Consider the following 69,043-nt stretch of genomic DNA (forward strand, 5'->3'; position numbering starts at 1 on the left):
CTTGTCAGTGTTCCCTTTGACTTGGAGCAGTGTTGGCGGAGGTTAAGGTCATTTAGACATCATAAATACAGATTCTGATTATCACTCTAAGGGTTTTCTTTACTACGAAAAGACATAACATACGAGCAAGGGGTTCACAGTTCAAGTCAATGCAAACTGGAATTTGTCTAAAATTGTGAGAGTGCCTTTAAACCAAATTGCCAGAAGTCGAGAACTACTTATACTAAATCAATTTTATGGAGTACAGAGACACAATTTTACTGAGTATTAAGACATATAATTGACACAATTATAACGTATACGTAATATATACACACACGTTAATACATGTGTGTGAGACATAATTTACATAATTATATAAATATATGTGTGTATATATATACACACACATACATATACATATTAACATTTGATATAAATGTGAGTGTGTGTATTACAGACTGAATTATGTTCCCCTACCACCAAATTCCTACGTTAAAGTCCTAACACCCAGTACCTCAGAATGTGACTGTATTTGGAGATAAGGCCTTTAAAGAGGTAATTATGTTAAAATGAAGTCATTATGGTTGGCCCTAATCCAGTATGACTGGTGTCCTTATAAAAAGAGGAAACTTGGACACAGACACACTGAGGAAAGACCACGTGAAGACATAGGGAGAAGATGGCCATTAACAACCCAAGGAGCAAGGCCTCTGAAGAAACCAACCCCACTGACACCTGGATCTCAGACTTCCAGCTTTCAGAACTATGAGAAAATTAATTTCTGTTGTCTAAACCACTCAGTCTATGGCACTTTGTTATGGCAGCCCTAGCAAACTAATACAGTGTGTGTGTGCATGTGTGCCCACGTGTATGCATGTATGCGCACGTGTGTGCCTGTGTGCATGCGTGTGTAATTTAAAATATAATTGTTACTATGTCATCTAGAGTCACCCTTACCACATGATATCTCATTTCATAGATTGTGGGAAGTTCAAGGTCCTCCCATAGATTCCTGCAAGCGCCTAGGGATTAGTGTCCTAGCTTCAACCTCCTTCCTCTCCTGATTCAGTTTAGATGTCATTTTACAGTCTCCAGCGTTGGTGGTCCTTGTCCTGTGCTAACCTAAGATGGACCTCAGGCCTTTCTATTAACTTCCATCAAAATAAAATAAGGTAAAAGGTTAAGAACAACCTAAAACAAAACAAAAATAAAAAGGTAATTGCGAACATGGGAATTGTGAACATGGCTGACTTTACATCCCAGAAATGTAAAAAGTTAAAATTGAACATTAGCTATCTATGCTCTAACATAGTCACTTAGCTATTTCCACAAGTGGGAGATCTAGTTTCCTTCAATGTTCTAATGTTATAGTTCTTATTCTCTCATCCTCCTCCTTCTCATTTCTCTTCTATCTCTCCCTCTTACCTTTCCTCTCTCCGTCCCTCCCCCACCCCCTTCCTTCTTCTCCCCTCCTTTATATATACCTTATCTTCACTCTTTTTTTTTTTTTTTTTTTTTCTTTTTTGGCTCTTCCCTCATCCCCAGCAGTTTGACCATCATTGTTAGTGAATTCGGCTCATGCTCTCAGGATCCCCTTTTCTACCTCAAGTAGCTAATCAACTATTTTCTCAAACAAAGACAGTACCCTTCCTCAGAGAAATTCTGGAGCCAGCTGTTAACGTTATCCCTGCTATATTATGTTTAGCCAAGTTACTGAAAAGAGTGAAGGTAATATTTCAAGTTGTCTTTTCACCCTGATTCAAAAAGAATGAACATCAATCATTAAACATCATCAAATACCAATACATTACCCTTCTATATGATCTCTAAATTGACACAGATCTAAAACCTCCATTAAATCTGTTGAAAATTATTTTTAAATCCTGCAGTCTCATTAGAACTTTTCACTACACATAAGAACTCTGAACTTTATTTTTTAAGCCATCAACTGTTGCACTCAGCAAATGATTTAAACTATGATTTCAAAGAGGGCACATTAAAAACTAAAGACTTTCTATACTAGTCACTTTCTATAAGGGACACAGGAAAGAAGGCTTAGTTTTGCCTTTGTTCAAAAGATTTTCCACACAATTAATATGTGTTGATATAAATTGCCTAATTGAAGAATGTCAGTTTATGGTTTGCGGAAGAAAATGAAAATAAATTCTGGTTCGAAATCACTTCTTAGGAAACAGGCTGCTACTGCCACCTGGGGGAGGTTCTTTCTGCTTCATTCAAGAAAGCCAAATGCGCTTGTCAGAGAAGCAAACCCCTTTTGTGTTTTCTTTGTCATATCCACACAGGAAGAAGACTTTTAAACTTTCTGCCCATGAAGTCATAAAGCATTCCAGATGTCTCCAAAATTCCTTCACACAGAAATACATACTTCACAGACTTTTTGAGAGGTACAGGAGAAGATGAACCAGAATATAATGATATGAAGGTTTCTACAACTTATAAACTAAGAAAGTATGTTGGAAAATATGGGTTATATACTAAAAAGTGGAAAAATCAAATTTAATCTTTTAATAACAAAATAAAACCCCAATTTTAAGCAAAATTTATTTGGCCTTAAGTTATAGTTAAGTACTCCTTTTCTGAAATATGTTATCGTTAATTGATATGGAAACTGTATGTGTTGATATAATCATGCTAGTGATCACATCAAATAATAAATTTTGATTGCATGGAAATAGCCAAGAGAGTTTTCTTAGAGAACTTTTGAATTTATGAACTAAATAGTGTTATGAAGTCAATATCTCTTGCATATATATTACATATTTGTTGAAACTTTTTCATGAAGTAGTAAATATGTCAATTACAATGGAAAAAATTGTGATCGTTGCTTTTCAATGTCTACTTTCTATTTAACACTTGCCAATCTTGCATTTCTTTAGGCTGTAAGATAAATTGTTACCTATTAGCAATTCTCTTAAACAAAGAAGTTAATCCTGGAAACACAAGTTTCAGGAAGTACCTATTGCAGTTACACATCTGTCAGGTGACATAAAAAACTCAGTGCTGATTACAGGAAGACAACTAATCATTTATAGAAAGGATTCTGGTAATAGATTAACTAAATAAAATACATACAGTATCAGTCTCAGAGTGGTACAGTGACACTGCCAGAAGGTTGAAGTTCATAACTGTACCAGCTTGAGGGAAGTCTGTGGAGAAAGCATTTTTAAGATTGGAAAAAGTAAGTGACATAGAACAAATCGGTTGTGATTCCATAATTAATTCTTGAAAAAAAAATCACACATCTAATTCAGGAGTAAAAAGAAATCTGAGTGTCTATGGTGCAGCTGACAGAGCTGAATGAGTTAGTGAGTTGGGGTCACCTTCAGGGACCCCTAAGGTGAGTGTCTTTTGTATGAGGGTATGAGGTTCCTTCAACATGTTCATATTAGGGTCTGGAGTGAGTAGGGTGAGGGGCATCAGAGGACAAGAAAGGCCAGCGGTACATAAAACTTTATAGTTGAAGTACAAGTTATAAGCAAAAATAATAAATATGCAATATTAAATGTCTTTATTTCTGAATCAGCAGATTGAGTACATTTGGCAATTGGCCAGTAGCTCTGCCTTATCAATCTAATGAAAATGATGGATGACCTTAAAATGCTGTCAGGGGCTTATGTTCTGCACAAAAATAACTACAGTTTAGGGGTGCTGTAAATGAAATAGATTCTCCCCAGGTTCTCCTGCCTCCTAACTGAACTGCACAATGTGTTGGCCTTTCCTTTCTTCATTGAAGAGCCAATACTTAACTATGATGAACCAAGGAGATGTTTAATTATTTCATAACAGATATTACAAGTAGTTCTCATTTTCATCAGAATGTTGCCTAGTTGTTAAAAAATTAGTAAACAGGAACAGAACTCTTCTTTAATATTATTCATGTTTCATAGGACCGAAGCATTCAGGAAGTCAGGAAAGATAATTTTTTGCAGATGCCACTTGTATATTCAAAGGGTGGGGAGGTAGGGAGTGGGGAGGTGCAGAACGTTGTTTAAAATGCAAGAAGGGCCATTTCTTCCACTGTACTGTTCCTTCTTCTCCTCCAAGAGTGAATAATTTTCAAATATTGCTGCTACCTTTGTTCCTGAACTGAGAGACCTCAGGACCCCATTTCTAAACCAACTCGCCTGTCACATTGATAAGTTAACATATTCCTCCTAAACATGGTTTATACCATCTTCATGTAATTTTTTTTCTAATTTTCCTGCAATTATTGTTTCCTCCTCCCTTCCTTATCTGTATTTGATTTCTCTCTCCTCTCCCACTGAAAACTACTAGTATTATTTCCATTTTCCCTTTGTCACTGAGGGGTCCCCACTCCAGTGGAGAGCTCCTCCATACTTCAGACACTAAGAATAAGGGGAAAGCAAATCAAAGTCAATACTTGGGAGTGCTCTAGGCCAGGTAAGAAGCCTTACATTGCGGGAGTGTAGAAGCCTGACTGCTTATGCTGAGCCTTTGTTTACCCACAGCCATGATGGACTCCAATAAGATGACCATCAACTTGGTCCTCTTTGGCATGACTCAAAGTGGAAAAAGTTCTGCTGGGAACATTCTTCTTGGAAGCACTGACTTCCACAGCAGCTTTGCTCCATGTTCTGTGACCAAAGATTGCAGTCTGGGCCGCAGTTGTCACGTCCACAGCTTCATGCGTCGAGGGGGCCAAGAGGTAACCCTGCAGGTCCAGGTGCTGGACACTCCAGGTTATCCGCACAGCAGGCTGAGCAAGAAGCATGTGAAGCAGGAGGTCAGGGAGGCCCTGGCACATCACTTCGGGCAAGAGGGTCTGCACCTTGCACTGCTGGTACAGAGGGTGGATGTGCCTCTATGTGAACAGGAAGAATCTTCCCCAGTCCAGATGATCCAGGTAATAAAAAAGAGGCAATTACACTGATGACATTATTCCCATTTGAAGGACATTATCTTAATAGGAAAGAACTATGAAAAACTGGTTAAAAGAGTAGTTTTAAAGCAAGTTTAAAGCAAGTAGTTTAAAACAAGTGCTGGTCACATAGAAATAACTGGTAAAAATTACTTGATTTTCCCACCAAGAGTCATTTTTACAATTTCCTTTAGAGGAATTCAGTCATTTTGTAACTGGGTCATAGAAAACAAAACAAAACAAAAAATGAGATACTGAAAATGAGATACTGAACTTCAGAGGTCAACTAAGTCTCAAACCCCTAAGAACTGTGAATCTGATTGATTGTCAGTGTGGTCTGACTATCTGCATCAGAATCAACTGAGCTGTTAAAAATGCAGATTCATCCAAGCCCTACTGAAACAGAATGTCAGGAGTAGAGCTTGCCTATCTGTATTTGCATAAACTTCCCATATATTTCTCTAAAACAGTGAAGTTTTAGAACCACTGAACTAAAAAACTTACTTGCACCCATTCAACATCAAGGGACAACCTCTTACAGTTCACCATAAATGGGGCATTACTGTCTGATTCAGTCACTGAACACTGAACACTGCTGTATTGAGCACCAGTACAGAGCTTAATGACTGGTGAGTAATATATGAGCCCTGGTCTCAAAAAGCTCACAGTCTAGAAGAGACAAATAGATAAACAAGTATAAGACAATGCATTAAGTGCCAAAGTAGGGCAATGTATAACTTCTCAGTGAAGGAGGCATCACTGAGACCTACACCACGGTAAATATTCAGGGGAGATTTATACTTTATTAACAGGAAAAAAATCAGGAATTTCAGAAGCTTTGTTTGTTTCATCATCTCTAGGGTAACTGCTCCATGCCAGCCATGAGAAGATCACAGGGACCTCAGGGTGAACAAAAATAACATATGCCACTTTTGACTAGCGGTTCATCCCTGTTTCTTTGTTCATTTATTCAATTTCTTGATTCTCCAGTCTGGGGCCACCCAAATTTAACTGCTGGACTTGACTAGTATTATTCAGTAGCCTCATTAAGTCACTGAGCTCAGAGAACACATCTCTCCTAGAAGCTTCACAAGTAAACTACATGAAGAATAGAGAGTAGACATTTTTAATTCAAAATGAATTTGTATAAATGCTATTCTTCTTTTGGTCCCATCTCTGATTATGCTCATGCTCTGTTACACTTAGAAAAACAGTATACTTTGCTTTAAAGAAAGATATCTTCCTTTAACTAGTAAAGGCATAAGGTTGTTCTAAATGACAGACACACGTTTTGTTTTTCAGTAACTGTGCATGTTTCTAAAAAAAAAAAAAAAGCCATATGTGTAATCACAAGAAACTAGCGGAAAAAATTAGGGTGACAAGAGTATAAAAAATAATCCTCATCATCTAACTCCTGAAAAATCAAGGACATTCTGTACAAAAGCAAAGAAGAAGAAAAGAAGATGATTGCAATTAAGAAACAATATGGAATCTAAGAAAGCCCATAAACCACCCCCCAACCAATTAAAGCCTGCATTTCAAACAATATTTCTGGTAGAAATCAAGTAGGGCGGGGGGCGGGGGGGGACCTGCAGCCATACAGTGTAATTTTTAAACAGTTTTAAAAATTTATTTAAAGTTGCTATTAAATAGACATTTAGCTTAAGCTATATAGATGGATGTAACCCACTAAATTCAGTAAATGCATAAATAGTTCTCAAAAACTAACCTGACCCTCTCCATATGTCTCCAGATTTTTCTTCCTGCTGGTCCAGGCAGGATATTTTAAGAGACATACATTTTGAAAATAGATTTTTTTCCAGTTTTAGGATATAGAACAATATTGTAATTCCCTAATTGTTTTTTATGCAAGTGAATTTGATTCATACATGTCTCTGATCCTTTTAAATGGTATTTGGCATATAGCCTTCTCCTCTTATAGCTGCCTTCCTTACGTCAGTGGCCAATTCAGGAGTTGAAGGCACAGGGAAGATGGGCTAGGGAAAAACTCAGATCCAGAATATTTTTTTCGAGAATAAATAACTTCTGTCTCCCGGGAGAACTCAGCAGCCAAGATTTAGTAATCCTCAGAGGGGCCTCGACACCTAGGAGGCACTGCAGTCCTATTCTGGGCTTACCACCTTGATCTTTGGTTGAAGATTGCCTAAGCACAGGCTGGCTGCTTATGACCTTCTTCCTGAAGGTGCCTCAGATACTAGTGGCAACCATCTGGATATGCTCACAGATTGGGAGGGAGCAGCTGCAGAATGTCTGAATATTCATCAGGACCAGCAGCTGTTAGGAAGGAGGTGTTGCTAAGGTCCTCTGGTTTCAGACAGACCCTGGATTTCTCCTTCCTGGCTCATGCAAAATGGGGAACAGAACATCTGCCTTCCCCTCTTCCTTTCCCCCTTTCTGGGGGCACTGATGCCTTCCATGGAAGTAGTCTGCAAGGCTAGTGCCAGAGGAGTGACCTCTTTTTTCCTGTACCTCTCTGTTGTCTCTTTAAATATCTTTCAATTTGTGCTCTAATATTTTAGAGGGGTTATAAGCTGCCAACTGTGACAACTGAAACAGTTCCTCAAATGATCCCTTTTTCTTTATTTATGTTAGGCCTTCATTAATTTACAGTAAAATGGTGGAGATGTCAGTGAGTCATCGCCCCAAAATTGGGAAATAAAGGGAATGATTCATCTGAATGTTATCTATCATTTTAATTTTTTAAAAAATCCCCCAATAATAGATCAGAGCATATATAATAAAGTCATCTGAGGGAAAGTGCTAGCATGCAGCCAAAGTGCACGAGGAATTGAATCCAGGAATTGACTAAATTCTTTCCATGATCATGGTTATCATGTATATATTATCACTGTATATATTCAGGCTTCAAGCATGTATTTTAATTTCGAATGAACTCAACTGCTGATGTTATATATGGGTGTACACAGGAAAGGTTCAGAAAGGCCAATGTAAGGCCTGAACATACTAAACAAAGATCATGGGCTTAGATGTTCTATAGAATTCAGTTGATATATAAGCCTGTTACAGTTCTAGGTATATGACTATAAATGATACTAAGACTTTCTTGGCTTCAGTTCCTCACTTATAAAATGGGGATAATTTACCTAATTGAAGAGCTCTGAGGGCTATATTTAATAAATGTAATGTGCTTGGCATTGTGCCTTAATTACAGCAGGTTCATAGTAGGTTTGCAGAAAATTGCCATTGTTTTTATTGCCATCAGCACTACCTAGATTGTGATGAGTACTTATTCAAATGAACTACTAGATATAAGCAACATATTATAGATGTTGTTCAAGTTCCTACTTAGCTATTCGCTTTGTAACCTTGGGTAAGTAACTTCTCTAAACTTCAATCTTTTCATTGGTGAATTGGGAAAGATAATAGTTTACTAGGTTACTTTTGGAATTAATGTCATATTAACATAATAGTAAATTAACTCAGACACTGGCACATGGCAAGTGCATAATAAATGTTACCTATGATCATTGTGACTTTATTGTTAGTATTTGTTTTACCCTAAAATTGGGACATATTATTTGTAGCCTTCTTTGGGATTATTTTGATAGGCTTCAGAAGAAAGTAAGAGTGAAATAAAACTTACACGGCCCTGATTTATAGGAACTTCCTTATTAATTTAGAAAAAAATCTGGGAAAAAAATTCACTGGCTTAGTAATGTTAAACTAAGAAGCCCCAATTTAGTGTGAAGGACAGGGGTCCCCTGCCAGTCAAGGAACCTCTGTTACAGGCCCAAGTCTGCCAATAATCAGCTATGTGGCTGTGGCCAAGCCATTTAACATCACAAGGCCTCAATACCCTCATCTGTAAAATAAGGCAATTTTGACAGATGATCTCTAAGGTTGACTATTCTCTAAATCTGATCGAACGAGGCTTATCATTCAGCTTTGGCTCTCTAAGAAGGAAAATGTGGTGCTCTAAGTGGGAAGAGAATAAGGGAATAGCATAAAATATAAAGAATGGTCCTTTTTGTCCTCCTGATCCATGATAATTTTTTTCTCAGTTGATGTAATAGTTGGCTTTTTTTAGTTTCCCCTTAAAATGTCCAGATGCTATGATTTCATCAACCACAAACAAGTGGGGCAGGGCTGGTGAGGTCCTGGGAAAATGAACATAATTCCTGGAAAACAAAGTTTATATCCTAACTAGTTGTCCCAAAAGGACTAGATGGACTCATACCTATTAGCACTATGAAACCAAACAACTCATTGTTGATTGTAAAATTTCCATCTAGCTTAGTACTATATTTAAATTATTAACACCAGAAACTTACATTAACTTATCTTTCTTTTGGATTTTTTTACGTGAGGTATCAATCAAATGTGATTATTCTTTCTCTGGATCCATAAAGAATGTTTGGCCACTAACATGACGACTATACACCAAGTGACACTACTTTCAAATATTCAACTATTTGCTGGCCAAAAATCAATCTAAAGAATATAAGCTAAATCAACCATTCTCTTCTATTTTTGGCAGTAATTCAAAAGTGCAATTTCTCTCACAGTTTAGGACATGAGCATCCTTTCATAAATATCAACATGTAAAAACTTTGCAGTGGCTGAACACATGGACTTAAGTAAGTGGTGTCAAGCTTACAAATCTATTATCCTTAGGCGCTTTAACTCATTTTTCCCGAATGATATTATGGTTTAAAGTACAGAAGATGTCTGGTGGAGACAAAGAGGCAACATGTTAATGTTACAATACAGAAAGCCAGGAACTAAAAACACACTGTGAATTTTATGCCCTTTAATGCAATAGGTACTAACCTAGCAAGAGGAGAAGTCTATGTTATAATATATAACTCAGGAGAGAACCACTTGAGCCAAACGGTTTATTTAGCATGAATTTTTATTATGGTGATGTTGTAAAAATAGTTAATAATAAATATAGCCCCTGCATCAACCAATACCCAGGGAATAGGTCTGGGGGTAACACTCAAGGGGTTAAGGACAGTGGTTATTTATTAACTTGTATTAAACATTTCAATATCCTGACAACCAATATGAATGCATCAATAATGTGCTGAGTGAATACCAGGTCTGGCTCTAAATTTGAGAAACTTCTAGAGACAAGAGTGATGAAGGATCAATAGTTGTATAGAAATAAAATCCCAATACTATACAATTCCCAATAATGCTCAATCACTTTCTTTACTTGGTATGTCTTTACTGCCTGAGAACTCCTTTGTTAATTCCTATGCTCGAGGCATCATCACATGCCAGAAACGTTTTCTGACCCCTCCCTTTACCCCCACTTTCCACCTCTCCCATCCAAAACTAGGCTAAATGTTTGCCTCTATAGTGTCAATATATTTTCTATCATAACACTTGCGATTACAACAACCTGAAAGTATTTTTTCCTGTCTGTCCCTCTTCCTTAGACCTAACTTTAGTTAGTAAAGAAGAATCTCCACTAGATATAAGCAGGAAATGTACCTGTCTTGTACCACTCCTTGTCCCCAAAACAAAGTAGACCCTCAATAAGTATTTGCAGAAGGAATAAATCCCCTAGAGTGCTTTTTAAAATTCACATTCTCAAGCTCCACCCCTAAAGATTTTGATGCAGTTTTAGCAAGCATCCCAGGTGATTCTGATGTAAATGGCCCAGAAATCTCTACTCCCAGAACCCAAATCTGATATATTTAGCACTTCATTAATTTTTCAACCATTTGGATTAATTTGCTGGGGCTGTGATAAGAAGTATAATTAACTGGCTGGCTTAAGCAACAGAAATTTATTGTCTCTCAGTTCTGGACGCTGGAAGTCTGAAACAGGTGTTAGCAGGGTTAGTTCCTTCTGAGGGCTGTGAGTGAAGGATCTGTCCAAGGATTCTCTCCTTGGCTTATGGATGGCTGTCTTTATGCTCACCTGGTGTTATCTCTGTATTCATGTCTTTGTCCAAATTTCTGTTTTATAAGGACACATTGGGTTAGAGACCCACCCTAATGATCTTAATTAATCGTATCTGCAATAACCCTAGTTCCAAATAAAGACACTTCTGAGGTACTGGAGATTAGGACTTCAACATATCAATTTGGAGAAAGGGGTTACAATTCAACCCACAACATGGTTTATTTATTTTGCAATTCTCTGACTTCTCTCTTAAAAGAAATGTGTTCTTAGAGCATATAGAATATATGACAAACTCTGAAGGTCTGGTAATTTTGCTATGTCACTATGAGCTAAAATGTGATGTTGACATTGCACATATATTTTGACTTATAAAAGAGCTATGTTCTTTAAAGGTTGGGTTAAAGTTTTGCTAATTTGTGTTTTAAAGGCACATAAGCATATGCCAATTAAAGTACTTCTTTGAAAAATTCTTTTGTAAAGTTCAGAATCTTTCTGTTTAAATAATCATTCCCTAATGTACTGATTTGGAAATGTCTGAGGATTTTCTTGAAGCAGGGCATTTCAGGAGAACTAGAAATATACAATTATTCTACGGTATAAACAGACACATTTTGAACAGATATGAGGAAAAATTTTGGACCTATACTTTGAGAGAGTCCCTCTGAATACAAAATAGAAAGTGCAGATTACAGGCGAATTTGTGATAATGAACTAGAGTAGAAAAGTTTTACAGGAAAGTACAATTTTGTGTCCCAAAGATTAAATTTCACAATTGAGGACTCAAAATTAATAAATAAAACGCTAAACCTTCTATTTGAGACGATGGTGAGGGTCTAAATTCCAAATTAATACAACATATTTATTGAGTTTACAACTAGAGGCTTTGATATAGAAAGACATAGACTTTGCCTTCAAAGAGGTCATAGCCAAGCTATAGAAATAAATGTGAAAATGAATAGCTCTGTTAGGAGTTATAATTGGTAACCAGTCTTGAGATGTTTCTAATTTAAATATATTGTCCCACAGTTCCTGTATTTTCATATTAGATTTACATGTCCTGATTCTTCCTTCCTCCCTCCTTCCCTTCCTCTTTCTTCCTGCCTTCCTTTTACTTTCTTTCCCGCTCTTTCCCTCTTCTCCCTTTCATCTTTTTTCAGTTGTTCAATACTATAAATATGAATCTATATTCATTCAAGTTTCCCAAACTGCCATTCAATTTTTTCAAGATTTTTATAAACTAGAGTTTGTGCTAATGCCTCTATGTTTGTACTCAACGTCTTTATACATCAGTTTCTCCATATCATAATGGTATCTCCCACAAATCACCACGTTGAGCTTTAAAAGAGATAAAGTATGTAAAGCGCTTAGCATAATATCCAGCACTAAATATTAGTTGTTCTCCCGTCTTTTTTTCTTTTAATTATTAGATGTTCTGGATATTTCTTGTTATGTTTATTCCTAAGCATTTACTACTTCTCATGCTATTATAAACTGGTAGCAGCTTTGGAAATATTTTTGTTATGGGAGTGTTTGGAATGGAAGGAATTTTACTGTCACATTGTCATGATTTCATATAACTGGAAATATTAAAAAAAGTTAAATGGTTATTTCTAGATGCCTTTCATATTGCGTGAGCAATCTGCCATGTGCTATTACTTCTGCTTTATATCAGCTCATTTTCACTAATCAAACAAGAATTTATTACATGACCAACTTCTACATATTACTAAACAAAGGAATACCAGTCTGCAGTGTTTTTCACCCACATTAGAGGAAGTCGCCCGATAAACTGGTTTTGATTCCAGGTATGTGAAGAGGATGCGAGTCACAGTAATATTTTGTAGTTGCTCCAAATTACCAAATGTATTTTGATCTTAGCATTTCCATTACATGTCATCTGATTAATTGACAGATTGTAACCAGAATATGTAATTATAAATCCTTAGAAAATGTTTTCAGTGATGATGATAACACAACATTCCTACAGAAAGAGATATGACAATTCCCTCGGGCAAGGTGCTCTGACAAAAGAATTCAGTGGCTCTAAAAGATTCAGGTTGACAGGCAAGTATAAATGACTGCTGAATGTTGCAAATGTAATTAAATCATATGCAGCATTGATAATATTGCAGTTTTGAGGTTGTATATACATAAATTATAACAACAAAATAAAATGGAGAACTAAAGCCTTTTTTTAAAGAAAGCCCACCCATCTCTGTCCATGTGCTTACATTACTTGACCCCATTATCATTTCCATTATATATTCCAGCTTTTAGAAACACAATGAGGGACAGATTTATTGACTGTGTTAAACTATAATAACTCTTCAGCTCTTCTTTGAGAAATATAGTCCAAGGCAAATAGCCATTTAACTTCTCTCTTTCAGGAACTTCTGGGACATGCTTGGAAGAATTACACTGCCATTCTTTTCACCCATGCAGAAAAAATGGAAGAGGCTGGGTTCAATGAAGATGAATACTTACATGAGGCCTCTGATACACTGCTAACCCTACTAAATTCTATTCAGTGCAGATATATTTTCCAGTATAAAAAAGGAAACTCACTTAATGAACAAAGACTAAAAATCTTAGAAAGAATCATAGAATTTATAAAAGAAAATTGTTACCAAGTTCTTACCTTTAAATGAGATTTAGGTGAAAGGAAAAGGGCTTTGGGTTTTAGAGTCAGCAACCTGGTTTCAAAAGTGCCTTTGTTAGCATGAATGTGGACCATCAGAATTTCCATGTGCTGCCAGTGAGAGTGTACATTGGTAAAACCACTTTGGAAAACTGGCAATTAAAAATAAGATTTCTAAGGCAAATCCTATGACACAATAATTACACTCTGAAGTATATATCCAACAGAAATGTATACATTTGTGCACTAAAAGACATGTATGTACAAGAATGTTCATAGCAGTACTATTCATAATAGCTAAAAACTAGAAATTATCCAAATGTCTACTAAGAGTAAAACGGATAAGCAAACTGCGGTATATTTAAACAATGAAATATTATACAGTAATGAGAATGAGCAAACTACAACTGCATGTAACAAGATCAATGAATTACCCAAACAAAATGTTGAAAGACAGAAGCCAGACATAAAAGAATACATACTCTATGATTCCATTTGTATAAATTTCAAAAACAGTCAAAACTAATGTAATTTTAAATTCTGACGTGAGAAGTGTTGGAAGTCAAGTTACCCTTGGTGGGGTGGTGGGGGATAGTGAGTGAAAGCACACACCGGGGTGGCTTCTCAGATTCCAGTAATGTTCTATTTCTTGATCTGGAAGTTGGTTTCACAGAGTGTGTTCCCATTAGGAAAATTCGACAATTAAACACTTCTGACTTACGAACTGTTTACTATATATTTTACACTTAAATAAAAGTTAAAAATGAATAAATTATTATCTATATTTTCAAAACTTGCTCCACTGCTTACTTGATCCTAAAAAATTAAACTTGTGAAGGCCTGTTCCTCATGTGAGATACCTACTTCATATTTACTGTAATGATGAAACAACTGAGCACATATTAGACGCTCAGTAAATGTTAACTTCCGCTTCCACTTTCATATAACCCCTGGTTCCTATTAAGGCTTGGAAATACAGGTAAAAGCTCAGAGCCGAACCCTGCAGCAGAAATAACTGTTAACAATTGTAATAACCAAATATGAATAAAGCTTTGACTGAAAAAGAGGCTTCCAGTCTACCTTGAAGGTCGGTCAATTTGGATTAGTAGAGAGATCCAGGATAATCTCAAAGGCAGCAGTGAGGATCGAAGGAAAATAATTCTAGTCAATCGTAACAGCCAAGTCCATCCACAAGTCAGTATCAGATCGCCCTCAGGTTTAACATCTGCACGAGCATCTGCACATAAGATTCTTTCCTAAGGTAGTCCCCAATTTACAAACAGCTTGTTTTCATAAAGTTAATTTGTAAATTGCTTTTTTAGTGTGCATTATACTTTTCCATTAAAAACAGGATTACAGCTCGTGGTTGTTCTCCCAGACTAATCCTCAAAAGTGTACCTAATGTTTTATATTACCTGAACTTCTAGTACAAATTTATAAAGTATTTCTAAGGGAAAGCATAATACAAATTCCAACTTGAAACAACATCTCTATTTCTCTGCACGGTCCCCATCTATCATTGTGGGTCCAGGATTGGAAAGTGGGAGCCTCAACAATTGGGCTGAGTTTTGGAAGTTAAGTAAAAATTGACCCTTCCCCAGGGGTTAGTGGCTTGGTGACAGAAAGTTGAAGTTGAGAAGGTGAAACTGCAGTGACTAGTGAAGAGTGGAAAATTCATGTTCTGAGTTCTTCATGTTCTTCATTCATGTGATGTCAGCTAACTCTTTACAGAACACAAATACTAGTTAGCTAAAGGAAAGATATGTTGTGCAGAATCATTAAGGATTCAAGATCTCTGAGGCTGGACTAGTTTTAATGAGTAACAGAGCAAAGGTACTTTTAGTTTCAAAGAGGAAGACTTCTGTGATGTTTTTCCCTGAATTATTTATTTTTAAATTTGTATATATATATATTTTTTACATAAATCTGAATGTGATATTACATATTTGACTTTTCTTTAGTCATCTTATATTTTGCTTTTTTCAGTAACAATTTATGTAACTATTCCTCTATTGATATGCATTCCAGTTTTCTGCCAACAACTATTCTTGTACATATTTTTTAATATAATACTGATTTTTCTTCTGTTAAGTTATATTCCCAAGAGTGGGATTTCTCGGTTGCTTTAATTTTAATATATCTTACTCAATTTCTTTTCATACATGTTGCAACAAACTTAATTTTCAACAACGTTTGAGAATGCTTTTCCTATATTCTTGTCATCAGTGTTATCATCTTACACACCTATTGCTAACACCAGTTTGCTAAATGTAAAACTGTACCTTACTTACTGTTTACCTTAATTTGCATTTCCCAGACTACTCCCTAACTGGAGCATTTTTGTAAGCATGTTGGTCATTTAGATTTCCTCTTCTATGAACTGCCTCTTCACATTATTTATTTTTTTTGTCATTTACTATTGGATCGCTTCACACAAAGTTTCTTTGCTTGACAAAAACTTTAGTCAGGCTCCTGAACCTTCTCCTAGGCCCAACTGTGCTTAATTTAGTTTTGGCAAGAACCCTGCTTAAGTCAGTTTACCAGAACCCTTTACCTTCCGATATCTGATCAGGTTCCTTGTCTAACCACCCTGGCCTCTCTCCAGCAAAGATCCTGTTAGGCGGGTTTACCCAGACTCCCTCTGACCCTTCCTTGTAGTTCCCTCTTGGTAATTTTCCATCCAATGATCCCCACCCTGCTCCTTGGCTATAAATTCTCACTTGCCCATGCTGTATTCAGAGTTGAGTCCAATCTTTCTCCCTCACAGTAAATTCCCATTTGAGTGGTCCCTCTACCTATCTTGATGGTCCTGAATAAAGTCTGCCTTATCATCTTTAACAAGTGTCACTGAATATTTTTTCTTTAACACTTCCTGCTTGCTAAATCTGAAGAGCTCTACATACATTACAAATATTAGTCCTCTGCCTTTCAGGTTGCAAATTGTTTTCAATTCTGTTATTTGTCCTTCAGTTTTGGTTACAGTAACTTTTGCCAAAATAAATGTGAATTTTCTTACAGTTATATATTTTTATGTACAATGTACAAAATTGGGATTTAGTTTCATTTCCTTTTAGATGGGCAACCATTTATATCTATTCTGTTTATTAAATAATAACTTTCCTACTGAGATAGGTAGATAGGTATATAAATATATATCTTCTTTATTTCTGGATCTATTCTGGATTCTTAATTCTTTTCCATTATCTATTTGATTTATATCACTATTAATACCATAATGATTTAATTTGAATGGTTCTATATCCTTCCTTGCTATCTAGGATGGCAAGCTTCCCTTGGTCTTCTTTTCTCAACATATTTTCTGGCTACTCCCAGTCATTCATTTATATACATTATTTCAGATCTAATTTTGTCTAATTTCAAAAGAAAATTCTTTTGAATTTATGACAAAGGACATTTTGTAATATTAAAATCCTCCCATGCAGGCATACAGGATGTTTCTCCATCTTATGTTTATTATTTTTTATATTACTGTATTTCTTACATTTTTCTTTTCCTTAGTTTTGCCAATTTGATAAAAGTTGCTATTCAGTTTTTCTTCTTGATAATTTGGACATTCTACTCTAATTAATACCCATTAAGAATTATTTCCTTGTCCCCGAATTCAGAATGAAGTACATACTTCTCTACCATTGTTTGATAACAAAGTAGAACTCTTTCCCCACTGCATTACCCCCTCAACTATTTAAATAAAACCTTTAGAACACTTTCATTTCCTCCCTATCCTTCTCTCCTTTACCCCATCTTCCCTATGGAAGAAGTCTTTGGAATGTTTTTCCTTTCTCCTTATTACTAGATTTTGCTGAGAGAGTTAATTATTTCCCCTTACAGATCGACCCTTATGTTTCAAAAGTCCCTTCTTATCATTTACATTGAGCATTCCTGGTAGTTTATCATTATCTCTTTTACTTAATATACAAATATTAGAAGGTCCATTCCTCACCATTGTTTTCTTTTCTCTTATCTTCCCCCATCTTTCTAGTTAGTGCGTTTTCCTAATACACTCTGCATTCTAGTGTAGTACCCCAGAGGCATTAATTCCAGACATGGTCTTCCATGAACCACTATGCAATAGCAATTCTAGCTCCTCATAATAATCAGCATAGTGGATGTAGGGAAATAATTTGTTAGTTGGTAATGGGGCAGTTAAACCATAAGAATAGCAAGGCACTGAAGCGAACATCTACCTGAAGCTGGTTGTTCGGCTTTTTCTGGATGACATCACATGTATATCAAATTGAATAAACTCACCATTACTAGAGATAATTACAACTTGCAACAAAACAACCATGTGATCAGAATTAGCTCTAGGTAAAATAAATGATGTCCAGAAAGTTCATCTTTGGCATCCTGCCACCTTTCCTATTAGACTCTATAATTTGCACTCTTTCCTCACATCCCTCCAGGTGCCCTTCTGTATGCTATTCTCACCTGGAAGACAAAAATCTCTACTAAACTTTGTATGTGAAAACGCTTTGAACATTTTAGATGATTGGAAGATAGTACACGTGATACTTTTGTGCAGCTGGGGTTGGAGCCTCATTAGTACATATTATCCCGGGAAATTAGTAATTCATCTCTAATACTAACTAGTTCTGACCCTTACTAGGTTGGTTCATCTAGATAACATTACCTCAATCAGCAATTTCAGACTTTCTTTTTGTAGTTATGTTTATCTACACTCTGCCTTTTTAAATAAGAATTTGCTTAGGTTTTCTCTTCTACTGATTTTCAAGCATATCACAATTCTTTTACAAAAGGCTATTTTTAAGTGGCACTGCTATTTCCCATATTCTCACTCAAACTTTATTTAAAAAATAAGTTTCTTTTCACAAGCATCTGAAGTTTTACTGTCAATTCATATGCTTTAAGAGAAAATGTTATCCTTTCACATGAAAACTGAAAGTTATGGAAAAAGTTATTTCTACCAAAATCATTCTCTTTTGCTAAACTTATTAAAAGTGACTTTCAATTTACATTTTTCATTAATCTTTTTCAAAGAGAAATCAAATTGTGGTGTTGATTTTGGATGACTCCTGCACTGTTCTTTCCAAATTCCCCAGGTGTGAAAACCTGAGTGGGGTTTTAAATTAACAAGTATCAGCCAAATATCTTAGTGGATGCATATATTGAGAGCATTTCTCTACTGGGATGTATGATATTCTAACAAGGCCATTTACAAAAACAAATGTAAAACTTTGTCAGAGCAGTCTTGATGTGAAGGCTCATCACGTGAATGCCACTGAAGAAATGAGCAGACATTAGTAACTGCTATTTGAACAATTCTATATGCATTATGTAGCAATAGGATAGTCAAGAAGAGTAGTTAGCCTTTTCATGTAAAAGGATTATTCTTTTTTTTTGCAATTATCGAGCCCCAGGTTTGTTCCTGCTGCTGTTGCTAAGGACAATAGCCTGCCAGATAGGAAATGATGCTGATGAAGACATAAAATAATACTTACATGCATATTTTACTCAAAAATCCAGAGAACTGGGAATAGGCTATGTTAGGAAGGGGGTGGGAGTAATGAAGGGGAAGGGAAAAAACCAAACAAGGGAATACATAAGGGTGAAAAAATATAATATACAATAATTAATTCATACTCTGAAATTCCAGATGGCTCACTTTCAAACTAACAATTATTTCATTGTTCTGGGTCCTTTCTCTAATTTTTTTTACAGTTATACTCCTATGAATTATCTCTGCCAAAACTCATCCAAAGTTAGAACCATAACTATAAGAAGTACGATGAGCAACAACGTATATATAAATGACTAATTCTTTTCCATTCCAAAAAGTTGGTATCTGAAGAAGATCCAGTTTTGTATAGAGGCATATTAGCCATAAGCAACTATCTTTCTTTTCATTATTATTTTAAAACTTTGGGTTGTCACCGAAAAAGCACTGCAAATGTGTACAACTATAGAGGTGTTCCTGGTTTAAACACAAACTTTTTCTACCTATCTATCTATCTCTCCATCTATTTATCTATCTAGAACTTAGTGACATCCTTCATAAGTAGACTTCTGGGATAGACTGTCATTACAGGATCAGTGCCCCCAACAAGAGTGTACTCAAAGAATCAAGGCACATACATGGTTCTTTAGAAAGGCAACAGCTGCCAGCAGCGGCAGCCTAGTTTTGCTAAGTGATTCTTACTAAGAATTTCCTCAGCAAAAAGAAAAAACTTGATAAATTCTCTTTGCAACCACTCCAAAGGAGTGTTTAATGACCTCTCTCCTTTTAAAATCGTTTAAATACTCCACTAAAGGAGCTGCCTTAATCTCCTTACATGAACTACTGAAGTTTAGGTTTTCTTATTATCTTTCCCTACAGTTTAGACAAAAGAGAAGTTAAACTTCTCATTCAAATAAAAGAAACCACATGACTATTTGAGAAAGAAAGCATATTGTAATGGAGAAATCAGAATATTAGTAAAATCTAGGTTTCAGCTAGTTATACCTTAGCACCAGCATTTATGTAAATTTTCTGTTGATTCTTTGGGGTAAAATAGCTGGCTTACCTCTAGGGAGTTAAATTGACAAGATGTGTTGAAACTACTTAGCTAGCTATAAAGCATTAAATATCTTACTAATAATTCTACAATAAAATCCATGACATGAGACAGATATTATTAATATATCCCCCTCACTTGGAAGGCAAAGCTCTCTCCACAAGACAGCAATTTGCTATATTATTTTTAGGTGTGTTACATTAATTTGCTTCACTAGTTTTTATTTTGTATCTTGGCGATAAAGTTTTAGTCTACACACCATTGCACAGCACTTAGAACCGGGACTGTGTCACAATTTATGTAGCCAAAGTACACAGCTAACACTGTACACTTTCATATTTTTATATATATATATATTTTTAAACACCTTTATTGGAGTATAATTGCTTTACAATGGTGTGTTAGTTTCTGCTTTATAACAAAGTGAATCAGTTATACATATACGTATGTTCCCATCTCTTCCCTCTTGTGTCTCCCTCCCTCCCACCCTCCCTATCCCACCCCTCTAGGTGGTCACAAAACACCAAGCTGATCTCCCTGTGCTATGCAGCTGCTTCCCACTAGCTATCTATTTTACGTTTGGTAGTGTATATATGTCTATGCCACTCTCTCACTTTGTCACAGCTTACCCTCCCCATATCCTCATGTCCATTCTCTAGTAGGTCTGTGTCTGATATTTTTATATTTTTAAAGGTACAACATATAATTTTCCTAGAAAATTGAGTAAGTATACTCATGCTCCCCTTTAATGTCCTTGTCATAAGCAATAGTGAGGTGATCCTCCACCCACCAAGAACTTAAAAATACAATTGCTTTTATTTGTTACATTAACATACAATAGTTAGAAATATTGTCTTTCTAGTCTAAGAAAATTGCAAAACTATTTGACACTTTATCAATAATATTAAACCAGTGAAAGGGCATCAATGAACAGGGCTGACCAGCATCTAAATATCTAAAACATGGATTTCAGTGGGAGTGCAGGGAGGGAAGAGAAAGTTTCAGTAAAAAACATCTCTAGCGAGGGGAGAGATACTACATCTGGTATAGTGGAACAGTCAGGTCTGTTGAAAGACAGGGCCTGTATGAAATATTCCTTAAGAAACTCTGTTCATTTCATATATACCAAGTAATCTTCTGAACAGAAATTTAACTTCTCAGGAAATGTGATACCATGAAAGGGGACAGAGATAGGAACACTAGTTTCAGGAAGGGAACATTCTTACCATAAACTGATATTAACATTATATACCTCTATTACGTGTAACATAATATATACCCTCACAACTCAATGAGGTAAATACTATTATTATACCCATCTTACAGATGAGGAAAGTAAGGTATATGGAGGCTAAACAGCTGCCCAAGATCACACAGGCATTTAAGTTGTACAGATGGAATCAAAACTAGGTAATCTGGATTCAAAACCAATACTACTAAGCTCTACAGACTACTTAGCATCTATAACAGTCATGTACAAATGCAGGTTTTTAGATCTGCAAAGACTCAGATTTTGGAACCTCATTAAACTAACATTCTCTGAGGCCCTATACACACCCTCTGTCTTGCTGACATGCTTATTAAACTTCAGTGAGTTACTCTGAATATTTTGTAAATAGTGCAAATGAGAATTTACATATTTTAAAAAAAGCAACAACAAATTATCTGTTTGGTGGGCACTTAATATTCTTGTACTCGTAGAATACTTAATGTTCTTCATAGAAGGCAGAAAAAATTTCCAATTATATATTAAAATTAACATGTCCTGAAAATGATTCATCTCATAAGAATAATACACATGGAATTTCTATATATAAGAAAAGTTAGTACTGCCAATAGTCACTATAAGATAGTGGGTCAACACTGCATGAGAAATTATCTTGGGGGAAGGTCAGCTTTTTTTTCTGGTTTACTTCACAATACATAGATGTCAAGAGGCACTAGCTGTTTAGTCTGTGACCTAACACCATCTCCTATTGTTGAAGTTCTTAATGGGCTGAATACCAGTCAGAAGCCAGAAGGATTATGTCCAGTTCACTAACAATGTCATCATTTTTTGTTAATTCTGTAACAGTTCTCTCATCCCAGCAATACAAATAAAACAGAATTAAGTTTTCTGTAAAAATAATGACTGAATGGGGCTAAGTGGATAACTTGATTAATGCTTTCATGTAACTTGAAAAATTGGGAATAAATAGTTCAACTATCTAAATAGTTGAAACATTCTTTAAATTATATTAGATTTACAGAAATGTAATATAATTGGGAAAAATCAGAAAATACAGACTCACAAAAAGTCTTTATTCCCGAAAGAATAACATATCTCAAGTACAAAACTTTGGAAAGTCATTTGTGTTTAGTTATCAACAGACAGATGTTAATGATGCTCTGTTAATATTCAGTTTTTCATAAAGAAGATAAAATTTCTATGATGGTACCACATCTTGGCCTACCAGAGAACTCCACGGACTTAAATAAATGGTACTTTTTATAACTTAGCATGTAGGGTTGTTTTAAAATTTTTTGTTTTGACTCTCCTTCTTATTGTAGGCTATAAACAACAACAGTGCTAGAATATTGGTATGTGTCATTTTACTTTTAGAATAGATATTCCTACCTCCATAGATGCATTTCTTTTTTGGTATCTCAGTCATCATCTCAAGGCTGGTGAACTTGAAGCTCATAGTGCCTAAGTTAATTTTCATTGTTCCTACAATATCTGTAAGATGAGTGAAAATACGCATTTGACAACTTTATACATATGTATGTTAAATTTTTGGCTACAATTTCTTTGAATATATTGACAGTATGATGGGTACATGAAAAAATAAAAGTTATCAATATTAAATGCTCTTCTAAAGATAAAAGCTACAAATAATCTTTTATTAGGTATCCAAAGAATCTTTGAAGTCACCTAAAATAAAAAAGTGGACTGTGTTTACGGTCAATTTATTGGGAACTACATTGGTAACACTTTGCAATGTGTTTATTCTTTAGAATTAGTCAAAATTTATTACTAATTATTTTGTTAAATTGGAAAGAATAAGTTCATTACACAGTTGGAAGTTTCAGTCTTTTAAAAAAGTCACCTGAAGTATGTAAGTCTGGGTTACTTTGGCAAGCAACAGCAATAATGTTCAAATGCCATGTCTCCTAGCTTTCACGTTGTTTGGCTCTCTAGAATCAACAGTTGGTCATTTTTAATACCATTACAATATAGACTAGTTAATAAGCCTGACAAAAATTCTAACTTTTCTTTTTAAAGAGGAGAGGGCGTTTATAATACAGATACTAAAAATACAAGGGTTTCAAATTGCATGCAACATGTGCCTACAAAGAAACTAAATGTTAATCTAGTTCAAGTTATCTAAATGTATAAAGAAAAAGCAATGTGCTAGCCAACATCCTCACTAAAAAAATAAATCATAATGAAACACAGGCAAATTCCTCCCTGTATCATAAAGGATCAAAAACCATAGGCAAAAATGTAGTGTTTCTCTAATTAATTGAAAACAATATATAACAGGTAAAAGACTACTCAAGTCTAGAAGAGAAATAACACAAAAATGAGCCAGTTATATTTTAGGTACAAGTGACAAATATATATCTTTTTATTGTTAAGTTTTCTCTAATGTATTTCAGTAACTGAAGTGTTTTATTTTATTTTATTCCACTGTTGGCCATAGTTTGAGCCCTACAGACTCCCTTCCCTTTCACCTCAAAGGGGGCTCCTTTGTATGTAGCCACACACTCATCATTAGTGTAAAGATCAGGCTGGATCTGCTCCCAAATCTTCTTCTTAGGATTCAGCTCCTTGTCAGGCTCTCCTGTTGGGGGAGAAAAAAAAATACATAGCTAACATATTAATAAACTGTCCATAGAGATTTCTAGTGAATTGTCTTGGATACAATTTCTGATCTTTAGACTGGATCAGGATTTAAACGTTTACTTTTTTTTTTTTTTAATTTATTTTTGCTGTGTTGGGTCTTCATTTCTGTGCGAGGGCTTTCTCTAGTTATGGCGAGCGGGGGCCACTCTTCATCGCGGTGCGCGGGCCTCTCACTATCGCAGCCTCTCTTGTTGCAGAGCACAGGCTCCAGACGCGCAGGCTCAGTAGTTGTGGCTCACAGGCCTAGTTGCTCCGCGGCATGTGGGATCCTCCCAGACCAGGGCTCGAACCCGTGTCCCCTGCATTAGCAGGCAGATTCTCAACCACTGCGCCACCAGGGAGGCCCCCAAACGTTTACTTTTAACACTTATTTTATTTTTACGATGTCAGCAATTTATATTCTTGATTGGTAAAATAAAATATTTTGTCATTTCCTTACAAATGTCAAAGATATTATGTCTTACTCTTACAATAAACAGTTTTACAGGTAATATAGCTCAATGAATTGGAATGATTCATTCTAATTAGATTAGAATGAAATGATTAGAATGAAAATACAAACAATTAGAATGAAAATACAAGATACTCATTTTATCATCACATATAAAGAAAGATGAGAGCATAATTTGATGTGTTATAATTTTACACATGGCAGAAGCAGCTTATGCTTTACTATTTGTTTCAACATAAAAAATGACTAGATCGCTGCTATAGTACTTAAAGATTTCTTACAATACTGGAGAATGGCTTAAATGTTGGGGTTATCTAGCTAAATATAATAACTACTCTGGGCTTCATCTGCTGCCATTCCACTTGGTGAGATGGAAAGAGAAAGGAAGAATAAGGAGATAGGACTAGCATTTTCTAAGCACCAGGAATATATGTTGCTGCATGCAATTCACAAAAACACACTGACTCTAGTTTTAAATATAAAGAAACTGGGGCTCAGAGAAGACAAGCTGCTCAAAGTCACACAATCAACAAGTAAAGTGAGATTTGACACCAAAGCCCTTACTCTGTTAGTACAGCACCTTGCCTCCTAATAAATTATCCTCTGAAAAGAAACAAACAACACTTTTACAAGTGGATAATATCCTATCCCCTCTCCCTACGGTAACTCACACTATAAAGTTTACAATCAAGAAGAGACAAACACATTGTAGAACATATCTGGTCTAGGCTCAAAACCAATATACCAAGCGATCCCTCTATTTAATGAATGATGAGGAAGAAGAGAGTAAAGTTGAATGTAACATGATTTTAGTAGCTGAGGATGTTCAATAACTTTTGAAATGAAGAATCAGTTTAAGAAACAATGAAGAGAAGTAACGAATCCCTTAAATGTTAGTTTCAAATGGAAAATGATTTCCCTGGAGGTAACAACAAAAATACTGCTTAAGTATAACTAAGTAATAATAGAAATATAACTTTCTAGATCTTTTTATTAGCTCTTCAGAAACTAATTAGCTCCCTGAAACTGGCAAAAATATAGAAAACTGTCCTCTGATATGTAGCTTTTCAGAGATGACAGAATAGTTAATTGAATAATGTATCTACAGTAGAAGAACAGGCAGTGAAACTAAAACTGAAGAGACTGTCTAGTATAAAAGATAAGGATTTTTCTTACTCCTTTAAGAGCATTTGATTATTTGATTGGACAACAGAGAAACTAATAAACAGAATAGAAAAAATTCCAATATATAAAGTATCTATAAAATTTTTGGGTTTTTTTCACCAAACCATTGGTTAGTCTAAGAGCATAATCATACTTTGTTTATACACAGATCATGTGGGGAAGTGGGCATTCCAGAATTCTGTAAAACTGAGACCAGACACACTGTTCAGGGGGGCCTGAGTACTAACTCTGGATCCCCCCACCTTGAACCCAAAAAAAGATATTCCCAAACTGATAATGAATTCAAGAAGCAGATTGTCTCAGGTTTGTGTAAAAGCTTCTTATCAAGACCATAGATTGTGTGGGTAAATTTTTGCTGAATGCAGACATAAGCCCCAAGTACAACAAGCTGTGGTGCAGCACAAACTTAAGCTTGTCAGATCTAGGAAGACACTGATATGTATAGAAAATAATAATCATTATAATACATAACACTACACTTACATAGTGCTGTACTATGTGCTTTACATATATTTACTCATTTAATCCTCTCAGTATACTAAATAAATACTATTAATTACCCCCACTTTACAGATGAGGAAATAGGGGCACAAAAGTAATAGCTAAGAACTTAAAACACCAGGCAGGTAGCTAACTGTTTCAAAAGTTAAACCTCACAAAACTCACAAGAAATACATACCATTAAAAAGCTTTTCTTAGATGAAAAAGCTGAGACTCAGAAAGGTTCCTAGGTCACCCAGCACTTGTAGAACAAGATCTGAAGGTTTTAAACTTCTTACATAAGACTGTAATAATTTTCAAGGGATAAAGATTTTAATTAAAAATGAACGAGAAACTATGAGAAGAACCTTCAACTCTTGATTGTTGCTTTTAACACATCAGGCTCAATACCTGAACATTCCAAATGTGGCTGCAAGACTTTAACGAGTCAGTAAACAAAATAATGATTCAGACAACTAAAATTTTGAGACTGTAATTAAAACTTGCCAAATTATGATCACTGAATATAAATCAGAGTTGAAAAGTCTTGGATGGAGTGTTAACCTTGTAGTTTATTCATGTTTCTCAATAATACACTATTTGGTAAGGTATAAAGCAAGTTTAAAAGGAAAGTTTAAATCACCTCCCACAAAAAAGCATACCTAATATTTTAAACAATTTTTAAAAATGAACTCTATTTCCAGAGAAGCCTTTCATCATTCCTGTGTTGTATCTTTCTTCTAAATTTTATTTTCCTAATTTTCTCACCCTCCCTCCCTCCCTTCCTTTCTCTCATCATCCCTATGTGTTATAATCTTCTTCCAAATCTTATTTTCCTAATTCCACCCCCCCCCTTTCTTTTTTTGGCATGGCTATCCAAACAAAGTGATGAGATCAATAAAAGTTCTTAAAGCTGAAAACTGTAGTCTCTGTAATTGCTAAACACATGCCAATAATCACCATGTGGAAATGGTTACATGTATTGTAAGAGAACTAATCATTCAGAGATTACTTTAAGATAACTCAATCTAAACAAAACACATAGGCAACAGGAACTAGTTCAGAGAGGAGTTTGTACAGATGTAAAAAGCTGTGACTACCATCTCAGCATTTAAAAACTACAAAAAGCAATAAACATAAATTCCAGAATCATCAGCTTCCCTGATATCTGTCAGGACCATGAAAAGCTTAGCACCAACTTAATTATTTTGTTTCATTAATTGAGTTTTTGAACTATAATAATTGTAACTATCACCTTTTGTGATGCAAAGACTAAAGTATAACTTTGCACATAGGGGTCAATTAATTTTACAGAGCTAATCAACAGAGAAAAGTGGTTTGTTGATTTGATAGGAATGATCTTGGAAATAATGAAGATGGATCCTCAGGTCTGTTCTTCAAATACTGGAGGGTTTTGGGGGTTCTTTAAAACATGTTTTACTAGTATGTTTCTTTCTATTTATTCATTAACCAACTTACTGACCTCCTACTCTATGCCTGACATTTTTCTGGATGCTAGGAATATAGTAGTGAATAATAACAACAACATCAAAAATCTTGATTTCATGATGCTTACATTTCCATGTGGGCAGATAATATATAATGTACAGTATATCTGATGATGATAAGTGTTATGGAGAAAAATAAAACAAATAAGGAGACACTTGAAAGATCTGAATAAGATGAGGGACCAAGCCGTGTAGCTACCTGGGGAAAGAGCCAGTGGCTCAACTAGGGTGATTGAGGAGGAGCTGAAGTACATGAGGTTAATGAAATAATGAGAGGCCATTGTAAGGACCTGTATCTGTATTCTGGGTCAAATGGAAAGCTTTTTAATAGCTTTTTGCAGAGGACTAACATATCTGACCTACATCACTCTGTAGGCTATAACTGAAAACAGACGGAAGAAGGGCAAGGGCAAAAGCAGAGCGATCAGTTAGAAAACTTTTGCAGTTACCAAGATAAGAGCCGTTGGTGTCAGGACCAAAGTGGTGGAGGTAGAGATGATGAGAATCACTCTAGATATGTTCAGAAGGTACAGCCACTAGGATTTTCTGAAGAAGATGTATGGAAAAGGGAAATCTAGGGAGAAGACTGGTATATACAATCTTCTCCCCTGGGACATGTTAGTGAAGAAGTCTCGTAGGTAGCTGGACAAGTGACTGAATAAAATAGCCAAAGGAATGAACATGGAAAGAAAAAGAGGCCAAGCATGGAAAAAGAGAAGAGGTCAAGGATCAAGGTCTGAGGTACTCCAATTAAGAGGTCAGCGAGGTGAGGAAGAATCAGCAAAGGAGATGAGCAGAGCAGCCAATGAAGCATGAGGACCACCATGTAAGTGTGGTGTCAGAAGCCAAGTTAAAGTTAATTAAGAAAAGGACTGAGAACTAACTAGCCATGGATTTAGCTACAGGGAGTAAATTGGTGATCTTGACCAGAGCAATTCTGGTGGAACAGTGGAGAGAGAAGCCTGATTGAAACAGGTTTTAAGGAAGAGAATCAAATATAGACAGGCATTTTTTTAATTAAAAAAATTATATTAGTTTCAGGTGTACAACACAGTGATTAGATATTTTTATACATTATGAAATGACCACTGCAATAAGATCATTTACTGTCCGTCACCATACAAAGTTGTTACAATATTATTGACTGTACTCCCTATGTATACATTACATCCCCATGACTTACTTATTTTATAACCAGAATTTTGTACCTCTTAATTTCCTTCACCTATTTCATCCGTCCCCCCACCCTCCTCCCCTCTAGCAACTATCAGTTTATTCTCTGTATCTATGAATCTCTGTTTTATTTTGTTTGTTGTGGTTTTCAGGTTCCACATATAAGTGAAATCATATGGTATTTGTCTTTCTCTGACTTATTTCACTAATAAGCATAATAACCTCGAAGTCCACAAAGATTTCATTCTTTTTAATGGTTGAGTAATATTCCATTGTGTATGTGTGTGCGTGCATACGCGCACGTGTGCAGACACACACCACACACAGACACCACATCTTCTTTATCCATTTATCTATCGATGGACACTTGGGCTGCTTCCATATCTTGGCTATTGTAAATACTGCTACAACGAACACAGGTGTGCTTTCCGAGTTAGTGTTTTTATTTTTTTCAGATAAATAAGAAGTGAAATTTCTAGACCATATGGTAATTTCACCTTTGGTTTTTTGAGGAACCTCCATACTGTTTTCCATAGTGGCTGCAACAATTTACCTTCCCACCAACAGTGTAGAAAGGTTCCCTTTTGTCTACATCCTTGCCCCATTTACAACTGCATCAAAAAGAATAAAATACCTAGGACTAAATTTAACCAAGGAGTGGAAACACCTGACTCTGAAAACTCTTTGTCACTGAGGAAAGAAACTGAAGATGACACAAATAAATGGAAAGTTATACTGTGCTCATGGATTGGAAGAATCAATATTGCTAAAAGGTCCATACTACCCTAAGCAATCTATGGATTCAATGCAATCTCTGTCAAAATACCTGCAGCATTTTTTCATAGAAGTAGAACAAATAATCCTAAAATGTGTATGGAAACACAAAAGACCTCGAAGAGCCAAAGCTATTTTGAGAAAGAACAAGGCGGGGTCACATCTGAAACTACACCGAACTTGAAACTATACTACAAAGCTGTAGTAATCAAAACAGGATGGTACTGCCACAAAAACAGACACATAGATGAATAGAACAGAATTGAGAGCCCAGAAATAAACTGACAGTCATAGCATCAATTAATCTAAAACAAAGGAGGCAAGAATATACAATGGGGAAGAGATAGTCTCTTTCATAAATGGTGTTGGGGAAAACTGGACAGCTACATGCAAAAGAATCAAACTTGACCACTTTCTTACACTATATACAATAATAAACTCAAAATGGATTAAAGGCTTAAATGTAAGTCCTGAAACCATAAAACACCTAGAAGAAAACACAGGCAGTAAACTCTTTGAGGTCAGTCTTAGCAATAGTTTTTTGAATGTCTGTCCTCAGGCAAAGGCAACAAAAGCAAAAACAAACAAATGGGACTACATCAAACTAAAAAGTTTTTGCAGAGCAAAGTAAACCATCAACAAAACAAAAAGGCAACCAACTGAATGAGAGAAGATGTTTGCAAACTTACTGATAAGGGGCTGATATCCAAAATATATAAAAAACTCAAATCACTCAATACCAAAAAAACCCCCAATTTATTTTTAAAGAATAAGTGGGTCCAGAAGCTAAAGACCTTCACATATCATACATGCTTTGAGATTAACCATAAACTCATATTTACTAGTAAGAGTCAATACCAACAGAAATAAGCATGATCTTAGAAGTTAGAAGTCTGAATGCAAATTCTCATTTATTATTAGACCAAAACCAGTGCATTCTCAAAAAAAAAAAAAAAAAAAGGTATCAATGCCTTTATCTCCTGTAATATTGTTTTTGGTTGCTTGATGGTTTAGGGACCAGTTACCATATTTAAATACTAAAATTTATGGCTTCACACATTTAAGATTTTAAAAAGTAGTGGGGAGAGTTTTTAGCCATTGTTATAAAAATATTATTTGGCATCTTCTAAACTCTATGGAAGTGATGGTTTTGTAGTTGGAGAAAATAGTTATTCAAAGCCAAATAGCAATTCAAAGGTTTGAGCCCCAGTTGCAAATTCTATACCACACTTAATATACATAACATAAAATGTAAATCTCTAGACACTGAGCATATCAATTGAACATCAAAATGTACCAGCAGACACCTTAAGCTTTAAAATGTAGAACATATGCTGAAAAATACAGTACTGATAAATCATGGCTCTCTCTGGGAAAAGGAAAACAAACAAACAAACAATAAGACCAATGGTCTGTTGCATACATAGTATTAACTGTTATTTCCTTTTAGATTTACTGCTACAGAAGCAGTAAACTATGTGGAAGCATAAGTAGGATGAGTACTAACAGACCTCATGTCCCCAAGTTTATCAATTATTTGATGCTGTTCAGCTTGGTTAAGCATTTTATAAGTTATAAGAGAATATTTCAAACAACCTCATAGGCTACTTTAATGTTAGGTTTTTCCCTTTCACTTGACAAATTTTTTTATATGTTATCTACATATTCATGTGGTAAGACACAAGGAGAAACTATGAATATGAAAGAAATATCAGACTTTGGAATGATGTAAACATAAACACACAAACAGCCAAACAGATTGGAAGATTCAAAAATATAGTAAAAGCAAAAAATCCACACTGGGCTATTAGCATCTCTAATGCTAAATCACTAAGTAACTTAAAAAAAAAATTTCAATATACGTTAACAGTAACATCCAGATAATAACAACTGATTCAAGTGCTGAAATATTTATCTGTTAATTCTAAACTGATTCAAGTGCTGAAATATTTATCTGTTAATTCTATAAGATAAGGGAATGAAAGCTGTCATAGAAATAAAAGAACTATAAGCCTTCTCTAATGAAATAGCCTATATGAATTCACAGCAACAATCAACAAACAAAAATGCTGACAGTATTAGAGATTCAGGCACATCTACTGTTTGATCCTTCTACAAACTCTGTATAACCTTAAGCAAGTAACTTAAGTATTATTGGGTCTCAGTTTCCAAATTTGTAAAATAGTGGGTTAAAGTAGATGATTTCTTCCAGTTTTAAACATCTGACTCTACAATTTATATCAAAAAATAAAACTTAAAAGGTACTCATCTTAAATATTTAAATAAAAAGGAAGGCAAATTTTAATCTGAAAGGGTAAACCAAGATTTTTGTTTTTTTTCTTCAATGCGTGCTGAATCTTAAAAGAAAAAGTTTGCTTCTATTTTCATTCCATTCCAACTTAGTGAAATAGAATTTCAGGTTTGTCAGGTATACACATGACGGCCTACCCAAAAGCATGAGGTTTGACGAAGTGTTTTCATACCCTGGTAAGTAAAGTGGTGATTGTGTGCTCCTAGAACCAAAAGCTATCATGCTACTTTGAGAAATGACTGAGACTGGGATTTTCCCAAAACCTGCTTTACCAGAAAAGGTTCTCAGAGCACAGACCATCATGATCTCCAATCTACCAAGGTTCAAGACATACACATGGATTCAAAGTCACAGACACTTGTTAAACAACCCCATGTTTTTTCAGATTAGTATACTTTTTATTAGGAGGTGGGAACTGAGTTTCATGGAAGTTACCCATGCTTTCATCCATTTTTTAAAATCTTATTATTCCAATGTTAAAATTCTTCATGTCTTAATAGTTCATCAAACACAGTTAACACAGGATTAAAAAAACAGGCCTAATAATCATATCAGCCTTGCTATTCCATTAAAACTCATTTGTTTTCACAAATACATCTCCAAATAAATTTTGACTTTTAAACCTAATTCTATCTGTTACCCTAATTTATTTCTGCTTTTCCTTACTCTAGGCAAATGAACATCCTCTGTAAATACAGTCTTTTTATTTCTAACTGTTTTTCCTCTTATGAGGTCTTCAACTTTTATGAAGGAAATATTTATTCTACATCTGCCAAGCATCCTTTCTTTACTGCTTCAAAGACCTATTTGAAGAAATGTTCTCATGCATTATGAAGTTTCATCCGTCTCAGGAGCATTTTACTACAGAAAAGAAGCAATATGAAATGAACTTTCCTCTTAGATTATTAAAATAAATATGAATTTCTACTTAGAGATTTCCTCTAAATCCTCAAGTCTAGTAAAAGCATGTGCAAGTATATTACTAGACCGACTTTGAGAATTATACATTTCCCCCTCCCTCTTCATCTCTTCATCTTTCTGTGTTGCATTCTGAGATAATCTACAGCTTAAATGATTTTGTAGCACATTAACTGGTTCTCTATTCTTATGACACTCTTCTGCTATGGAGGTATCAAAATTAGTATTTCACTTAGGGTAAAATCTCTCTGGTGTTTTATGAAATTTGAGTGCTCATGGGGATGGAACAGTTAGACAGTTGTGCCATCTTGAGTCAATTTCAACTCAATAATATCACTAATAATGATCATCTAATGTAAAGTCTTACAAGTCATTTACAGGATTGACTTTAAATTTAAACATTCAAAGCATAGCTTTGAGAACAATGATTCCCAAACTATTTTAAATAATGACTAATAAATACTTACCAGGGAAAGCATCAAAGGTAATTCTGTCTCCAGGAACAGACCCATTAGGAGGTGCCAAGATTTCAACTTTCTCTGGTGAACTAGCACACATCACCATTGCCTGAGATACTACTCCCCTCATCTTTGCTGGTTTCAGGTTACAAAGTAAAATCACCACCCGATTTTGCATCTGTGTGAAATATAAATTGATAATTAAAGATGTCTAGAGATTTAGAATAATCTTATCTAGAATACATTAAGGTACACCTAATATGCTAAATATCAAATGTCTTATTTTTGTGGCTGTTTTTATCCTTATCTGTGTCCAAAATCTTTTATGTTGTTAAGAAGTCTTATATCAACATGAAAAAAAATTCTACAAATTGACAATGCATTAGAGATCAACCAGCAGAGGCAATAATATTTCACTTAAATATAAACAAAGAAATGGCTGAGGGAAACAGATTTGGTTTTGAATTTAATCTGCCATGTACTAGCAATGAGGTTGTATAAAGTTGATCTCCCTGTTTCCTCACAAAAGGAGGGAAATGATATTAAAGACTTGTCACAAAGATTAAATCACAACATGTAAATAAGTATTTAGCTTAGCATTAGCACTAAAATAAATGCACATTTTTTCTCCTATATGTTTGATCATTTCCAATTCTATGCAAGGTTCATTTCCTAAATTAAAAAATACTGATCTTTTAACAATTCAAGCATTATGCCCACTACAATGAACAATTATAGCTATTTCTATAATTTGTTAAAGTACATAAAAATTTCTGTAAACTTCAAATTTACTACCAAATTCTATGATTAAAAAAAATTAGCCTAAGGCTCAAATTTAAAAGGCCCCCTTTTTGGAGGTCTTCATGAATTCTTATTGTCTTCAAACAAATAATGGTAAAATGCCACATATATGGGAACTTCAAAAAAAAGTTATAGCAAATATGTATAAGAAAAACAACAGGGTTAGCTAGATGCAATCTGTTAAGAATCAGATGAGAGCTGTGGACCTTTACCTTAGAAAAATAAACAAATGTACAAAATTTGGTATGCAGTTTTGGGGAGCTAAGTGCTGTTACTTTATAGACTGCTTATTAGTACTGACTTGTTGGGTTAGATACAGATGTGTATATAAATAGCTTTGCTTATGGCTGTGAATGATAGCTTTCGGAAGAGAAGAAAAAGTCTGTAACTTATGAGAACAAAAACGTTGAAACCCCAAGGAGGAGGAGTTTTTCCAATTTGAGCTGGCTCAAGATCAGTTGGTTCTTTTCTCCAGGGCTCCTTATGAACCTAACTTCATAAGTAGTTATAAAGGAGCCCTGGTCCTATACAAAACGAATGTTAAAAAGAAAAAGCACACACATGTGCCAAGTCTATCTTTTTTTCACAGATAAGAGAAATTTCTTCACTGATCTCCTTAATTCCATCTTTCTCCCCTCCACAAAGCAATCGGATGATACTACTAATATGTGAGACAGAGCATATTACCCCTTAGCTCAAACATCCTCCAATGGCTTTCATCTCACTCAGAATAAAAGCCCACATTTTTACAATGATCTCTAATACCCTATATCATTTGGCATCTTTATCTCTGATTTCATCTCCCATGACATTTCCCCTTATTTAGTCTGCTACAGTGACACTGGCCTCCTGCTGTTCTTTGAACATCCCAGGAATACTTCTGACTCAGGGCTGCCTGAAAATGCTCTAACACCAGACAGAATGACTGCTTTCTTCATTTTCTTAGACCTTTACTTAAATATCACTTTCTTTGGTCTTCCATGGCCACTTTATATAAATGACAACATCTTCCTAGCCTCAATACTTCCTAGATTCTTTCCCTACTTTATTTTTCTCCTGATATTTATCACCATTTAACACACTATATATTATGATTTTCTGACTCCCTCATAGGGATATAAGCTTCACAAAGGCAGGGCTTTTTGTTTTTTTTAAGCAAATCTATCTATCTATCTATCTTTCTATTTTAATTCACTTGCCTAGAATAGTTCCTGGCACAGTGTAGGTTCTCAATAAATATTAGCATCTAGAAATAGGAATGAATAAATGTAGGAATTTATGCAAGTTCACAAAGCCAATAAGCAACAAAGTTGGCAAAGGACTGAGAGGCAGAACTATTTTAATGTTGAAGTCTATGGTCTTTGCAATATCTCAAGCACTATGGGGCAGAGCAAATAGGTAAATGATGCAAATTACTACAGAAGATGTCTAGAAAGAGCAAATTAAAAACTATTACTGTCTTTGATTAGTTCCATGGTCATTGGAAATATAGATACATTTAAAAATCTAAATAATAAAATACAAAACATCAAATTTTTAATTAATAAAGGATACCATTAAAAATTGCACATTCAATCTTCATGATCCCCTCTCCTCTTTCCTCTTCAGGTATGAAAATATTTCTTGAGTTATAAAGAAATAAAACTTGCTTTCTTAATTTTAGATTGGTGCTTTCTGAGTTATATAACAATGATTTTAGAAATCAAGGAATAAAATTCCATGATGGAACAATGATGTTAAATACCAAACTAAAAACATTTTTAAAAATTGAGAAAAAAATAACATATCATTTCTTCTATGTTCCATGAATTTGATCTTAATTTACAGATCTTTTGCAAGTTTTTGGTAGTTTTATGCACTTTTTGGCGGAATTCATTACATTCAAACGAATCAACTGAATTAATCAATACAGGCTCATGTTGTGCAGTATGATACAAAATTACATGAAAAAACATTAAGAAAGAGGGAATGAAGGTGAAATGTATATGTAGAAATAATTTTAGCTATACAGATTACCTGTTCAAGAGGAACATGATTCACCAGGCCACTGACAACTGTTCTTAAGGCTGTTTCTCCAACATCTACCTCTTCTACATACAAAGAATCTGCATCAGGGTGTTTTCTGGCAGTGATGATACAACCAATTCGAAGATCTAGACGCGATACATCAATAGGCTTAGAGTCAGCACTTCCTCCTGCTGTTTGTTGTTTTTTCTCCTTTTTCTCTCCTAAAAATATTTATAAATGGATAAACATCAGAAGTAAAAATACACTATGAAAATCTCTATAGCATTGATGCTGGTGAGCTTAAAAGAAAAAAAAAATGAGTGTTTATATCCTATCTTCATTTAAATAACAAAGGAAAGAATTATTCATGTCACAGTATTTGAACCCTTTTTAAGCTATTTCTCTGTTGAATTAACTGTCTATATCTCTAGTTAAAGACATAGAGTAGATGTTGGTAATCTATAGCTCAAGGGCAAATCCAGCCCACTGCCTGTCAAAAAGTTTTATTAGAACAAAATCATGTTCATTAATTTACATGTTGTCTATGGATACTTTGGTACTACGGCAGAGTGGAGTAGTTGTAACAGAGACCTTATGGCCAGCAAATAACCTTTTAAAGAGAAAATTTGCCTTTCCCTGAAACAGAAGTGTAGAAAATCCTTTAAGATTTAAGATTTACTGTGACTCTAGAGAGTCACATTTTATTCTCATTATGTTTATAAAATTCTACTTTTATTTATATGCTGATAATATAACTCTTATTAGCGTAAGATTACTTTAGCCATTGAGTCAAAATGCAACCTGTATAGAGTTCATATTCCTAAAGTTTACATTTTTCTGCCTCTTTTTCTGCCACTCTGGCAGAAAAAAAAAAAGTAAAACAAAACAAAAACTTATTTACCTCCCAATCTCTAGAGATAAGTTATTATGGCTTGAAAACATTGTTTCTTAACTATTTCTTTGTTTTATCTTTGAACAAATATTTACTCAGATCTAAGGCACTGAAAAAAGTAAGATGAGTGGCCCATGCTAGCCAAGCACTAAAAATCTCTTTTAAGAAAGACAGATGTATACAGTGAACATGTGATAAATATTACATACACAAAGAAATATAGAAGCACAGAGACGAATAATTCTGCCTGGAGTAGGAATAGATGGTTTTGTGTAAAAAACATTCACAATTTACACAAAGATAGTTTATAAAAGAGGAGGTAGAGCTAGTTTAAAATAATGGACAATTTTTACTTTCATTAGCAAATTTTAAAAAAATACCATTTTCCATGTAACATATTAGCAAAGATTTTTTTAAAGAGTAAAAGCCCAAATGATATAGAAATATATATATATAATTACTACAAAAATCTTAATAGTAGTTATCTTTGAGTGATAAACTATATATTTATTTTAAAATACTACATACATACTACTATAACAGCACAATATAGCTATTTTCATATATATTTTTAAACTTTACTCTCTAGGCATTTGAAATACCTTTATCAGGAATCCACATTCCAGAGGTTGATTGCAAATATCAAAATCTATACCAAGAACTTTGTTAGTCATCATAAGGGATTTTAGAAATGTTTCATTAACAAATGAGTGATGCTTATAAGTGGCAGTATAGAAAGACTGTATGGGTGCCACAACCCTTGTGTGAGCAGAATTTTGGAATCTGGCAATCTTAGCAGCCAAACACCAATGAAACAGCCTTCTAATCCAGCACTGTCCAATATAGTAGCTGCCAACCCTATAGAGCTATTTATATTTAAATTTAAAATAATTAAAAATTCAGTTCTTTAGTCATACTAGACACATTTCAAATAGCTGCATGTGGCTATTGTCTACTGTGTTGGATAATGCAGCTATACAGAACAGGAAGTTCTATTAAACAGAGGCATTCTAGATCTATATCTCCATTTGGTTTTGTGTGCTCCCTTCTCCTCCAAAGGAAGACTTCGTTGTCTCATTTGACTAGAAGGTTGAGTGACCCTACAGCCACAGTAACGCATCCTCTTTGAGGATGGACTTCACCAAACTTATAAGAACAGTCTGCATGACTATTCTGTGCCAACTTAGTAAAATTCATAAAGTGAAAGAATTAGTCTGAACTGCTTTCTTTGTAACCATACCACCTAGTGGTGAAGTTATGTAGGAAAGGATGTACAGACCCTAACTACTTCTAACAGAGGCTACTGATGCTTACCAAAAGGATCTCAGAAGTGTTAAAATGGCTTAGGTTAGCTCACAGATCCCTGAGCCATTTTATATTTTCCAAAAAAATTTTAACTGAGTTTAAATACTATGAGAGGCATGTATAATGAATTATAAAAGCACATTTTTAGACATACCTGGGGAAATGAAGTCCAGAAAGGAATAAAGGAAAGTTAAATAAAAAAGGAGTCAGATTTATGATTAGAAAAATAGCTTTAGCAGCAATGGAAGGACAGACTAGAAAAAATGAGGCTTGAACATTAATTTAGATGAGATCATGAGAACCTGAACTACCTGGTAGCACCTAACAAAACGGAGGAACAGAGCTGCGCTCCAGATATGTTGCGGTGGTAGGAATTATAGGCATACCTGATTTTATTGTGCTTCCCTTTACTGCACTTTGCAGATACTGCATTATTTACAAATTGAAGGTTTGTGGCAACCCTGCATCAAGAGTCTCTTGGCCCCATTCTTCCAACAGCATTTGCTCACTTCGTGTCTTTGTGTCACATTTTGGTAATCCTCACAGTATTTTAAACTTTTTCCTTATTATTGTATTTGTTATGGTGATCTGTGGCTGTGATCTTTGTTGTCACTACTGTAATTATTTGGGGGTACCACAAGCCATGTCCATGTAAAATGCTGAACTTAATAAAAGTTGTGTGTGTTCTGACTGTCCACCAATAAGCCAACCCGTCTCTCTCCCTCTCCTCGGGCCTCCCTATTCCCTGAGACACATTATTGAAATTAAGCCAATTAATTACCCTACAATGGCCTCTAAGTGTACAAGTGAAAGGAAGAGTCACACATTCTTCATGTTCAAAAGCTAGAAATGAGTAAGCTTAGTGAGGAAGGCATGTCGAAACCCAAGATAGGACAAAAGCTGGATCTCTTCTGCCAAACCACCGAGTTGTGAATGCAAAGAAGCTGAAGAAAACTAAAAGTGCTACTCCAGTGAAAACATGAATGATAAGAAAGCAAAACAGCCTTATTTTTAATATGGAGAAAGTTTTAGTGGCCTGGATAGAAGAGCACACCAGCCATAACATTCCCTTAAGCCAAAGCTTAACCCAGAGCAAAGCCCTCTCTTCAATTCTGTAAAGGCAGAGAGAGATGAGAAATCTGCAAAAAGAAAAGTTTAAAGCTAGCAGTGCTTGGTTCATGAGCTTTAAGGAGAGAAGTTATCTCCATAACATAAAAATTCAAGGTGAAGCAGCAAGTGCTGATGTAGAAGCCTCAGCAAGTTATCCAGAGGATCTAGCTAAGATAATTAATGAAGTGGCTACACTAGACAACAAATATTCAATGCAGATGAAACAGCCTTCTATTGGAGGAAGATGCCATCTATGACTTTCATAGCAAGAGAGGAGAAGTCAATGCCTGGCTTCAAAGGACAAGCTGACTCCCTTGTTAGGGGCCAATGTAGCTGGTGACATGAAGTTGAAGCCAATGCTCATTTACCATTCTGAAAATCCTAGGGCCTTTAAGAATGATGCTAAATCTATTCTGTTTGTGCTCTATAAATGGAACAACAAAGCCTGAATGACAGTATGTCTGTTTACAACATGGTTTACAAAATATTTTAAGCCCACTGTTGAGACTTTCAGCTCACAAGAATGATTCCTTTCAAAATGTTACTGCTCACTGACAATGTACCTGGTCACCCAAGAGCTCTCATAAAGATGTACAATGAGATTAAGGTTGTTTTCACACCTGTTAACACAACATCCATGCTATAGCCCATGGATCAAGAAGTTTGACTTGCAAGTCTTATTCTTTAAGAAATATATTTTTTAAAGCTATAGCTGCCATACATAGTGATTCCTCTGATGGATTTAAGCAAACTAAATTGAAAACCTTCTGGAAAGGATTCACCATTCTAGATGCCATTAAGAATATTTGTGATTCATGGAAAGAGGTCAAATATCAACAGTAACAGGAGTCTGGAAGAAGCTGATTCCAATCCTCATATATAACTTGCGGGGTTCAAGATTTCAGTTGAGGAAGGAACTGCAGATGTGGTGGAAGTAGCAAGAGAATTAGAAGTGGAGCCTGAAGATGTGACTAAATTGCTGCAACCTCATGATAAAATTTTAATGGATAAGGAGTTGCTTCTAATGGGTGAGCAAAGAAAGTGGTTTCTTGATATGGAATCAACTCCTGGTGAAGATGCTGTGAAGACTGTTGAGGATAACAAAGGATTTAGAATATTACATAAACTTAGTTGATAAAGCAATGGCAGGGTTTGAGAAGACTGACTCCAATTTGGAAAGAAATGCTACTGTGGGTAAAATGCTATCAAACAGCATGTGTGCTACAGAGAAATAGTTTGTGAGAGAAAGATTCAATCAGTACAGCAAACTTCATTGTTGTCTTATTTTAAGAAACTGCCACAGCCCCCCACCCTTCAGTAATCATGAGCCTGATCAGTTAGCAGCCCTCAACATTGAGAAAAGACTCTTCCCCAAGCAAAAAGATGATGACTTGCTGAAGGTTCAGATGATGGTTAGCATGTTTCAGCAATAAAGTATTTTTAATTAAGTTATATACACTATTTTTTTTAGACACACTGCTATTGAACATTTAACAGACTACAGTATAGTATAAACATAACTTTCACATGTACTAGGAAACCAAAAAATTCTTGTGACTTGCTTTCTTGTGATATTTGCTTTATTGCAGGGGCCTGGAACTGAACCTGCAGTATCTCCGAGGTATGCTTGTATAGGCTTTGGTAGCCAATTAAATATGAAATTGAGGGACAGGGACAAGTTAAGGTTGACTCTAAGATCTCTACTCTAGTTGCCTAAGTGGACTGTGATATACTTTGCACTTCAGATCTTAATGGGTTCCTAAAACTTTAACACCCCCATGCTAGTTCAGAAATTCTGGTTTGACTGGAATATCTCTTTCCTATCTTCACAACTGGTTCTAAGCTAACTTTCTACCTGTGATTTCTCTGAAGCTATCCCCTATATATACACCTAAATTGAGTCATACCAAACTACACATGGGCCTCTATACTTAATCTCTACTTTGTTTTTAGTTATGCTGGTCCCTCTACCTCAAATGCCACACTCTTATCCTGTCATCCTTTAGAGCCCAGGTTGTATGTTCCATTATCCTATTGTTCCTAACTTTAGTTCATAAAAGTCTGAACTTTCTTCTTGACACCATCATTATTATCAAAAATGCTGACATCTGATAAACGAGTCAAGTGCCAAATAACTTCAACTGTTCAAAAATACCTTTCTTTTCAATTTTCTCTTTCATCTTCTTTTCTTCTTCTCCTCCTCCTTCTTTTATCTGCTCTTTGGCACCAGAAGATATGGCTGTTATTGGTATAGACTGTATCACATTTTCAGAAACCGCAGAATCAGCTTGCAGTGGAATACCAGATGGGAATGGTATCTGTTTTACTGAGAGAGAAAATGAAAATAATGTCGTTTATATTAAACAATAAACAAATGGAAAACTGTGAATAACAAATATGAACTCTTTATTTTTTTAATTGAAATATAGTTGTACAATATTATGTTACAGGTGTACAATATAGTGATTCACAATTTTTAAACATTATACTCCATTTATAGTTATTAGAAAATATCGTCTATATTCCCCATGATGTACAATATATCCTTGTAGCTTATTTTATACATAATAGTTTGTACCTCTTAATTCCCAACTCCTATATTGCCCCTCCCCCTTCCCCTCTCCTGAGTGGTAACCACTGGTTTGTTTTCTAAATCTGTGTCAGCTCATTTTTTATTATATTCACTAGTTTGTTATAATTTTTAGATTCCTCCTATAAGTGATAGAGTATTTGCCTTTTTCTGTGTGACTTATTTCACTCAGCATAATACCCTCTGAGTCCACCCATGTTGCTGCAAATGGCAAAATTTCACGCTTTTTTATGGCTGAGCAGTACTCCACTGTGTTTGTATGTATATACTACATCTTCTTTATCCATTCATCTGTTGATGGACATTTAAGTTGCTTCCATATCTTGGCAATCATAAACAATGCTGCTATGAACATTGGGGTGCATTATCTTTTTGAATTAGTGTTTTTGGTTTTTTGGATATATAACTAGGAGTGGAACTGCTGGGTCATATGGTAGAACATGAACTGTTCTTAAAAAGGAAATTCAGTGTTTATGATTATCAAGTCTCTACTATCTGAGACTGTAGAAAGGCTGCCAAGAAATTAAGTTTATTTTAACCATAAAAGAATAAATGCATTATTCTCCTTCAATCACTAATGATTAAACTGAGAAAATTTTAGATGATAACAATGTAAGCTAATATTTATTATAAACTTACTATGTCCCAGACACTTTTCAAAATGCTTTATCTGAATTAACTCTTGTAATTCACATAAATACCCTAAGCAGTAAGTTTTATTCATATCCACATTTACAGATGATCAACCCGAGCCATACAGAAGTTAAGAAACTGGCCCATCACACACATAGTGAGTAAGGGAAATAAGAATTTATACCCAGGTTGTCTGTCTCCAGAAATTACACCCCCTCTTGGTTTGGCAAGATGGCATGTTTTTCACTCAGGTTTTCTCTTAAATTGAACAATCAACTGAAAAGATGTTTTAGTAACAATCATCAGAAGTAATGGAGAGATAGCAGCATTATTTGCCCATAATTCTGTTTCAAAAAACATTTTAAAGAAATAAAGAAAATTGCTCCATCAATGTTAAAAACATACTCACTGGCTAGTGAACATGGAAGAATATAATCTTGTGAGGGATTTTGATGTGGCTTATATTCCAGCCAATATTCAAACCACTTTTCAGAGGTATTTTTAAAGTTCTTTCAAGGCTTCTTTTAGTAATATGAAGCTCCATCTACCCCTATTTTATGTTTCACCAAACAGAATTCAGTACTTTAATTCAAACTGTTTGTTTCAGCATTTTATTAAGATCACAGTTTAAAACTTTAATGTTTACAGGGCAATCTTCTAGAACTGGGAGAAATGAAAAGCAGTTTTACACTGCTAATATTTTAGCTGTTTATTTAATTCTGCACCTGTATTCCAAATCTCCTAATCTTGGAAAACATCAACTATTTTCCAGTGACAAATAATATTCTCTCCAGTTGATAGTTTTAAGCATATATTATTGGTTTTTCCCTCTTACTTTTATTTAGCTAGGGTAGAATGCATACTAGAGCATTCAGAATAACTTAGTGAGAGAATAAAGGTCAAAAGGGAGTAGTAAGACAGGGTTTCACTACACCTGAGCCTCCTTAATTCACCCAGGAAGGATTTTCTACAATATAATCAAATGTTGTTTTTTTTTTTTTTTTTTGCGGTACGCAGGCCTCCCACCGCTGTGGTCTCTCCCGTTGCGGAGCACAGGCTCTGGACGCACAGGCTCAGCAGCCATGGCTCATGGGCCTAGCCGCTCCGCGGCATGTGGGATCTTCCCGGACCAGGGCACGAACCCATGTCCCCTGCATCGGCAGGCAGACTCTCAACCACTGCGCCACCAGGGAAGCCCTAATCAAATGTTTTTCCATGTGGTACTTTGAAATTATAATAGAACTATTCATACTATTAATGTCATTTTATAATAATGTGAATTTACCCAGAAACCTTTAAAATAATTCAATAAAAATTTTCATTTTTTTTTCAACATAATTGTTGGAATGATAATTATATGCTGGCTTGGGTAACTTAAAAATAGTATTTGAGGGCTTCCCTGGTGGCACAGTGGTTGAGAGTCCGCCTGCCAATGCAGGGGACATGGGTTCGTGCCCCAGTCCGGGAAGATCCCACATGCCGCAGAGCGGCTAGGCCCGTGAGACATGGCTGCTGAGCCTGTGTGTCCGGAGCCTGTGCTCTGCAACAGGAGAGGCCACAACAGTAAGAGGCGCACGTACCGCAAAAAAAAAAAAAAAAAAAAAAAAAAAAAGTAGTATTTGATTTCAGGCAAATGACTACACATCTCTAAGCTTCAATGTGTAAAACAAGGATATTTGTATATATGTAATTTTAAGGATAAAATATGTAATGTATATGAAGCATTTGGCACGTAGTGCCTGGCGTAAAGCAAAACTTAGTAAATGTTAACTAAATATTATTATGGCTTATTTTCAACAACTATATAGTGACATAGTTGATGATGATCAAGGGAACAGTGATGATCAAGTTTAATAGGGAATAGTGATGATCACAGTACAGAGATTAGAAGTACAGCTTTCTGAACTCCAGCTTTGACACTTTTTGCATGATCTTAGGCAATATCATTTATTTGCATTTTCTAAGTCTATATGTTCTCTTCAATATAAGAGGATAAATGCATGAATGCGTGAGTAACCAAGCATAAAACCTAACTTAATAAACAATATAATAATTATTATTATGAATAAAAACCTATCATTTCTGTAATTAATCACCTCCATTTTGAATTTCTGCCTTAATTAGCTCTTGTTTCAATTCTTCAATTTCTTTCTTCAATTTAGCATTTTCAACTCGAAGTTTCTTCTCTTCTCTCAAAGTTGCCTGCAAAACTGGGATCAAGAACAACCAGTTAAGATATAGCTGTTTTCTAAAAGGTTTCTTATGGATACCACTTAAAAAAAGCATAGCCAGTTTAAACAAAGCTAGTAACCAAACGTTTGGCCAATTTCTTTCTATCACTTTAGTATTTATTAAAATAACATGATATTTAAAAGAGAGAGAGAGAAAAAGGGAAAAAAATCTGTGAAGTAATAACAACATAAGAGGTTTTGTTTATCAGTCATTTTCCTAGCTTTTATAAACATTCTTATGAACCTGGCTCAGAGTGTCAGTAACAGGTTAACTATAAGAAAGAGAGACAAATATTAGACATATTAAACTTTTAAAAAAGTCTAAGATCTAATAATGATACCAAACAATAAAAAAAATTCTCATTTCTTCCTTTTTAGTGATTACCTTGTAAAAAAACTGAATAATCTTTTACTCCTAATGTCTCAAAAGTTAAGCTGGTCAAACACTTAATGAATGAAATAACTTCAAAGATTTGCTCAACATATAATATGTGTGTTTGAGGTCAGCAATAAGGTATACAAAAATATAAAAGAAAAACAGTGATTCTTGATGGGGTTGGTACTGCTCCCTAGGTGAGATTTTGAAAATCTGTGGGAGTGTTTTTTGTTGTCACAAATAATGGGAGTCATTACTGGCATTTGTTAGGCAGGGGTCAGGGATGCAGATGTCCTGCAATATGTTAGATATTCCAGTAAAATGAAGAACCGTCTTACATTCTTCAGGATTTTGCAGTGACCCACTGTACATTTGTATAAGTGAAAATCCTGTTAATTATTTGAGCCTAGATCCTAATTACTTTTTATATATAAACATTCTTAAACATTTTCATTATACTCTGAATTTTCTAGGAATCAAGTACCATGTAAATCAAGAGTAGACTGTACTTTGTTTTGTTCAAGAGCTTTACATAAAGAATCATTCATCATTCTGAGTAAATCAAAAACATGACTGAAAGCTGCTTTTGGTATCTGAGTTGTCTATACAAAGGCACACTACTGTATCAATCTGTATTATACCTGTTGCATTTTTGGTGATACCATGTATGTGAACCATGTAGCATGTGACCCTCTCATATGTCAGGCAGTATAGTCCTGCCTAAGTATTTACTTACTGAAATACACATTTTTATTATTACTACTATTCACAAATTACTTCCTTTTTAATTCTCCTCTATATTACATATATCTCTAATCTCTTCATCTTACTAATGAAAAGAAATATTAAGAATTTTTAAAAATAAGAAAAATCCTTTTAAAAATTTAAGAAAAACAATAACAATGTTTATAAAAATTATAAAAATAATTAAAACAGTATTTAGAATTAAGAAAAAAATTGATAATGGGAAAAATTTTTAGAGAATGAATGTAGGATTCTATAAGCCATTCAGTTTTATGTAGCAAAGAAAAGCATTTATTTCTATAAGTGATGGTAAAGGTTCTGGAATTTTCATAACATTAACATTGGCTACTGAGAAATAAAATATACTTAAACAAACAAAACAGAAAACAACCTAAATTTTAAAAGCAGAAATTCAGATTTGATATTTTTTGTATGCATCATAGCAATTTCAATGTAAAACTTAAGCACTGGAAAAAATGTAAAAATCATTTCAGAAAATGCCCTAGCAGAGAGTAATGTGAAAGTATACATTTTCTTCTATACAAGGTTAGAGGAGATATTTGAGTTCATATTTGACTCCATTCAATTTTCTTCATTTTTAATCTCTAATTCTACACCAACTTATTTTAAGTATTTTCTTTTATTAGTCTTAAAATAATATGTTGTTTTCTCTAAATATCACATATTCACTATACACCAATTCTAACTTATCTTAATCCTATATTATTTCACTCATAATTGTAATATTAAAGGAATATAGAACTCAAGTTTGTGAAATAATAATATATGTGGTAAACATTTTTTTTTGCTGTCAATATATGAATTCATTTTAAGTTATCTCCCTAGAAAATTTAAATTTTCAAATTTCCTTACTTGCTTTCTCCTTAAGAAGAGCAACTTGCTGCTTAAGATATTCAATAATTTGATCTGCCTCGGCACCCTTCTGTTCCAGTCTCTTGAGAACAGCATCACTGGTTGCCATTTTTGCCAAGAAACGGCAGAAAATCCTAAGTGAAAAAATGAAAGTGATACATTATACTGTAGAATGAATAAATTTATTGTACAAGACACCATGAACAAGCAGTCTGAGATAAAAAAACATTTTCTACTGTAACAGAACAATGTTAGAAAACTACTCTTCCTCTGAAGAGCAACAAACCAAACGAGACAGAAATGTTAATAGATTAATTCCTAATTCTGTTTGGAAAAGAAAATCAATTTTTTCCTAAAAGCATGAAAACATGCTATTTAATCATATTTTACGTTGGAAAGCTTTAAAGAAAGCTTTAAAATACTACAGAATACTATGACATAAGCTAGGAACACTAAGGGACAGACTAACAACAACCTTAACTAAGGGATAACTGAGTACCACACCTGAGTTCCAAAGTAAAGACAATTGCTGAATTCCTTCTTTGTATGTTTCTTTCATATATTGGATATTTCTACTGTTTATTTAATTATGTACAAACTTACAAGTAAGAAAGAACATGTAAACTAGGAAAGACAAATATTAAAAGAAAAAGATCTACAAATAGGAAAACACCAATATTAAACACATACCTACTCAGAAATAATATCAGTATATATATACTGTATCCTTTGTAAAAAAAATTGAATTAGAATTTTAACTTTATGATAATGCATAGAAATTAGAAAACATTATATCGATATGCAGAAAAATGCATATATAAGCAAAATTCTGAGATTAATTCATCATGTTAAAGTTCTAACTGCCAAATGTTAAGACAAATATTCATACTCAGAAAAGACACGGTTAATCATTAACAATACTGTGAACTGCTCTTTGTCCTTAATTTAACATCAATTTATAATCCAAAGTATGCCACAAGCATTGCTGAAATAATTCTAATTTTAAATAAATGAAGCACATTCAATAAACGGTGAAATTTTTTGATAAAAAAATTGGCTAGTAGTGGACAAGATTGCTTTAAATTTCAAATTATTAGGCAATAACCATCCTATATAAAGAACATTCTAAGATGTTTACTTTTTTTTTGTTTTGTTTTGTTTTGTTTTTTTGCATTACGTGGGCTTCTCACTGCTGTGGCCTCTCCCATTGCGGAGCACAGGCTCTGGACGCGCAGGCCCAGCAGCCATGGCTCACGGGCCTAGCCGCTCCGCGGCATGTGGGATCTTCCTAGACCGGGGCACGAACCCGTGTCCCCTGCATCGGCAGGCGGACTCTCAACCACTGCGCCACCAGGGAAGCCCTAAGATGTTTACTTTTTTTATAAAAAGAAAACCAACTCCAAAACACTTTATGCTAAAGTTTACAATTTATGATATGGAAGCAATTTTTAAAACCCTATAAAAATAAAGTTGCTAGTAATGAAGAAAATATAAATGGAGGGGTGGTGGTTAAACTGGAAAAGTCACAGTAAACTCCTCAATGGACTATTATTTAATAGTTTAGAAAATGCAGAGGAAAAAAGTTACAAAAATGAAAATATATAACCTTTTAAATTCTGCCAATTTTTACCAAAAGTGAATACAGAATACCCTGTTGCTCCTCAAATGTCTGCAAAGCCAGAATCTTAGAGAAAACAGTTAGTAACAGAGAAATGTTAGTGGAAAACACATCCACATATGTAAGCCATGAAGTCTTAAAATAGAGAATAGAGAAGGATCCTACACAACCATTTTTAGTTTTCTAAGGAATGTCCATATTGTTCTCCATAGGGGCTGTATCAATTTACATTCCCACCAACAGTGCAAGAGGGTTCCTTTTTCTCCACACCCTCTCCAGCATTTGTTGTTCTTAGATTTTCTGATGATGCCCATTCTAACTGGTGTGAGGTAATACCTCATTGTAGTTTTGATTTGCATTTCTCTGATAATTAGTGATGTTGAGCAGCTTTTCATGTGCTTCTTGGCCATCTGTATGTCTTCTTTGGAGAAATGCCTATTTAGGTCTTCTGTCCATTTTCTGATTGGATTGTTTTTTTGATATTGAGCTGCATGAGCTATCTATATATTTTGGATATTAATCCTTTGTCCGTTGAGTCATTTGCAAATACTTTCTCCCATTCTGAGGGTTGTCTTTTCGTCTTGTTTATGGTTTCCTTTGCTGTGTAAAAGCTTTTAAGTTTCATTAGGTCCCATTTGTTTATTTTTGTTTTTATTTCCATTACTCTAGGAGGTGGGTCAAAAAAGATCTTGCCGTGATTCATGTCAAAGAGTGTTCTTCCTATGTTTTCCTCTAACAGTTTTATAGTGTCCCGTCTTACATTTAGACCTCGAATCCATTTTGAGTTTATTTTTGTATATGATGTGAGGGAGTGTTCTAATTTCATTCTTTTACATGTAGCTGTCCAGTTTTCCCAGCACCACTTATTGAAGAGACCGTCTCTTCTCCATTGTATATCCTTGCCTCCTTTGTCATAGATTAGTTGACCAAAGGTGCGTGGGTTTATCTTTGGGCTTTGTATCTTGTTCCATTGATCTATGTTTCTGTTTTTGTGCCAGTACCATATTGTCTTCATTACTGTAGCTTTGTAGTATAGTCTGAAGTCAGGGAGTCTGATTCCGCCAGCTCCATTTTTTTCCCTCAAGACTGCTTTGGCTATTCGGGGTCTTTTGTTTCTCCATAGAAATTTTAAGATTTTTTGTTCTAGTTCCGTAAAAAATGCCACTGGTAATTTAATAGGGATAGCACTGAATGTGTAGATTGCTTTGGGTAGCAGAGTCATTTTCACAATATTGATTCTTCCAATCCAGGAGCATGGTATATCTCTCCATCTATTTGTATCATCTTTAATTTCTTTCATCAGTGTTTTATAGTTTTCTGCATACAGGTCTTTTGTCTCCCTAGGTAGGTTTATTCCTAGGTATTTTATTCTTTTTGTTGCAATGGTAAATGGGAGTGTTTCCTTAATTTCTCATTCAGATATTTCATCATAAGTGTATAGGAATGCAAGGGATTTCTGTGCATTAATATTGTATCCTGCTACTTTACCAAATTCACTGATTAGCTCTAGTAGTTTTCTGGTGGCATCCTTAGGATTCTCTATGTATGGTATCATGTCATCTGCAAACAGTGACAGTTTTACTTCTTCTTTTCCAGTTTGTATTCCTTAAATTTCTTTTTCTTCTCTGACTGCCGTGGCTAGGACTTCCAAGACTATGTTGAATAATAGTGGTGAGAGTGGACATCCTTGTCTTGTTCCTGATCTTAGAGGAAATGCTTTCAGTTTTTCACCATTGAGAATGATGTTTGCTGTGGGTTTGTCATATATGGCCTTTATTATGTTGAGGTAGGCTCCCTCTATGCCCACTTTCTGGAGAGTTTTTATCATAAATGGGTGTTGAATTCTGTCAAAAGCTTTTTCTGCATCTATTGAGATGATCATATGGTTTTTATTCTTCAATTTGTTAATATGGTGTATCACACTGATTGATTTACATATTATGAAGAATCCTTGCATCCCTGGGATAAATCCCAGTTGATCATGGTGTATGATCCTTTTAATGTGTTGTTGGATTCTGTTTGTTAGTATTTTGTTGAAGATTTTTGCATCTATATTCATCAGTGATATTGGTCTGTAATTTTGTGTAGTATCTTTGTCTGATTTTGGTATCAGGGTGATGGTGGCCTCATAGAATGAATCTGGGAATGTTCCTTCCTCTGCAATTTTTGGAAGAGTTAGAGAAGGATGGGTGTTAGCTCTTCCCTAAATGTTTGATAGAATTCACCTGTCAAGCCATCTGGTCCTGGACTTTTGTTTGTTGGAAGATATTTAATCACAGTTTCAATTTCATTACTTGTGATTGGTCTGTTCATATTTTCTATTACTTCCTGGTTCAGTCTTGAAAGGTTACACCTCTCTAAGAATTTGTCCATTTCTTCCAGGTTGTCCATTTTATTGGCATAGAATTGCCTGTAGTAGTCTCTTAGGATGCTTTGTATTTCTGCGGTGTCTGTCGTAACTTCTCCTGTTTCATTTCTAATTTTATTGATTTCAGTCCTCTCCTTCTTTTTCTTGATGAGTTTGGCTACAGGTATATCAATTTTATCATCTTAAAGAACCAGCTTTTAGTTTTATTGATCTTTGCTATTGTTTCCCTTGTTTCTATTGCATTTATTTCTGCTCTGATCTTTATGATTTTTTTTTCTTCTGCTAACCTTGGGTTTTGTTTGCTCTTCATTCTCTAGTTCCTTTAGATGTAAAGTTAGATTGTTTATTTGAGATATTTCTTGTTTCTTGAGGTAGGCTTGTATAGCTATAAACTTCCCTTAGAACTGCTTTTGTTGCATCCATAGGTTTTGGATCGTCATGTGTTCATTGTTATTTGTCTCTAGGTATTTTTTGATTTCCTCTTTGATTTCTTCAGTGATCTCTTGGTTATCTAGTAATGTATTGTTTAGCCTCCATGTGTTTGTGTTTTTTACATTGTTTTCCCTGTAATTCATTTCTAATCTCATAGCCTTGTGGTGAGAAAGGATGCTTGATATGATTTCAATTTTCTTAAATCTACTGTGGCTTGATTTGTGACCCAAGATGTGATCTATCCTGGAGAATGTTCCATGCACACTTGAGAAGAAAGTGTTATCTGCTGTTTTTGGATAGAATGTCCTATAAATAGCAATTAAATCTATCTGGTCTATTGTGTCATTTAAAGCTTGTTTCCTTATTTATTTTCATTTTGGATGATGTGTCCATTGCTGTGAGGTGTTAAAGTCCCCCACTATTACTGTGTTACTGTCGATTTCCTTTTTTATAGCTGTTAGCAGTTGCCTTATGTATTGAGCTGCTCCTATGTTGGGTGCTTATATATTTATAATTGTTATATCTTCTTCTTGGATTGATCCCTTGATCATTATATAGTGTCCTTCGTTGTCTCTTGTAACATTCTTTATTTTAAAGTCTATTTTATCTGATATGAGTATAGCTACTCCAGCTTTCTTTTGATTTCTATTTGCATGGAATATCTTTTTCCATCCCCTCACTTTCAGTCTGTATGTGTCCCTAGGTCTGAAGTGGGTCTCTTGTAAACAGCATATAGATGGGTCTTGTTTTTGTATCCATTCAGCCAGTCTTTGTCTTTTGGTTGGGGCATTTAATCCATTTACATTCAAGGGTATTATTGATATGTATGCTCCTATTACCATTTTCTTAATTGTTTTGGGTTTGTTTTTGTGGGTCTTTTTCTTGTGTTTCCCGCTGAGAAAAGTTTCTTTAGCATTTGTTGTAAAGCTGGTTTGGTGGTGCGAATTCTCTTAGCTTTTGCTTGTCTGAAAAGCTTTTGACTTTTCCATCGAATGTGAATGGGATCCTTGTTGGGTAGAGTAATCTTGGTTGTAGGTTTTTCTCTTTCATCACTTTAAGTACATCCTGCCAGTCCCTTTTGGCCTGCAGAGTTTCTGCTGAAAAATGAGCTGATAACCTTACAGGGATTCCTTTGTATGTTATTTTTTGTTTTTCCCTTGCTGCTTTTAATATTTTTTCTTTGAATTTAATTTTTGTTAGTTTGATTAATATGTGTCTTGGTGTGTTTTTCCTAGGGTTTATCCTGTATGGGACTCTCTGTGCTTCCTGGACTTGGGTGACTATTTCCTTTCCCATGTTAGGGAAGTTTTCAACTATAATCTCTTCAAATATTACACCCTTTCTTTTTCTCTTCTTCTTCGGGACCCCTATAATTCGAATGTGGTGTTGCCCCAGAGGTCTCTGAGATTGTCTTCAATTTTTTCATTCTTTTTTCTTTATTCTGCCCCTCAGCAGTTATTTCCACCATTTTGTCTTTCAGCTCACTTATTCGTTATTCTGCCTCAGTTATTCTGATATTGATTCCTTCTAGTGTATTTTTCATTTCAGTTATTGCGTTCTTTCTGTTTGCTCTTTAGCTGTTCTAGATCTTTGCTAAACATTTCTTGTGTTTTCTCAATCCGTGCCTCCATTCTATTTCCAATATTCTGGATCTTCTTTACTATTATTACTCTGAATTCTTTTCCAGGTAGATTGCCTGTTTCCTCTTCATTTATTTGGTCTTCTGTAGGTTTTTACCTTGCTCCTTCATCTGTGACATATTTTTTGTCATCTCATCTTTTTTGTTGTTTAATAAGTGGGATTATGTTCTTGTCTTACTGGTTGTTTGGCCTGAGACTTTTAATAGTGGGGTTTTTAGGCTATTGGGCAGAGCTGGGTCTTGGTGCTGAGATGAGGAATTCTGTGAGACCTCACTCCGATGAATATTCCCTGGGGTCTGAGGTTCTCTGTTAGTCCAGTGGTTCGGACTCGGAGCTCCCACCTCAGGAGCTTGAGCCCAACCCTGGGCCCATGAACTAAGATCCTGCAAGCTGTCTTGTGTGGCAGAAAAAAAGAAACAAAAAACACAACAATAACAAAGTAAAAATTAAAATTAGACTAGGAAACTAACAGATACGTTAGGAAGAATATAAAAATAAAAATGCAGATGAATCAAGAACTGGAAGGTATATCAGTATCATAATACTAAAAAAGAGGAGGAAGGAAAAGAAAAAAGAGAAATACAGGGGGCAAAGGCCTTGGCTGTGGACGGTGGGGCCTATGCAAGGGTGAGGTTTGGGTGGTAGGCAGGGCCAATTCTCAGGACCCACAGGGCTGGAAAAGGCTCTGGGGGCTGTGGGGGTGGGGCTTAGGCTCAAGGAACAGAAGCGGCCCAGGCGTGCACCCCACCCCTGGTCTCAAGAGGGCAGGGGACCTCACCTCAGAGCCCAGCAGGCTTCCTGGGCTTGAGTGAGTGGTGACAGTGCCCTCCTCTCCTCTCCTGCTCCTCCAGTCTGGAGGGCCCCTCCCACCTGCCTCTCCTGTTCTCCCCTCAGCCTCCTTCCTATGCCCCCAAGGACCCACATGACCTGGAGGGGGCTTTGGAGGGCAGGGGATCGCCCCGGGAGCTCAGCAGGATCCCCAGGCTCGAGTGGGCAGGGCAATTGCCCTCTACTCCTCTCCCACTCGTCCTGGATGGCCCCTCCCGCCTGCCTCTCCTGATCTCCCTAGCCTCCCTCCTATGCCCCCAAGGACCCATGCGGCCTGGATGGGGGTTTGGAGGGCAGGGGATTGGCCTGGGAGCTCAGCAGGCTCCCCATGCCCAAGTGGATGGGGCAATCGCCCTCCACTCCTCCCAAAGGGCCCCTCCCACCTGCCTCTCCTGATCTCTCCGGGCTCAGGGGTGCTGATTCTGTCTGGCCTCCAGTTCTCCTCCCTTCTCAGTCCCCCTACATCTTACCGGTTCACTTTGGGGTTCCTCCCATCCTCTTGGGCCTCAGAGTTCCCCACCAGCGGCTGGGAGGCACCCTAGTTGTGGGGAGACACTAACTCCGTGTCTTCCCACACAGCCATCTTGCCTCTGCTTCTGGATTAATTTCTAAATAGGTCTATGTGTTGACAAAACTTTTCTCAAATATTAAGAACTATTTATTGATTTTAGAATTAGAAGCTCTGGAAACAGGTTTTCTATACTTGTTGATTAACTGTCATTTAAACTTCTCAAAAATACAAGTGGGATGCATAAGTTTATGTCAATGTTTTCTAGTAGTATGCAGATAATGATTGCTACCACAGGTAGGAGAGCATAGTTTTTTTTTAAAAAAAAGCATTTACAGCCAACAAATCTTGGTTGAATCACATACTACCAGCTGTGTGACAATCTTGGTAAAGGTACTTAACTTCTCTATTGCTTCATGTTCTTAATTTATAAAATGAGGATACTTTCACTTGATTTCACCTACATCCTTAGCATCTCCTTTATCTTATCCCTTTAATGCTGATGTTCTCAAGGGTTTGATCCTGAACTCTAGTCTCTTCTAGGGATTATAAATGGTCACCAAACAGATCAGTATTTGAAACAACTGAATGTGAATGCCTTTAAGCAAGGCAAAACAGACTTCACCCACAATTTCCTGTTTGCCATTTAAGTTACCTGCCAGGTCCCTATAAATAACACATTCATGACCCAAATTTTACTTATGGTCCCTGATTTTGTGCATGCACCAGATTTATAGTAGGAAGCAAGATTAAACATGTTCCTTATACTCATTACACTTTAGACAAATGGGAGACACACAGAAAACTGGAGAAAATTTTTTAAAAGAGGTTATGTTTAGGGCAACATTGTTAACAACATCATTGCTTAAAGCTCAGACAAATGTTTTGCCATTCAACCCAGTGCTCATTTTACTACTCTGTGCCAACTGCTCCAGTGATTTTCAATTTTACATTGAGTACCTGCTGGATTTCAAAACTTCAGAAGTTTCCTTAGTCTCCTCCGAACTTTTATTTTTTTTGGGGGGTGGTATGTGGGTCTCTTACTGTTGTGGCCTCTCCTGTTGCAGAGCACAGCCTCCGGACACGCAGGCTCAGCGGCCATGGCTCATGGGCCCAGCCGCTCCGCGGCACGTGGGATCTTCCCAGACCGGGGCATGAATCCGTGTCCCCTGCATCAGCCGGCGGACTCTCAACCACTGCGCCACCAGGGAAGCCCGCCCTCTGAACTTTTAATATGCTAACATGTAAAGGGTTCCTCACAGATGATAAAGTTAATAATAATAGGTAACATTTGAAGAGCATTGTGGGCTGGCTAAATGCTTTACATAGATCATCTACAAATACAGTAATTATCTCCATTATACAAAGAAGAAAACTTGACTTAAAATTAATTTGCCAGGCTTCCCTGGTGGTGCAGTGGTTAACAGTCCGCCTGCTGGTGCAGGGGACACGGGTTTGTGCCCAGGTCTGGGAAGATCCCACATGCCGCGGAGCGGCTGGGCTGGTGAGCCATGGCCACTGAGCCTGCACGTCCGGCGCCTGTGCTCCGCAACGGGAGAGGCCACAACAGTGAGAGGCCCGCATACCGCAAAAAAAAAAAAAAATTAATTTGCCAATTAATGTGGCTAGTTAGTAAATGAGGATTGAAACTTAGGTCTGTCTGATTCTGGAGTTATTTCTTTTAATGCCCAAGCTATAATTTCTGTAAAGGATATACTTATGAAGCATTTCCCAAAGTATTTAGCCATGGAATACTAAGCAAGGAACACCTAATTAACATTTATTTGAACTAGTATTTTCTAAAACAGTTTGGGAATGTTGGCTCAGTCTGCGCCAAAATTAAAAATAAAAAGATTATGTGATTAAAATAGATATAATACTTAATTGCATGCACAGTAATTACAAATCTAAAACATTGACAGGAAAACAGTATACTGAGTATGTTAACTGTATTTGGATAGTAAGAGTCAAGACTTTTTTTCTTTTTCCTACACTAAATTTAAAAAAATAAACATTTTTTATGATAAAAAGCTTTGAAAAGTATTATCTAAATTATTCTGCCCTTTCACATTAATTCTGTTCTTCTCAACATAATCACCATATTTCATCAAACCTAAAAAGTTACTGTAAGATGCCACTAATCATAAAATCAGGAGAAGCTGGTTTTAGCAAATACATGAATTTAGACTACATCTGAATCATTAACACACATAAAAGATTACTTCAGAGATTCTTATCATTTCTAAATGACTTCCCTTTACCTCAGCAATCTCTACAGTAGTCTTCCCCACTGATTTTGAAATTGCCAGTACTTTTTAAAAATTAACAAATCCCTTACCCTGGGCTCTCAATGTTAGGAACCAAACATAAACTATTGCTTTGAAATGGAAGTTTTAAGTGCAGACTTTCATTTTTACTTTATAGAGAACTCCACAAAAATTTGGAAGTGATTCTCTATTTCTCAAAATATCTGATTTCACTGTTTCAGAATTGCAATTACGTAAAAATTTATATTCTCCTTAGACACTCTAAGTATTGTATTTCATCATATATAAGATACCATCAATTGTAAAATGATTCCAATCATAAGATGCTGCATTATTTTGGGTACCATTAAGGAAAAAAACCATGGCTGATTTAACTGACCTAATGTTCTCTTACACTTAGTCACATCCTGTATTATGTATTGAAATACCTGTTTTGAATTTAGCCCTATTTTTATCTTATATCACTCTTGTGTTTCCATGAATTTCTTTTTTGAAAATTGAAGTATAGTTAATTTACAATGTTGTGTTAGTTTCAAGTATATAGCAAAGTGATTGTTTTATATATATATATATATATTTCCTTTTTCAGAGTCTTTACAGTACAGGTTATTACAAGACACTGAGTATATTTCCCTGTGCTATACAGTAGGTCCTTATTTACATATTTTATATATAGTAGTGTATATATGTTAATCCCAAACTCCTAATTTATTTCTTCCATGTATTTCTGCAAACACAGGAACTTTTTATTTAAGTGCTAAATGATCTTTTAAAGGATACTTGAGAGATTAAACTCAACAACTATGTACCAACAGTACACACAACTCAACTGAACTAATGACAATATTATCAGTTATAACCAAGTTTGCGTAAGTTGGGCAGTGACAACGATGTCACAGCTGCTATTTAGTGTATAATGAGTTTAAAACATTGAATACCCCACTATTTCAGAGCTATAAATATGAGAAAAATATGCCTCTCAGAACTAGTGAACTACAGTAATTTTAATCACTTTTTTCTCTCTTCTACCATCATCCCTATTCTGACCTTCTAAACTTCTTTCCTCCATTTGTTTTGTAAATCGCCAAGCCACCCCGCTCTAAGAACACCTTTATTACAGTTATACACATTGCAGCTCTAGGTTAAAACTCCTGCTAGGATTTAAAATGTGTCAAAAGTCAGAATTTTTAAACAGGTAAATTAAAAAATTAAATATTTTGAGAACGATACATTCCAGAGACACTCAAAATATATAGCAGTGGCAACCAGCAATAATTCCAGGGGACTTTTAGTAACCTTTGTCAAAACATAGAAAGATCTAAAACTATGCTTTTTGTGAAAGTTCATTTTATTCTTGTTTTTCTTCTAAGCATGTGATCAGGGAATGAATTCAAATGCCAGCTCTGCCACTCATTAGCTGTGTGACTTTCTTTTTTTTTATTATTGAAGTATAGTTAATTTACAATGTTGTGTTAGTTTCAGGTGTGCAGCAAAGTAATTCAGATATACATACATTCTTTTCCAGATTCTTTTCCCATATAGGTTGTTACAAAATATTGAGTATAGTTCCCCATGCTATACAGTAGGTCCTTGTTATTTATCTGTTTTATATATAGTAGTGTGTATAAGTTACTCCCAAATTCCTAATTTACTCCCCCACAACTTTTCCCCTTTGGTAACCATAAGTTTGTTTTCTATGTCTGAGTTTGTTTCTGTTTTGTAAATAAGTTCATTTTTAGATTCCACATATAAGTGATATCATATACTTGTCTTTCTCTATCTGACTTCATTTCATGTGATAATCTCTAGGTCCATCCATGTTGCTGCAATTGGCATTATTTCATTCTTTTTATGGCTCAGTAATATTCCATTGTGTGTGTGTGTGTGTGTGTGTGTGTGTGTATGTATATATATACACCACATTTTCTCTATCCATTCATCTCTTGATGGATATTTAAGTTGCTTCCATGTCTTGCCTATTGTAAATAATGCTTCAGTGAACACTGGGGTGCATGTATCTTTTTGAATTATAGTTTCCTCCACATATATTCCCAGAAGTAGGACTGCAGGATTATACTGTAGCTCTATTTTTTTGTTTTTTAAGGAACCTCCATACTGTTCTCCATAGTGGCTGTACCAATTTACATTCCCACCAACAGTGCAAGAGGGTTCCCTTTCCTCCACACCCTCTCCAGCATTTATTATTTGTAGACTTTTTGATGATGGCCATTCAGACTAGTGTGAGGTGATACCTCATTGTAGTTTTGATTTGCATTTCTCTAATAATTGGCGACACTGAGCATATTTCATGTGTCTCTTGGCCATCTGTATGTCTTCTTTGGAGAAATGTCTATTTAGATCTTCTGCCCATTTTTTGATTGGGTTGCAAGATGAACACTACAATAGTCCAGTTAACATCCTCTACCATACATAGTTACAATTTTTTTCTTGTGATGAGAACCATCAAGATCCAGTCTCCTAGCTATTTTCTAATATGCAAAACAGTATTATTAACTATAGTCACCATGCTGTACATTACATTCCTATGACTTATTCATTTTATAATTGGAAATTTGTATTTATGCTTGATTGTTTTTTTCTACTCACCAGAGAGCCTTCTTCCCGTTTACTAATGAGGACACTGGGGATCCTGGAGGGCTTAAGGGATGGCTATGAGGGTATGGCTAAGAGAAGACAGCCTGTGTGTTTCAGATACTACGGCCATTAACACAGAAAACCTTTTTGTCCAGTGACATATGCATAAAATTTTTAAAGCGGTATGTCTAGGTCTCCCATGGCCCACTTACCAAACAAGGTCATCTTTTAGTGGGCTCAGATTTTCCCCAATAGGATTTAACCAAACCTTTCCACTCACAGATGTACTCACCACTATCTTTCTTCCATTTCTTAACCAAGAACACAGTTAATAACAGTAGCCACTATTTTAATGGGCCTGGCATATTACATACATTGTCATTTAATCTTTATAACCTTGTGAGACAATAAGGTTATAGATAAACTCAGAGAAATTATGTGACTTGTCTAAATCCATTCAAATATTAAATGGTAAAGCCATGATTTTAACTCGTGTTTGTTACTCCTAACCTCACACTACAAGTCATTTTAAAAGTGTTTCCAAAACCTAATTAAAGAAAATTAACTGACCATCCATTAAAATTCTTGCATACCTAAATTAAGAGCACTAAGAATCTGACTGGTCATTTCTTACCACCCCTAGTCAAGCCACTATCATATCTCCTCTGGATTTATGTAAAAGCCTCCTAACTGGTGTTTCTTCCACCCTATTCCCTCCAGTCTATTCTTGAGAGCAGCCAGAGAGATTCTTTTAAAAAGGAAGTCAGTACTCCACTGCTCAAAACCCTCCAATGGGTTAGACGCCCTCAAGATCCTTCATGACCTGTTCCGTATCTCTGATTCTTTCTCCAGCTTTAGTTGCTTCACTGAACTCTGACCTACAGGCTTCCTTGCTGTTCAGGAGAGTTCCTGCCTGATGGCTTTTGCAATGTCTGGTCCGTCTGCCTGACTGCACCTCCCCAGAACAGCCTAACGATTAACTCTCTTGCTTCTGTCAGCTCTTTACCTTTAGAGTGATCTTTTCAGTAAGACCTTCCCTGGCCATACTAAAATTTCAACCTATATCCTCCTTCCCGGCTTTACTACCTTTGTTTTCAGCACTCATTACGACCTAAGATACGGTACGTTTTTCTTAATTTTGTTTAGTATGTATATTCAATAAAATGTGAACAACAGGGAGACAAGAATTTTTGTCTGTTTTGTTCATTGCTTTTTACCGATGCCTAAAACAGTGTTTGGAACATGGTGGGCGCTGAATAACTACTTGAGGAATAAACGAATTCCTGTCACCGCCTCCCGGTTCTCTCACACACGCAAAAATAAACATGTTTGTGCATATATCTTTTCCAGTAACATCCTTCCCCTCGGCCCCGCATCCCATTTCTCAAACTTGGCTCCTTCAAAAGGTCCCAAGCTCTTCCCTACTTCCTCATGCCAAGATTGGCGCTGCTGTGGGCCGACTTCCCCGCAGGCCAGGTCCTATCATCCGAAGGCCACTAAGGGACAGAGGACTCTTATGTTCGCAATCCCCGTACCCCGGGACCCTCTGCGGACGACACTCACATGTATCGGTGAACAGGCAGAACCTCGGCCGTCTCGGCCCGGAGCCGGTAAGGACAGCCTCCCGCTCACGAAAGCAGCGAGAAAGGACCCAATGAGGTGTCCTCGCTAAACGCCTGAGCGGTCCACAGATTCTTCTCCAAATTCAGTGGCTCCCTTCCCGTGTGCAGCCACACCACACTCCCTGTCGTCCATTTCCTCAGCCAATAACGCCAACCATTCCGCACCTCTTCCTCGGTCTCTATATTTTGTCGCCAGGTTGGGCGAGGAGCAAGACGCCGGACGTCGGGGTCTTTCTTTAGAGTTCCTTCGCGGAGGCTGTGAGGTCAGAGGAAAAGGCCGAGCTGAGGGTGGTGGTGGGGAGAGCTGGGAGTTGTCAGGGGAGAGCGCGGGGTTCGCTCTCCTGGCCGGAGGCGGCGCTGGCAACTCTGGCTGATTTAGGCTGGTGGGCAAAGGGCAATCTCTGAGCTCCCGGCGCTCCAGGAGCAGCCTCTTTTGTAGAAGCACCTGAAATGCAGGGTCTGGTGCACTAAGCAATAGCGGCAACACCAGCTCCAGCGACAGCTCTGGGGCCCTGTGTAGGAGCTCCATCCCCTTGTCTTTGTGTCCGCCTGCGTCCCCAGACCCAAAGGCAGGTATTTGGGTTTCCCAGTTTTCTGTGTCGTAGTGGTCGGGGCTGGTGGGAGGTAGAGGAAGGTCAGGTGCAGCGAGCGGCCTCCCATTTCCGCCGTGAGTGATAGAGACCACCGGTGCAGCTGCTGGCTGCTGAGTACCGTCTCCATTCCTACCTATAGTCCGCCTTCCCCCTACACACCTGAGTCCTTTGAGGACTGCAGGCGACTCTTCGAAAGGATCTACTACCTGACTGTTTCAGAGAGTTTGGAATCGGCTCTCCCGTTGCTCAACATAGATTCGAGCTCTTTGGTTTGTTTCCTGTTTTCAAAGGTGTAGTCAGTTGTCGAGATGTGGCATTCCCTTGTGCAGTGGAAGAATGTGAACGAGTAGAAGTTTCTTTAAAATTGTTAGTGGTTGCTTTTCAAGGCCTCTTGTCCCTGTTTTTATTTGGGACAGAAAGACAACTTTTTGCGGAAAAGTATATAAAATAAATGAAACCCATTGAAGAAATGTGTAAACTGTTTTATTCGTAACGAAATATGCATCTTTTGCCCTATTTTTTTTTACCTTTTTCCCTTTGTGATGCATTTCCACTTAAAGTTCTTTGAAGGGCGGACATTGTGTCCTGTTCACTGGTGGCCCCGAAGCTGGAAAACACCTGACTTAAAATAGGAGCTTCAGGATATTTGTTGAATGAATGAATTTTCAAACCCAACTCCTATGTTGTTTTTTTTTCCTCAACTAAACTCTCACTTCAGCTGTTTTTTCCACTGGCTTTCTTCCACTCACCAAGCGGAAAAAAATCTATGTGTGTGTATTTGTTATGTGTGAACCTTTTTATGTGCACCCATCTAAGAGGTAGTTGAAGCAGAACACTGATGAAATGTTTAACGCCAACTACTGTTTTATCGTTTTGAATTATTTGCATTTTCTTTATTTGGTTATTTGATTTTTAGTTGTCTAAGTGATAGAAGTATCTCATGGAAGATCAAATAGCATAGTATAAAAGGACTGCCTAATAAAATGCAACAGCTCAGGCTCTTCCTTCCTACCCTCAGTTCTGTTACTTAAGAGATAATCATTTTTAACCTTTTCTAATTTTAGGTCTGTATGTTGAACAAGTTAAACTGCTAATTCTTTTTATTTTAATTGACTTCTTAAGATAGGCCACACCATCCACAACCTCTCTACTACAATTTTTGTTGTTGTTTTTAAATAATTTTTATTGAAATACAGTTGATTTACAATGTTGTGGGGGTTTTTTTGTTTGTTTTTGGCTGCACTGGGTCTTCGTTGCTGTGCGCGGGCTTCTCATTGCCGTGGCTTCTCTTGTTGGGGAGCACGGCCTCTAGGCGCGTGGGCTCAGTAGTTGTGGCACGCAGGCTCTAGAACGCAGGCTCAGTAGTTGTGGCGCACAGGCTTAGTTGCTCCGCGGCATGTGAGATCTTCCCAAACCAGGGCTTCAACCCGTGTCCCCTGCACTGGAAGGTGGATTCTTAACCACTGTGCCACCAGGGAAGCCCTCTCTACAAATTTTTGAATCGTTATCACAATTTTTAGTTTTCATATTGATTAATTTTAGAGTTCTAAGTAATATATTTAAACTTAATGTTTTTCATATGAACTTTTGAAAATACTTATATTTGGCTTCTTATTTTGTAAAATGAGGGAAGTAGAGACTCTACCTTCCTTTACCGCCACAGAAACCACATCCATTCCCACCTTCCCTTAGGTGGACCTTTACTTGTACATTGTCAAGGTTATTAATAGTTACAGTATATTTCTTAACTACAGTTGTTTTTTGCTTTGTTTATGTGTTTAAAAACTAGTAAAATGTTACAATATTATGGCTTTGTAAATAATCTTAAGTGCTGAGCCAAGAAGTATGCTATTATACATTTCCTTCCCAATGTTTTAATTTCATGACCTTTGTACCACTCTAACAAGAAGATTTGTAATATTAACGTCCAACTGATTACTCTTTCTTCCTCTCCAATAACAAAAATTATGCCATAGTTAAATGTGCTTAATTTTTTGGATTATATACTTCTTATGTAGCTTTTGGCTCTCCTCACTTTCACAGAGTACTTTGCACCTTCTTTGAAGGAAAAGATGCATGTGCTTTATTCACCACATCCTCTCATTCTTTGTATGAGAACCTCCCTTACTCTGCTTGAAGACATTCCCCTTGGAGCCCAATTACCTTCTGTTTGATTGGAACAGATTACTTTCTAGTCCTTTGGTGCAGCTTCTATACTGTATTATGTTCATTGAATTCTTGAGTAAGATACATTGTTTCTTAACTCCACGTCTTTTATTATTTGTTTTCTCCTCTGTTTTGTTAGAATACATCCTAAAGAAACTTATTCATTAAGGTATGTGGATGGTGATTTTATTTTTTAATGTTTGCATGGCTGTAAATTATTATTTTGCTATTTTGAATGATAGTTTGGCTGGGTAAAGAAACAAAATTATGTTTCTGCCAACTTTTCAAGGCTTCACCATCTTTTTTTTTTGAGATGGTCATATGGTTTTTATTCTTAAATTTGTTAATATGGTGTATCACATTGATTGATTTGCATATATTGAAGAATCCTTGCATCCCTGGGGTAAATCCCACTTGGTCATGGTGTATGATCCTTTTAATGTGTTGTTGGATTGTGTTTGCTCGTATTTTGTTGAGGATTTTTGCATCTATATTCATCAGTGATATTGGTGTGTAGTTTTCTTTTTTTGTACTATCTTTGTCTGGTTTTGGTATCAGGGTGATGGTGGCCTCATAGAATGAGTTTGGGAGTGTTCTTTCCTCTGCAATTTTTTGGAAGAGTTTGAGAAGGATAGCTGTTAGCTCTTCTCTAAATGTTTGATAGAATTCACCTCTGAAGCCATGTGGTCCTGGGCTTTTGTTTGTTGGAAGATTTAAAACCACAGTTTCAATTTCATTGCTTGTGATTGGTCTCTTCATATTTTCTATTTCTTCCTGGTTCAGTCTTGGAAGATTATACCTTTCTAAGAATTTGTCCATTTCTTCCAGGTTGTCCATTTGATTGGCATAGAGTTGCTTGTAGTAGTCTCTTAGGGTGCTTTGTATTTCTGTGGTGTCTCTTGTAACTTCTCCTTTTTCATTTCTAATTTTATTGATTTGAGTCCTTTCCCTCTTTTTCTTGATGAGTCTGGCTAATGGTTTATCAATTTTGCTTATCTTCTCAAAGAACCAGCTTTTAGTTTTATTGATCTTTGCTATTGTTTTCTTTGTTTCTATTTCATTTGTTTCTGCTCTGGTCTTTACAATTTCTTTCCTTCTGCTAACTTTGGGTTTTGTTTGTTCTTCTTTCTCTCCTTCCTTTAGGTGTAAGGTTAGATGGTTTATTTGAGATTTTTCTTGTTTCTTGAGGTAGGCTTGTATAGGTATAAACTTCCCTCTTAGAACTGCTTTTGCTGCATCCCACAGGTTTTGGATTATCGTGTGTTCATTGTCATTTGTCTCTTGGTATTTTTTGATTACCTCTTTGATTTCTTCAGTGATCTCTTGGTAATTTAGTAACGTATTGTTTAGCCTCCATGTGTTTGTGTTTTTTACGGTTTTCCCCCTGTTATTCATTTCTAATCTCATAGCGTTGTGGTCAGAAAAGATGCTTGATATGATTTCAATTTTCTTAAATTTACTGAGGCTTGATTTGTGACCCAAGATGTGATGTATCCTGGAGAATGTTCCATGCGCATTTCAGAAGAAAGTGTAATCTGCTATTTTTGGATGGAATGTTCTATAAATATCAATTAAGTCCATCTTGTTTAATGTCTCATTTAAAGCTTGTGTTTCCTTATTTATTTTCATTTTGGATGACCTGTCCATTGGTGTAAGTGAGGAGTTAAAGTACCCCACTATTATTTTGTTACTGTCAATTTCCTCTTTTATAGCTGTTAGCAGTTGCCTTATGTATTGAGGTGCTACTATGTTGGGTGCGTATATATTTATAATTGTTATATCTTCTTCTTGGATTGATTCCCTGATCATTATGTAGTGTCCTTTTTTGTCTCTTATAATAGTCTTTATTTTAAAGTCTATTTTTTCTGATATGAGAATTGCTACTCCAGCTTTCTTTTGATTTCCATTTGCATGGAATATCTTTTTCCATCCCCTCACTTTCAGTCTGAATGTGTCCCTAGGTCTGAAGTGGCTCTCTTCTAGACAGCATATATATGGGTTTTGTTTTTGTATCCATTCAGCAAGCCTGTGTCTTTTGGTTGGAGCATTTAATCTATTCACGTTTAGGGTAATTATCAATATGTATGTTCCTGTTACCATTTTCTTAATTATTTTGTGTTTGTTTTTGTAGGTCCTTTTCTTCTCTTGTGTTTCCCACTTAGAGACGTTCCTTTAGCATTTGTTGTAGAACTGGTTTGGTGGTGCTGAATTCTCTTAGCTTTTGCTTGTCTGTAAAGCTTTTGATTTTTCCATGGAATCTGAATGAGATCCTTGCTGAGTAGAGTAATCTTGGTTGTAGTTTCTTCTCTTTCATCACTTTAAGTATATCATGCCACTCCCTTCTGGCTTGTAGAGTTTCTGCTGAGAAATCAGCTGTTAACCTTATGGGAGTTCCCTTGTATGTTGTCTTTTTTCCCTTGCTGCTTTTAATAATTTTTGTTTGTCTTTAATTTTTGCCAATTTGATTTCTATGTGTCTCAGCGTGTTTCTCCTTGGGTTTATCCTGTATGCGACTCTCTGTGCTTCCTGGACTTCGGTGGCTATTCCCTTTCCCATGTTAGGGAAGTTTTCAACTATAATCTCTTCAAATATTTTCTCTGGTCCTTTCTCTCGTCTCCTTCTGGGACGCCTATAATGCGAATGTTGTTACGTTTAATGTTGTCTCAGAGGTCTCTTAGGCTGTCTTCATTTTGTTTCATTCTTTTTTCTTTATTCTGTTCAGTAGCAGTGAATTCCACCAGTCTGTCTTCCAGGTCACTTATCCGTTCTTCTGCCTCAGTTATTCTGCTATTGATTCCTTCTAGTGTAGTTTTCATTTCAGTTATTGTATTGTTCATCTCTGTTTGTTTGTTCTTTAATTCTTCTAGGTCTTTGTTAAACATTTCTTGCATCTTCTCGATCTTTGCCTCCATTCTTTTTCTGAGGTCCTGGATCATCTTCACTATCATTCTGAATTTCTTTTCTGGAAGGTTTCCTATCTCCACTTCATTTAGTTGTTATTCTGGGGTTTTATCTTGTTCCTTCATCTGGTACATAGTCCTCTGCCTTTTCATCTCGTCTATCTTTCTGTGAATGTGATGTTTGTTCCACAGGCTGCAGTATTATAGTTCTTCTTCTGCTGTCTGCCCTCTGGTGGATGAGGCTATCTCTTCACCATCTTCTAACTTCTGTTGTTGCTCATGAGAATGAGTGTCTGATCTTGATTTGTTGATGCCTGAACTATTTGTTTTCTCTCTGAAATGATTAAAATTTTTAGTTATGCTTGATGCTTTGAAAATTTGTCATGGCATGTCTTGGTCTGAGTTTATTCTCCTTGCAGTTAACTCATTTGATGGAGCTAGGATAAATGTCTCCATTTGGGTCTTTTTTCATTTATTCTCCTTGAAATTAGAAGCCTTTTTAATTTGAAGGTACATATTTCCCTTCAGTTGTGGGGAATTTTCTCCCATCTTTCGTAATTTATTCTCCTTTATTTTTCCCTGTTCCCTTTTTTGAAATGCCTATAAGGTGGTTGTTGAATTCTAGGGTTGATTCACTATGTGTGTTATCTTTTCTGTTATGCTTTTTTTTTTAATCTATTTGCCCATTTGCTTCATGTTCTGAGTAATTGTCTCAATTTTATTTTCTAACACTTCTATCTAGTTTGGTAATCATATATTTAAGTTCCAAGCACTAATTTTAAAAATTATTATTTTCTCATATTCTCTTAATTTTGTTTCATTTTCTTTTTTTAAATGAGATGAAATTTACATATATTAGAGTACACTGATTTTAAGTGATCAGTTTGAGGAGTTTTGATACACGTGAACAAATGTGACAAACACCACCCTAATCAAGATGTGAAACATTTGGACTACTCCAGAAATTTCCTATGTTTCCCTCTCCAATCCTGTCCCAACCCCCCCACACACACACCCAGCCAAGGCACTACAATTCTCTTTTTTATCACTATAGTTTAGAACTGTAGTTCTAGAACTACATTTAAATGGAGCCATAGAATATGCACTCTTATGTGTCTACTGCTTTCATCAACATAATATTTTTGAGATACATCCATATTTTGGCATGGTTGTTCCTTTTTTGTTGCTTTTGAATAGCATTTCATTGGATGAATATGCTACAACTTGTTTATCAATTCACTTGTATGATGTTTACATTGCTTCCAGTTTGGAGCTGTTATGAGTAAAACTTCTGTGAACATTCTTGTACAAGTCTTTTTGTGGACAAATATTTTAAGTTTTCTTGAGTAAGTACCGAGTAGGAGTGGAATTTCTGAGTCATAAGGGGTATTTTTAACTTTAGGACAGTTCTCCAAACAGTTTTTCAAAGTTCTTGTGTCATTTTAACACTACTCTCAGCAGCAGAGTATCAGCTCCAGTTCCACATTTTTCTCAACACTTGGTATTGCCAGTCATTCCAATTTTAGCCATTCTGGTAGGTGTGAAATGGTATGTTGTTGTGCTTTTAATTTGCACTTCCCTGCTGATTAATTATATTGAGAACTTTTTCATGTGCTTATTGTCTATTTGTATTCCTTCTTTGTGAAAAATACATGTTTCAGACTTTTACCTATTTTTGTTTTTCTTTTTATTATTGAGTTGTAGGCATTCTTTTATATTCTAAGTCTATTATCATATATACAAACATACATATAATACATATACATCTATTTGATAAAAATGTCATATATAGATATAAATAATATTTTTCTTAACTTTGGCTTGGATTTTTATTTTCTCAAATGTGACTTTTGATGTGCAATGTTTTTAATTTTGATGAAGCCCACTTTATAAAGTTAATTTTTTATGGCTTTTTAAAATCCTGCTTGAGAAATCTTTGCCTATCCTAAGGTTGCAAAAATATTCTGGTTTTTTTTGTTTTTTTTGTTTTTTTTGTAGAAGACTTACAGTTTTAGCTTTTATATTTAGGTCTATAATCCATATCAGATTTTTGTGGATGTAGCAGTAGGAGTTGAGGTTAATTTTTTCCCATGTGGATGTCTTGTTTTAGCACTATTCGTTAAAAAGACTATCCTTTTCCTATTGGATTCATTGGCCTTTGTTGAAAACCAATTCATTGTATTTAAAAATGTTTTTCATTTTAATATTTAATTTTTTTTTCAATTTTTATGAAACATATTGTATATAGCACATATATATAAATAGATAGAGATATAGAATATGGGAATTATGGAGCATAATAATAATATGAACACCCTTAACCCACCAGTTAAGAATATTACTCAAAATTTTTGAAGCTTCTTATGGGTTATTCCCTAATCTTATGACTGTTTTTCATACAGTGGTAACCCTAGCCTCAGGTTTTTTTTTTAATTCCTTTAATTTTTGAATATATTCTTACCTCATATGTAAATATTCCTGAATTATTTATTATTTAGCTTTTGTGGTTTTTGAATTTTATGAATATTGGCATAAGTTTTGTGTGACTTTTTTCCCTGCTCAAAATATTTCTAGGATTCATCTATATTATTAAATGTTGCTATAGTTTGCTTGTTTTCCATCCTATGTGTTTTTCCATCAGATGAATGTGCCACAGTTTATTTAGCCATTCACCTGTGTGTGGATATTTAAGTTGTTTCCAGTTTAGAGATAATAGAAACAATACCACCCTGATCTTTCTTGGTTTCTGCTTGTGTATGTGTGTAGGAGTTTCTGCAGGAACAAAATAGTGTCAAACTGTCTTCCAAAGTCTTTGTACCAATTTACACTCTGTTTCTCCGTAATCT

General features: G+C 35.6%; 2 protein-coding genes across 3 annotated transcripts; one reads left to right on the top strand and one right to left on the bottom strand.

Annotated features, from left to right (window-relative positions):
* Positions 1-4,447: 4,447 nt before the first annotated feature.
* GIMD1 (GIMAP family P-loop NTPase domain containing 1) lies at positions 4,448-13,428 on the top strand (the record flags this gene model as incomplete). Its single annotated transcript, XM_079702376.1, has 2 exons — positions 4,448-4,867; positions 13,168-13,428. The coding sequence occupies 2 exons, from the start codon at positions 4,448-4,450 to the stop codon at positions 13,426-13,428; spliced, it is 681 nt and encodes a 226-aa protein (XP_079558502.1).
* A 9,131-nt stretch (positions 13,429-22,559) lies between these two features.
* Positions 22,560-60,542, bottom strand: AIMP1 (aminoacyl tRNA synthetase complex interacting multifunctional protein 1). Of its 2 annotated transcripts, XM_079701869.1 has the most exons (8): positions 60,480-60,542; positions 46,661-46,794; positions 44,533-44,646; positions 41,369-41,539; positions 35,916-36,127; positions 33,108-33,276; positions 23,669-23,778; positions 22,560-22,670 (listed from the first exon to the last, which is right to left on the bottom strand). In XM_079701869.1, coding segments are annotated over exons 1-8 (921 nt in total). In that variant the 5' UTR covers positions 60,482-60,542; the 3' UTR covers positions 22,560-22,661. The 2 variants fall into 2 exon arrangements, with proteins under 2 accessions (XP_079557995.1, XP_079557994.1); XM_079701868.1 differs by lacking the exon at positions 22,560-22,670 and having other exon boundaries at positions 23,538-23,778.
* Positions 60,543-69,043: the final 8,501 nt, after the last annotated feature.

Source organism: Hyperoodon ampullatus (genome assembly GCF_949752795.1).
Source record: "Hyperoodon ampullatus genome assembly, chromosome: 1".
Taxonomy (NCBI): domain Eukaryota; kingdom Metazoa; phylum Chordata; class Mammalia; order Artiodactyla; family Ziphiidae; genus Hyperoodon; species Hyperoodon ampullatus.

Excerpts from the sequence above, each read along its gene's own strand:
- AIMP1 (XM_079701868.1), bottom strand. Across the intron at positions 33,277-35,915 it reads ATCATGTTCCTCTTGAACAG|ATGCAAAATCGGGTGGTGAT; the intron begins GTAATCTGTATA and ends TATTTCACACAG. Across the intron at positions 23,779-33,107 it reads TACCTTTGATGCTTTCCCTG|GAGAGCCTGACAAGGAGCTG; the intron begins GTAAGTATTTAT and ends CTCCCCCAACAG.